Here is a 72,089-nt window from a genome sequence, read left to right on the forward strand (position 1 = left end):
GCCTCCCCCCCCCCAGGGCCGGCCCCGTGGCGCGGAGGGGGTTCGGCCGCCTGCGGAGGCAGGGCCACGTGACCTTCTGTTTACATCCTCTCAGCTGTTGGGGCCCCTCCTCCCGCGCCGTCCCTCTCACCAACACAAACGGCGGCGGCGGAGACTCGCGGACCCCTCCGTTGTGCGGGCCGGGGGAGGGCGACTCCGGGGACACGCCGATCTCTGCTTGCGCCGGCTCCTGCCCCCTCGGCGATCGCCCCCGCTGCGCTCCGCGCGGGCGACCGGAGCGCTCTCCCGCCTACGTTTCTCCCCAGGCGGGTCTCGCTACTGCCGCGCCGCGCAGGGTCCGGGGCCCGCTGCAGAACGGGTGAGTGTCCCGCGGGGGGGAGGAGGGGGGCGGGCAGAACTGCGCTCCCCGGCTGCGCTGTGCGGCGTGGTGGCCGCCGTGGGACAGCCGGGACAGTGAGTTGCGGCGGGGGGAAGCGCGGCCCGCCGGCCCCCTGCCCTCCCTTCGCTTCCCCGGGCGCTCCGGTCCCATTGTCCGTTGGCCCCGCACGCAGGCGCGCGCCCTTCTGAGGCGCCGTGGGGGGGGGAGGGGGAAGGTTGTTTTCGCGCAGCCGGGACAGGGCGAGGGCTTGCTGCCGCTCCCGACTGCGGCGGGGGGAGAGGCGGGACAGGGAGTGTGCGCGTACGCCTTAGCCAGCCCATTCCTCGTCCTCCTTTGCCCGATCCCCCCGTCGACCCCCCGCGTCCCTCCCCCGCCTGCATAATAAACAAATTCTGGCCTAGGAGAGGTTGGGAGGAGAGGTGGTTGGTGTAGCTGCCGTGGGCCCGGGGCAGGTGTGAGGGGACGGGGACATGAGAGAACGTTCCAGCCTTGAGACCCGGGCGAGGGGGGCTAGAGGCAAGGCGAGGGCAGCGCTCGTCCCCCGCAGCGGCTCTGCGGCCTGCCTCCTCCCCGTGACGGCTGGGTTTTTTTGCCTTTGAGGAAATGCAGTGAGAGCGGGAACTTCCACCCCCCCCCCCCCCCCCGAGTCCTTATAACCTCAGCGGCTTGTGGGGCTGCGTCTTCCAGACCGATGCATTTGGGAGGAGGAAAAAGGGAGCGTGAGACAACATTTTGTTTTCTTTCAAGAAAAACCTATGGGCTAAGGAAGTGTATTGCTTCTTTCGGGAGAGGAGGTGGTGTGGCAGCAGCGAGGGGAAAACACCTTGTTTACATAAATAAAGTGTGTAAAATGCACGATAACTTCGCTTTTCGCCCCGTAAGCCACGGTAGGTAGGCGGCGGTAGGAGTCGGTGAGCGTTACTGGCGGCAGCTGCGAGGGAGGGAGAAGGCTGCCTCTGCCCCCCGCTTTGCCATAAACGCACATTTTCTCTCTGTTTACATTGTGGTCTCTCTTTTGGCTGGGAGCAGCGTAAGGGGAGGAGCAGGAACTCGCTCCGGGGCAGCCACCTCCTCCCTTCTCTGTTTTCTTTGTTGTTATCTCTTCGGGGGAGGCGTCCTGGGGTCAGGTCTGCCTGTAGCTGAGCCGCGGTCTGCGGTTAATGTGATTCCTCTTCGGCCCGAAACCTCGGTCCGCCTTCTTTTGTGCGTGTGCAGGTCTTGTCTTTCTTCCGTCGTCGCCCTCCTCCCCCCTGCCTCGGCAGTTGTCAGCGGCTCGCAGTGAAGTTGGAGGAAGGGGAAGGGAGGGCGGAGGGGGAAGGAATCTTGGCATTTATTTGATACGCAGTCAGCAGCCTGGGCCTGCTTTGTACAGCTCTGTCGTCTTTGACAGCAAAAGGGAAAAAAGAAAAACTTCCTATGGTGGAAGGAGGGGGGGGTGTTCGTTTTTCTTGGTGGAAGACGAAGGAAAACATCTTCAGGGTCTGTGAGAGAAGAGATGGAAGTGCTGAACTGCTGTAATGTGTTGAGAATGTGTCCTTGCAGTACTTACCAGTGCCCACGTAGCTACTGTTCTCCTAGTGGGTATTTTTTACTCCTGTCAAGTAAAAGTCAAGCACAGCTGAACTGCAGACTTTAGCAAAAGAGTAAGGTTTTTTCTGATAATGAGCAGTAAACTTTGAGACACACACAAAAAAGAGACGGAGGTAAGGATAGTCAGCACTTCAGTGAATTAATGAAGATCCCCAATCCCTCTTGATCATACGCCCTCTGTATTACAGAGAATGCTCTTAGATGCAAGATGCAAAAAATGTAATGCTTAAAGTTAGCAAATGACGACAGTGTATTGTGAGAAATGCCTTCGTAACCATTATTCTTGCAAATGAATCATAATATATGTGATACATTTTTTTTCTTCCACAGGACCCTTACCTTACTCTGGGCACTGGGCAGACCATCTCTGGAAGGAATCAGGCTTGGATAAATGGAGCTGTCTTCTGCAGAACTCCTGCCTGATTTGTTGGGGAAGTTTGAAAAATATTTCGGATATGTAGATGGACAAGTGTGTGAAAGACCTATTGGTATTTTAACTGACTTTGAGTGAATAAATATAATATAATGATAGGAATGTAAGAAGTACGTGAGTGAGGTCAGAGAGCCACAATGAGGGCTTTGGAGATGGACAGATGTTCTTTACAACAGTCAGTGTCCTTCAGAAATGCAAGGAAAAACAATTGGATGTTGTTGGGAGGTCTGCAGTGAGGAGAATGTCATGAAATCACAGAAACAGAAAAAAGGATGTAATACTGGACAGCCAAATGTTATCACTGGGTCTGTGCAGGATTAGGTTCCTTCCGTGCATAATCTCCCATCTTCACTCCAGAATTCTTGTAAAAATCTTTCTGCCTCTCCTAATTGGCTTTCTCTCTGGCTTTTCTTCATCCAGTCTCAGACTTCATGTCGTGACTTGCTTTAGATGTTTGACCAGCCAGTTTCAATTTTGCAGTGCTCTATTTATAAATTTATGAAGGCTTGCCATTTTTATAGTCCTAATCTTGGCAGTTTGGTGATTTTTATTGCTCAGTCTTCTGTTTGCCTGTCAGTGACTGCCCCAAGCTGCAGCAGCTCCTTTTGAAGAGGCGTCTACCTAATAGCTGACTAAGAATAGAACCTGACTGCCAGACATGTATTGTAGTTTTCCGTGTCTGTGCTGGACCATACCAGAGCAGTCACTTGGCTATGTTTCTGTAAACTTGAAGTGCGCTTGCTTTGAGATTGTAAGTGTGTATTCTGAAGCTAAAGGTAGGCTTAGGCATGATACCAGTGCAGGTGGAAGTGTCTAAAGACCATGTTGCCTGTGACTTTTTTTAGGCAAACTTGAAGGAAGAAACAGTAACACAAAGATCAAATTTTAAGTTCCTGCTCCACGACATGGTTAGTAATGCAGGGGTTTTTTTTTCCCAAAGATGTTCCTGAAACTCAATATAGGCAAGATACTCTTTCCATGCAGTGTTCCAGAAGGGTTTATGCCAGGAGTTTTAAGAGTTCCCCGGAACAAATACATTAAAAGCAATTCTGAAATAGTTAGGCAGTATGGGAAGGCTCATTCCAGTCTTCAGTGCCTGGTGAGAAACACCTGAGAATACAGTCATTGTTTATGGATGAGAAGTGTCTTTACACGTACCTGTTCTTTCCATTTCCTGCTTTGTTCCCATTTTCAGCAAGAATGTCACAGAGATCTGCTATTTTACCCTGCTGAACTGAAAATGATGCTCTGTAGCAAATCATTAATTAGCTCTCTGTGTAAGAAAAGTGCCTTGAAGTCTACAGCACTTGGCACTCTTGAATGCAAACATCATTGAATATTATCTCATTTATTTTACCTACTTAGAATGTAAATTCCTTGAAGCAAAAGTGGGAATAATATATGTGTCATCTTGTTTTGCAAATGAATAATCAGGTATGTGACTGGCCTAAGGCATTCCAGGAATCTCCCAGTAGGGTCAGAAGTTGATCTGTATGCTTCATCTTCTCCAGCCAATGAGTGTGGATTTTTTGGATGGAGAATTCTTTAATGTATCTGCTTTGCGGAAGTATGATCACACTGTTCCACTTCTTTCTTTTATGGAGTTCCAGAGAGTAAAGTGAAATAGTTGATATTAAATATTATGGATATAATTACATTAAAACATCAGGAAATAATTGCTGTGCTCCAGTTCCTTTGGGACTTATTTGTGTGCACTGGATGTTAATGAGAGCCTTCAGGCCTGCTTAATGCAAGCTCTTAAAGCAGTTGCTGCTGCTATGTTGTTTAAGAAAATTGGGCTGGGCTTCTGGGCCTTGAAGAAAGGATAGAATTTGTAGCAGCTTAGGATGCTGAATATAATTTTTTTGCAGGACTGAAAGGTTAGCTGGCTGCCATTCAGAACAGTAGCATTAGTTCTCTGTCCTTTTTGTCCTGGTGCATCATGGCAACTTCATGTTTCAGAGTTATTGTTGCTACTGCAAAGTTGGCAGTGATGTTAACTAAACCCAAGGAGCTTGAAATCCTGATGAATGTATGCGTGTGGATTCTTGTTAAATGTACTTCTGATCAGAAGCTTATTGGAAACCTTGAAAGTAAAAAGTAAACTAAAAGTAAACTGAAAGTAAAGATATATTTGAAATTGGCACTTAGTCCTAGGAAACTTACTTCTGAAAGCAGGAAGTATTGGAAGTTGTATCTAGAGAGCAGCTATGGTGTCCATCACTTGTATGTTGCGACTGCAATCGGTATGTGACTTAATTCTCAACAAATTCTATCAGTCCTTTAAATTGAAGTACAAAAATATAGGTTGTACGTCATTGTGAGGAGAAAACACTGGTTTAGAAGTCATCATAGAGCAGTTTAACAAACAAACAACAAAAAAGACAAAACCCCAAACTCCACAGCCCTAAAATAGTTTAGAGGTGACATCAGGAGTCACCATGGTAACTCTCAGGCTACAGATTCTGGTGTGTTCTCATGTGGGAGAGTTCTAGAGTGGGGAGGTGACCATGGAGCAGGAGTAAACCTCTCCTCTGGTTAGAGGGCTGTCTTGTGGCAGAAAAAAGCTTGGAGCCCACTGCTTAGAAGATGCATTTAATGAAGGCTAATTTTGGAGTTCTGACTTTGTTTTGTATAGTGTTTAGCGAAGAAATGATGTAAAGATCTAGTTTGTTACAAGTGAAGAACATGGAGTTCTATGAGTTGCGTGGAGTTGGAGTTTTAAAATACTGCAACTGTTGTTAAGGTGATGTAAAATATTGAGGCTTAGAATTTCTCTCAAGTATTGCATTTCACTCCATATTTTCTCAAAGTAGTATTTGCTGAGCATACAGTTGCAAAACAAATGCTGAATTTGGACTTGCAGTGTTTATAGGATGTAAAAGAAGACAAATGGAATTAATGTTTTAAAAACTTGTTTGAGGAAACAATCCAGAACTTGCCAACAAAACTTAAAAAATTAGGTTTAAAAACTAATTAAAAAACCTAATGGCTTAGAGCACGTGGTTTGATAGCGATGTGGGGTGTTGGAATCTTGCGTGAAGGACGCTTAGATGAAGGTGCTATAGGGCATCTGAGTTGTCAGCTTGAAGCTGCTAGATAAGAGATACGATTTACTGAAGGCCTATGTTCTTCTAAAGTTAAAAAAAAGAAAGAAAAAAGAAAAAAAAAAAGATTCCAGGCAGGATAAATCTAAGTAGAGGTAGCTGAGCAGTTATGGAAGGGACAGCCTTTGTCTTTGTTGCTAACATGCATGCTTTACTGGAGATTATGCGTGTTTATATACACACACGCACAAAGAATATTTGCACAACCAACCAGTTGTGCAGCAGCATAGTGACTGTGAACAGGATCTCTGTCCTGAGAGTTTTTAGAACGTGGTGATGACAGACTGCAGATTCAGTTCTGATTACAAGTCAGAGTGTCTCCAGGTTCATTCTTTTGGTCTCTTTTCTTATGAGTGTTTTGGCTGATGATGTCTTAACTTTTATCTGGTTGCTTTTCCGGTCCCAACTGTTGCGTTCCTTTCAAAGGACAAATCCCTCAGCTTTATGCGGTTTGTGTTCTGTCTAGGAGTCTTAAATTGCACAACAGCAGCTCTTCTTGCTTGTTTGCAGGGAAGCAAGGACAGGATGTGGGCAGAAGTTTTTTCTGTTGTGTTACTTAACACTAATTGTTGCCACATCATAGGTCAAGTAGCTTATAGTTAGCATAAGCACCTAAAATAGCACTGGAGGTCTGTGTTTAAGCACCTGAATCACATAGCAAGTGTCAAAGGCTTGCTGTTATTATTACAAAAACTTTTATTTGCATGATTTCTAAATAGATAACGCTTATTAAAGCTGTCAGTAATGATTGTCTTCCCTTTTTTTAACAATTGGCTTGTTAAAGTCCTAAATGATAGGTGCATATTTCTAATGGCAAATTAGGCAATCTTGAAAACTATTTTCAGGATGAATAGCAACACCTTTGTGATACTGGATAATGTTCCACCAGGAGGCATCTGGCTGTCATTGGGAAGATTTTTTCTTTTTTTTTTTTTTCCAGCTGATGTCTACAAATGTTTTTATAGATTTAGCGGTACGAGTTAGCATCAAATCAGAGTTATTATACACTAGTAGTTGTAGTGAAAGGCAGTATGCAGTAATATAGTAAACACAAAATACATGCAGTCTTGAATGTAACTGTTCAAAGTACATGTATTGGTACTATCCCTCAAGCAAAACAAAGAGCATTTGCTATCAGTTCCTGTGGTCTTCAGGAGTGAAAGGGAACTAAATTTCAAAGAGAACATCTCAGAGATGACATGTCTTACTTAACTCTTTGTTCACATTAAAAAAAAAAAAAAGCTGCTTCTCCAAAAAGAGATACGTACATCAATGTATGGCTTCCATAAGTGCAGTGATAAAGTCATTGGAATTGTTTATGGTAGTAGTCAGCTGGTGAATCACATCCAGCAGTTGATATGCCTGCGGTGTCCTTGTCCCAAATGAAAGGCTTGATTCCTATAAATGGTTGTTTTAGCATTGAAAGAGGAATTAGGACCATGTGGTTGGGAGAAAATGAGAAGTGGTTACTATTCTGAGAATTTGTGTTATTTCTGTAGCAAATGTTTTCAGTGGATATTCAGGAATTACCATGTGGTTTTCTTGACAAATATTTGATTTGTCAAATATTGCCAAGTAATACGCCTCAACCCAGTCACGACCACTGTGCTATTACGGTCTATATATTGAAGTTAAAAAAAGATAAGAGAGTTGGAGCCACTATCCTGGTAACCGGATTTTCAACATAATTGTTTTTGCTTGATAGGTATGGCTAAAATGTATGCAAGTTAGCATTGCTGAGAGAAAGAATTCTGAAGTTCACTAAAGGAGATGCCTAATTTCAGCAAACAAAGCAAAAGGTTAATATTCCTGCAGTACTAATGATTTCAAGTAATTGGGAATGCTGTGAGTATTTCTACTAGGACATCAGTTTGCCATCAAAGGATTTGATTTCCATCTGAAAATCTTTGCCTGAGACCCATGAAGTCCTTGTTTACTCTTGTTCCTGTGGGATTCTGGCAGGTGGGGTTTTGCTGGCTCTTCTGCTGGGGTGTATGACCCTGCTGTTTATTTGCAAAACTCTCCCCTTTACTCTTTTGAGAATGAACTATGGGTTTGTTTCCATTCAGTGTAGTCACCTGCTGTCCAGTTTCTTAAGCTTTGCTGTGTTCTTCCTTCAAGAAACTCTAAATTTGGCATTATTGCAGTCAGGAGGTCAGTGAAACTGGAAGGACACATAAAAGTTGAGTTGGTGAGTTTCTTTGTAACTTCTGCTGAGCTGACAGATGCAACATTATAAATCCTATAGGCCTCAGTCTCTGCTTATTTACTTCAGTTAATTATGCATTCATTATGACTAGGACTCATTACTGCCTAGTTTCCTGAGATTCTGTGATGTTTTCTGGAGCAACTCAGTTGTCAGAAGAAATCAGTGTAGGATTTGACTTCTCCATTCCGGGATGCTGTGGATAAACTGGAGTTGTTCATGATATAACTAAGGCAGGTTATGTGACTGTAGCAGCCTCTTGTGTTGTATCTGTAAACTACACTTCTCCCAGGTGAAAACCACGTGCTTTGTATGACTGAAAAAACCCTGATGGGGTAGGATTATGGGGATGAAGGTACACTTACTCTGTGCAAGTGCACAGCTGCTACATCAAGCAATGATAAAAGGTTCTCAACTTCCATTTCTTGGTGAAATATTTGTATGAATTATCTTGAAATGGTCACTGAAACTTTCCCAAATGCTCCAAATCCCCTCCAGATCACATCTGCTGTTGTTTGTACTGTTAAGTAGATCATAACTTTGGAGGCGTATTGATAATAGTACTTGATTCACACCTGGAGACAAAGAAAAAACAATAGCGCAGAAACCCTTTCAAGGTAAAAATGTGCTTATGTATTTTGGTTTTGGCTTTTAAAGAAGGCCTGTAAGGGGTTTTGTTCAAGTATTTCTAGTTCTTAGTTCAGGCATGCATGGCCCCAGGCCCAGCCAGTAGTGAGGCTAAGCACGTATTCTCAGTAGCACACAAACACATGTATTCAGCATGTACCTATATAAATACATAGTTGGCCACCACATCAATGCAGAAAACACGGCACTAATGCAAGCGCAAACAGCACCAATGGCCTTTTGCTGTTCTTTCTGGATGGTCAAGCTGAATGACTGCTAGTGGCAAACACATGCACGTATGGATCCTTCCAGTTACTGGGTTTAGGCACCTGTTCTACCCTGAAACTGGCCCTTGGGTCCATTTATCCCCCATTGCCTCTTGCACACACACACACACACACACTCTCATGCTCAGCCACCCCTCCAAACACCACAGGTTCTCCAGCAGCTTACTTGGGCCCCCCGCTTTTCCTCCAGCAGCCAATTCTTTCACTTGCCTCACTTGGACAGTCTGCCCCATCCCTGGTTCCCAGGCCACTCTGTCAGTTTGCTGGTTATTCCAGCTTGGTACTCCTTGTGATCAGACCCTGACCTACAAAAGCTCACCCCGTGCTTTGCTGGTGCCACAGATCCATGAGCCCCTGCGACCTGTGGTCTGACTCTGCTTGTCACAAGGACAGGCAGCAGTGATCTGGGGGAGAGCACAGCTAAATATGCATACTGACCTGCAACCTGTTCATAATGTGACCTGTCCCTCTTTGTCACCATAGCCCTCTGTTTTACCATGCTTGTTCCTCCCCAAGCCACTTTGATCCTTCCCTTTCCCCACCTTTGGTTCCCCCCCCCTAAACTTGCAGTAACAGGACTTGTGCAATCCCCAAGTGCCTTTCCCCTGCATCCCATGATAAATCTGGTAGCCCTGTAAGAAGTCACACCTGTCAATCTGAAAAGTGCCCTGGAGAGGTCCGGTGGTGGTGAGGTCATGGGGAGAGCCGATGGTTCTCCTGTAATAGCCCTGGGAGTAGCTGCGTCAGGGTATTTAGGTAGGTTTCCCCCACCTACAAGTGTGCTCTCTGGTCCTTTATCTGTGTGCAGAATAGTTTTTTTGATCACATAACCTAGCAGCATTAACTTTGATATGTGCTGGCAAATAATATGTTTAATCATTTGCAAGCACAGTTGAAAATTGATGGTAGAAGTTACTGGCTGGCCACAGAGACGCGAATTAAAGTGATACTGTTGCAAAAGCAATACTTTGTTACCTCAAAGTGTAGTGTATTTTAATAGCAACAGGAACATGGAGAGTGCTAGAATGATTGCATGAAACTTTGTGGAACAGGCTTTGATAACAGGCTTTGGTAACAGTACTAATGCTGTAACTTTCTAAATTGTAAAATAAGGAGTGTTTGGTTTTTTTTCTGGATGACTTGCATTTGTGTGGAGACTTCTTTGGTAGATTTTAAAAATATATTTAATTCATAGTTGATTTGTATGTTTTGAAAGTTTTGATAAATCATCACTTTCCTTTGGTAAGAACCTTGAAGGGATAGTTAATCTCTGTTATATATAAAGTAGGCATTGGATATCCTAAGAAATCCAATTTATGAACAAGGTCACGTCATTTTAGAGTATGTTGTTTATGGATTTATGGTATGTCTGGAGAATGAGGCAGATTATGACATGAGCCTTAGTGTGAGGCGCTCGGAGATATGTAGGATTTGGGGATTAAAAAGAAAGTTATGTGCAAGTAGATATCTATCACTTTCTTTGACAAGATAAATTAAAAGTAACTGTTAGTGTGCATGTGTTTTAGTAAACAAGTTACATTTGAAAAAAAATGGTGAATCCAGTGTGATGCTTCTGGAAGATTGCATCGGTGAAAGAAGTTTGTATTGTGGTTCTGAGGAAGAGATTACAGGCCTAAGTAATAAAGTAACTTCTCAAAACATACAGTTGTATTGAACTGGAGTATTTTAAGAATCTAGTAAACAGGATCAGGACTTAACTTTTTTATTTATTTAGCGTTTCATAAGAAGGGGACACATAATAAAGAAAAGTTGAGATTGTCAGGCTGTGAAAGTAAACATTTTAATAATACGGTATTAAAAGTTGTTCATGCTGTGGTTATTGCATGCTATTTTGATGCTGTTAGATATATTTCTGAAGATCAGAAAACCCGAAGGCTTTAGTGTACTTGGAGCTTGATAAAGTTGATTGATATTTTTGTTTTTTATTTGGGCCTGCGTTTTTTTTGTAGAGACTGCAGTAAATGCATAGCTCTAAGATGAGGTTTCAAGTGTCAGGAATGTAACCATCTTCTATTTTTATACTTGACCTCGTTTCTGTTTTCTTTTGCTAAAGGCAACAGGCGTATGTTGTTCTGTTGCTGCTGGAAGTGAGTTATTTAAATAACTTAATGTTTATGTGCAATAAGCTTTTGAACTTTAGCACTGGCTGAAATAGTGACTATTTTGTTAAGCGCCACATTTAGCCTACTCAAAATTATATGAACTGTGACTTGATCTGCTTAAGACTGTAGCTGCAGAAACTACATTTGTGGTAAAAGGTTAGGAAAATATTTTTCAGTTCTTATACTAAACCTGGTTTGTATTTCATTATAACAGAGGATTCTCCCCCCACTGTTACTGGTTTCTTTCTGAAGGTGATACTGAAAGTAAATGAGCATCATATTTTACTGTGGTTTGTTACGTCTCTTGTCACCCCAAACTAAATTATTAAGCATTTCCTTTCATGAAGAGAAGCAGAATTTGTTTTAAAAATGTTGAGTGTTTGGCTTGTCCTTTATGTCAACGTGTCGTAGTTGGCTTATGATCAGGGCAATGTTAAAATTTGCAGAAATGTTTGTGTCACTTGTATGCCTTATTCCTTTTCAGACTAAAAAGGATTAGATATTCCAAAAGTGGGGTTTTTTTACACATTTCTCTACAGCTCTTCTAATTCTTAACATTTGACTGTTATGGCTTATATAAACCTGCTTGAAATGAGTATTCTCTGTTAAATACCCTTGTACAAAGCTGTTTATTGTGACAATGAGTTTTGCAGCATGGTCACTCCGTAGCTTACTCATTCCTGTGGAATATGTGCACAGACAGCAGTTTCTTTTCTGAAAAACAGGTGCATGATACAGACTCAGTGAATATCAGCCATCTGTATGTATTGAGCATCACTGATTCATATCTATCTTATGAAGTCCTGATATTTTAGTCTTGCCAGTGAGCAAGCCGCTATTACCTGGCACCTCCTGTTTTTGTGGGTCTTTTGGGCCTTCTAGAGAAGCTTCTCTTCATTCCCCTTTCTCCCAGCCAGTTTGTGATAAAGCAGTATTCTTTGACTAATTTGTACTGGACAGACTTAAAGTAGTTGTAGTGTGGGAATGGGCAGAGCTGTAGGCACACCTTTCAGGAGCTGAGACCTTTAAAAAGTGTACTGTAAGGGCACTGCTGGGTTCTTACATGGACACTGCTGTCAGAGGAAGGATAGAGGATTTTCTGTGTGTTGGACATTGGGTTAAGCTAACACCCTTTGCTTATGAGATCTTTTAGTGGAAATTTGACAGGTCACTAAGCCATCTTAGGCTCCTCAGAGATGAGACCATTTTATGCAGTCTTACAAACAAGCATGACCAAACTTTTTGGACCGGTGTGGGTAGAGAAGCAATATTAACTGTTTTAAAATCTACAGTTGATGGGATACTATAGGGTAGACAGAATTGGGACAGAGCTAGTGTTCATTCACTCATAAATGCATACATAAACCTCTTGAGATGTAATCACCAGTTTGCATATAGCTGACCTCTAATGGTAAGCAACAGAATGACAACTATTGTTTTGTTGACATCTTATCGCCGCATACTGTGGAAAAAAAAGCATGCCATGCTCCTCTGATCAAGTACTATTACCAGGAACTGTCTAGCTCCACCACTCAAGCAGCGTCATATGCTGCTGCCATAGACACCAGTTCTTGTCATTGGCAATCAGGTATTCACATTTTTGTTACCAGCTAATGCTGCTTTCTGAAATTACTGAATTTAGATTTTTTTTTTTTTAAAAATCTTGCTGACAGTATCACTGGACTGACACATAACAAATTTTAGTTCTTTGTTTTTTCTGATAATACTAGCTAACAGCATCTTGCTGCTTTGGAAAATGATTTTCAGAACACTTAAGAGGCTATTTTCTTATCAACACTTCTGTTCATCTGCTTCAGAATATAAGGAGGACCTGGTTCTGGGGACTGAGCAGCAACTGATTATTAATACTGTCCATCAATAATGGACAAACTCTTCATGCCTGACAGACTAATGTCTTCTGTACAGGTAATAATGTCAGGTGCTTAAAATCTCATGAGACTTTTGCAAAGATGGGCTAATCGGAGTGTTCCAGAACTGTTTATCATCTCATCAGCCTCTCATCCATGGAAGCTTTTTCATTTTACAAATAAGAGCATCTCTTAACAAAAGTTTTATGGTAGATACTGGCTAAATGAAAACTTACTGTGAAATTAGATACTAGCAAATTCTTTTAAGAGAAGGGAGTGTTTCTGTGCTTGTTCCCAATTTAAAGCTTTTTGTAACATGAATGACTAGATTCAAAATGGTTGTAGGTACGCAAATCCCAAAGATCCCATGTGTGGGAGGTGGGAAGTGGGGGGGGGGGGGGATTTTGTGCAGATGTCCAACAGATAGTCTTTACTAGCGATTGAGTTGCTAAACTAGGGCAGTGAGACAGGTTTCCTGCTCTCATCAGGGAGTTTTTGTAGGATATAATTAAGAAAGGTCAGTTAGTGGCCCAGAGGGCATTCTAGGATGTGAACATTGCGGCTGGGTCTGTGGTGACCATAGTGACGACTATTGGAGAATTATAAGCATAGCCCTAAATAGATAACGAGCACAGCTGAGGGCTTGCTCTCTGAGGATATAGGGCTACTTTAGTACTTACTGGGTATAGATCTACACCTTCAAATTTCAGAAACTATCCTGTACTCTAGGTTTCACCCCAGCATGGCAAACTACACTGCTAGCTATCTTGCGTGGAAATGGTGAACTCTTATTTCTTTGTTTTGAAATAGTCGTTCAGAACACGTTTGTGATGTCACAAGTGGGAGACTTTGTTTGAAGAAGAAACTGCTTCTGAAGCCTGGGAGGCTCAGCTTTGCAAACCTTTTTTGGTTGCCCAGATTTTAAGCAGTAAGGAGAACTGAGTGAGGATGTGGTGTTAAGCTACGCGTTAAAAGTTCCATCCAGGAAATATGTAGGATTCTTAGTTTGCTTTTTAATAAAGACTTTGAAATTCATTACCTTTTATCAGCATACCTGAGAACAGGTCTGGCATATAGAACTGGTATACAGAAAATGTTCCTTTCAGCATTCAATGCTTGCCATCGTGTGAAGAGGGTAGATAGAATTTCAGATGAGAAAAACAAATCCAGTACAGAAGAAAACATAGCCTTAGAAAGGAATGTATCCCAGTCCAAAGAAGGAGAAAAGAATGTGTTTTTCTTTTTTCCTGGGTGGACAATCAACAAAACTCTATGTTGTTTTATTATTATTTTTAGTGTAAGTTCCTGTGAACTGTCTCTGTTTAAAAAAAAAAGTAAGAAAAAAGTCAAAAGGTTCAGTAGACATTCTGCAAGGTTGGTCCAAAAATTATGCCCTTGTGTAACTACCAGGGTTAAGGTCATTTGATCATGAAATCTGCACTGATGTGCTTGTGTTGTCGTTTAACCCCAGCAGGCAATGAAGCACCACACAGCTGCTTGCTCACCCTCCCCCTCGGTGGGATGGGGGAGAGAATCTGAAGGGCAAAAGTAAGAAAATTCATGGGTTGAGATAAAGACAGTTTAATGATTGAAATAAAATAATAATAATGATAATAAAAAATTGTAATGAAAAGAACAAAGAGAGAGAAACAAAACCCAGGAAAAACAAGTGATGCAACCGCTCACCACCTGCTGACTGATGCCCAACCTGTCCCTGAGCAGTGGTCGCTGCCCCCTGACCAACTCCCCCACCAGTTTCTATACTGAGCATGATGGCATATGGTATGGAATAGCCCTTTGGCCAGTTTGGATCAACTGTCCTGGCTGTGCCCCCTCCCAGCTTCTTGTGCACCTGGCAGAGCATGGGAAGCTGAAAAGTCCTTGACTAGTGTAAACACCACTTAGCAACAACTAAAACATCAGTGTGTTATTAACATTATTCTCATGCTAAATCCAAAACATACCAGCTACTAGGGGGAAAATTAACTCTATCCCAGCCAAAACCAGGACAGCTTGTCACTGCTCATACATTTGTGGAGTGCTGTAAGGTTCAGTGCATCTTCTGAGAGCTATGCAGTACCACGTGTGCTGTTTGGTGTGTTCAGGTGATTGACTAGACATGGAGGAAGAACAAACACACACCTGGAATCTTGTATAAACAGCTGTTGAAGGCCTAAACAGGAGGATCAGGGCTTAAGCTTACATCTGACTTGACAAATGTTTTCTGCCCAAGTAGGTCAATGCAATTCAGGTTAAGTCAGTAGTTGTAGTTGTTTACATTCATTTGGCTTAACTTTAATCCTGTGGTCTGTTCCTTGTTCCATTGCTATATTACAAAGAACCTTGAAGCATGCTTTGTGGAGTGCGTTACATTGGAGGGCTGACTGTACTTGTTTTTGTACTTTTTTTCTGTTTAACTTGAGAAGCTTCTTGAAATGATCTGCTGAACAGTAGGTTAGGAGTGAGTGTTTTTGAGTGAGATGAGTCTAGAGTATAGACTTCAAAAATATGCAGTGTTTCCAATAGAGTTTTCCTTAATGCACCAAGTAGTATGTTACTACATCCTGAAAACAACAGTTTTCCTTCTTTCTAAACTATTTGGAGTGACAAAACAAACAGATGTGGCAGTTCAAGTAACGCTTACTTTTCCAAAGCATTTAGACTTTTTATTGCCTTTAGTAGCAGTTTGGCAGCAAGGCATATGTATAAAAGATTTAAAAAAAAAGTTAGTAAAGACTTCATTCTGAAATACCTCTGTGTCCCACAATTTATTCAGATTTTTGTAGAGACCTACTACAATTACCTCCAGCACACAGTTCATATTTTGGTTTTCTCCAGCCTTTGCCTGGTGAAGCTAATGTTACAATTTCTCTTTTCCTTTCAGATAGTAATCAGTCATTCTGCTTATTCAAAAGGTCCTGCTGAAATCTTAGACTCAGCTCTGCACTTTGGAGTTGAGTTTCCTCTTGTGTGGCACTGTTACAATACTTGGGAGGAAAGGGGAAGCTAAACTAAAAATGGAGTCCCTTTGTTGTAGGAGTCGCTGGACGGGACAAGGACAGGCAAAACATGATCTTGAGTTCATTACAGCTGCAGGAGTGGCATGAACTGAGTCTGAACAGAAATAGGTCTAACACTTGGTTGGTGGCCTGGGAAACTTTAAACCTCTGCTGATGAGAAGAGTGTTGCTGAATTCTGCCATGAGTAAACTAAAACTGTTAAATGAACTGAAGTGTTTTGAGCCCTTGTGTGCATTTGTGGTTAATTCCCTCCTATTGCCAGTCACAGAATATTCCTTTTTGAGGAAACTTAACAGCTGACTCCTATGTCTAGATTAATGAGTAGCCCAGTGGTTTATTGTTGTCTCTTCCCCCTCCTCCCCTCTGGTGTAAGGGGGAAGGCTCACCAGGCAATTTTGTATGCTGTCTATGAGTGTAATGTATCACAGTCTTGATTCAGTGTTTTGTGCAGTGCTCCAAGCTGATATCTTAGTGAAAATAGTTCTGAGGAGGAGACTTGAAATATGGCTGTTCCCATTTATTATATTTTCTCTTCTATTTTTCCCCCTTTGAAACAAAATAAGAGTCAAGTTCGTAGGCTCAAATAACCTGTATTTTTAAGGAGTCACCTATGTAGAGTCAGGATGTGTCAGTATTACAAAATACTAAATTTGTAAGGTATTTGACATTGTATGGATTTAGCAAAGGCAAAGCTTTGTCTGTAAATTAACTGGATAACTTGCTAGCATGGTATTTCATCTGTATTTAAGAGAGTGTGCAGTCCTTCGTGACCTAAGGAATTAACTTGAAGTACAAATGTATTTGTAAAAATTCTGAAATGTGCAAAACTTGTGTCTGAGAGCTGGCAAAAAAAAATTCACAAACCTTACATCTGGTTACTAACTTCTCAGATAAGAGTTTTGCATAGCTTATAAAATGGTGAAGAATTAAAATGCACTCCAATTGTCCGCACTTCTTAGATTCACATAGCCAAAGAACACCTGTTCAACTAATGTGACAATATTTAAAAAAAAATAATCACAAATTATTTATCATAAGGAATTCCAGTAAAATTGGTTACGAGTTAGGTCAGAGGTGTTGTGATATGGTTACGTGGATTTTTACAGAAATTGGAAAGTGTGCTGACATTTCATTTTTATTGTGAATATATGAAACTTCAAGATAAAGTGTTCCAACTTGTAAAAATAAATTAATGAATGGTGTGGAATGGGAAACAGAGGTTTTTTTAATTGTAGTTGGTTTTAATCAGTCAATGAACTTTCTTATTCAAGATGATATTGAAGTTCTAACTCCTAAACTACAATTTATCTTGGCTTAGTATTCCAAAGACTCCTAAGGCTAAAGGTAGTTGCTGCATTTTGTTCATGTTATGCACCCTTCCCCTTTCTTTTGAAATTTCTATATCTCTTGCTGTAATAGGCATCAGAATGCTACTTGTGCTCTTTGTGAACTGTGTGTGTTTCAATTTAGGTATCGGTGAGCTTCACAGGATGCTTTCTGTGAGCTCACAGTTATGTAGAAAGTTTTATCGTAGAATGCTCTGCTGTCTTTATCTTGGTCCTGGGTCAGCTGTCACAATGAAGCTTTGATTAACTTACCCTTTTTCTGCAGCTGTGCTAAAATAGCTTGTGGGATGCTTTCTTGTGTGTGTTTAAAACAGTAGAAAATGTATCTGACTTCACACATCTATTGCCTCTGTTAAAAACAAGTAATTTTACTTTCATAAGGTAAAAGCTTACAAACATAAAAAAAGCATTAGAGGGAAGTAAAACATCACAAAATATTTCTCTGCAGCACAAGAGGTCACTTTTCATGAAAAGATCTATTTCTTTAACTTCCTAGGGTGTTCTTCTGTTTTTTAACAAAAATACTTTCCACTTGGGTAGCATTTTTGCTTACCTGTAGCTGTAGAGGCCAGAGTAGAGCACCATAGTTGATTAACGAAAGCAAACCAAAAGCAAGATATCTAAAAAGCAAACAATATCACTGTCTCTACCTAATGTCACCTTTTCTAGCTGGGGCAGCATATCCAGAATAAGACGCAACCTTCAACCACGCTTCCAACTAACCACTCTGTTCTGCTGTGTGAGTGTCCCATTCTCACAAGGAGGCTCTCTGTTTTCTCCCCAACTTTCCGCAATGTCATGCTGCGTACCAGACCTTTTCTGTTCTTGCCTTTGAGATTCTGCGTGATAACCATAACAAGGTGAAACGTTTGGTGGGTGTCATCAGTAGAAAATCTTGTGATACTACAGTAACTTTAGCTGTCAGATAATACCAAGAATATAAAATTACAAAACACCTGAAGAAATTAATTCTGTTTTAGTGTAATGACTATATTGAAATTAGCAAATGTTATTTACGGGAAAGAAACTTTATGTGAAACTAGTAAGGACTCTGATAGAAACGATAAAGCTTTAGGTTGGAAGAATAGCCTTTTTCCAAGTGATTTGTTTATTTGCTTGCTCACCAGTTGAGTGTAGATAGTTGGTGAAGTTCTCCATCTGCTGGTGCAAGGTGGTGAATGCACTCTGGAGGTAGGGCTGGAAGGGGTATTTCTGTTTCTCAAATGTAGCAGCTGCATTAGTCTTCAAGAAACTCAGTTCTTACTTTTTAGTTAAAATTATTTCCAAACATATCTCAAGATAATCACGAACTTTTTAGGATGAAGGGATGGCAAAAACTGTTGTTTTAGTCACTGTAGATTATTTAACTTGTTAACTATCATTTGATTCAGTAGTTCATTGAACTTTTAGGTGTGATGCAAGTGCAGACAAGTGAGCAGGGCTGGAATATTTTTACAAATTATTTTTTTCTTAAAAAAAAAAATCCTCAAGTTCCACATTTCCTGTCTAAACTGTCCCTTAGTTTTTTCACAAATAGAAAGGGATGTTCCTGTGCGATTAAACACACACAGGCCTACTTACTCAGCTCTGGAAGTGCAGTTTTTTGACTTTCACCAAAGGTTTTCTGGCTAGCTGATAATTGCATGTGGTGACTTTTTACCTCTTTCCACTCCAGGATGTCAGTGAGAATTGGTTCTGCTTCAGACAGAAGCACACAGCTTCTGTGTGCAGCACACAGCTCAGTGGTGAACAATCATTTCACTCATGATTTTACCAGGGCTCTAGCAGCCCTGAGCATTTTGTGCCCGCCCCCCCGCCTTTTTTTAAGTATGTTTGTAGTTAAGGAGAAGCATTGTGACTGTATGATCTGGTAATTTGAGCTTGTGTGCTTGAAATTTTAAACCTAGCTGTATATCCTAGCATTGGTACTGTATGATTATTCATCTTTATTAGTGACTTGGTGTTTTATGTAAATTAATGCAAGATAAGGATAAGGAAACACTTCTGTCAGTCAGAATTGCAAATAGAAATGTTCTTTTGTTGGAAGACTGTTTTGTGATGGCCATCTAGAGAGGGGAGGGATAAGAATTGTGCAACTTTGGTGTGGGACTCTGTAGAAACTTTTTTTTTAAAGCAAGAAGAAACTAGCAGGCCAAAACAAATTTCAAAGTTTAATTGTAGTTTGCCCTTATTTAGGAGTATGTGGATCTTTATATATGCCCTTTCTGCTCAGAACTGATCTTTAGTAGTTCTAATACTCTCTTGATTCTGAGCTTGGTGTTCAGAAAAGTGAATCTACTCATTTGACTACAGTTCAACATATGAGCACATTTTTTGCATTCACAAGGATGTTTCAGTGCTTTACTTCAGAATCATTGCTGTTTGCAGTTTAATCCTTCAGGAAAATGGTTCAAACTCCAAAGGTCTTTTGTTTAATGTTGCAATGGGGGGAAAAACCCACCAAATTTGAAGTTGCTTGTAGTTTCTGGAAGTTCCCATTTGTTTTTACGGAAAGGTTTATTAGTACTGTTTTGATAGAGACCTGTTAAACATGTGGAAAAGGATTCACTAGTGTTCTATGAAGGTTCTTAATTTAAAGTGTTTAACCATAAAAATTGTGTTACATTGTGGGGATCACCATAAACTTAGGAACCAGCTTCATTCTGGTAACTTAAATGACCTTGGGCATCTGGATTGTGTTTGTGAATTTCTGACTCACAAATTTGCACAAATAGGCATGTACAAAACAGGAATTTGCTGAATTGCATTGGAGTATTCTCAGATAAAAGATTACATTCATAATTTTAAAAAGAACGCTTGGTGAAATATGCTTGTTTGAAGAGGCAGGTGGAATTTTTTAAAAGGTGATACTCAGCAATGCAATTATTCAAGGGTGAGTGTGTCTTTTTTTTTTTTTTCTTTGTTAACTAGGTTACCTAGAATGTGCACCAAGATTCATGATGGTCTTTTTCTTCTTTTGGCTATCTAAGCTGACTTTGTAGTTAATGTTAATAACCAGCTCACTATGGGTATTCTATTAATCTAAAAGTGGTGGTTTAAATTTTTCTGTTTTCCTTTCTTCCAGTCTTCTGTTGCTATTTTACTGGTAATTCATGCAACATTAAAAGTGTTAACATATGGATTTTATGAGTTTAGTCATGAATAATGTAGTAACTGCAGATAAAATACAGATCTGAAGGAATTATTTTGAAGTGAATATGCTGTGTAGAATTCATGAAACTTGCTAGTCACTTAAGAGCTGGCAAGCTGTTGAAAACTTCTAGGTACTTAAGGAATTCATGTGCCTTTAGTGAATATGGCAGGCATTAGGTGGAGCTCAGATACTCAGAGAGGTTTCCTGTGCTAAATCAGAACACAGCAATATGTGGTTGTGTCTGCACTAGTGTTCTGGTTCAACTCAAAAGCGAACATCTGAGAAGCATCTCCTGGACATCACCACTCACCTGGCTTTGTCTGCCACTGTGGGGTGATTTCTGAGCGTGTAAACCCAGTTCCTTTCAAATGTAACTAAGTTGGTACAGGCTGCAACTGCTGTTGGACATTTAGTTCTCAGGATGGGACTAGAGCTAGTCCAAAGGCAGTTGTTGTGCCCCCCCAAATATATATAATATGGGTGATAGGTTCTTAGCGCTGTTTTCATTGTCTGCGTAAACTCTTACGCTGCATTGCTTGCTAATGTAGACAGCCCATGTTGACATATTAAAGCTAAGATGAAAAACACTGGATTGAGTTAAAATCTGAAGGGCAGAATTTTGATTAACTACTAGCTGTCCTGACTCTTAATAGTTCTGCTTCGTAAAGTGATCCAATACTAACAGTATTTTATCACCCTCTAATAGTTGTTGATTTGTTTCTCTTTTGAAACTCAAGTTATGTAAAAATACCTGTTTTCCAGGATTCGTTTGTGATGTGCTTCTGAAAGAAGAACTGAGAATCCATTACATACTTACACTTTTGGGAAAACTCTCCTCCTAATGTATTTTGCAAACTAATTGAATTATCATAGAAATTCAGCATGGGAGGAGCTGTGAGTGCTGGAGAAGACAACGATGACTTAATTGATAACTTGAAAGAAGCTCAGTACATTCGCACTGAGAGTGTGGAGCAAGCCTTCAGAGCAATTGATCGTGGTGATTATTATCTGGAAGGATACAGGGACAATGCTTACAAAGACTTGGCCTGGAAGCATGGAAATATACACTTGTCAGCACCTTGCATTTATTCTGAAGTCATGGAAGCACTGAAGCTTCAGCCTGGATTATCTTTTCTAAATCTGGGTAGTGGAACCGGATACTTGAGTACAATGGTGGGATTAATATTAGGTAACTTGAACATTTTTATTTTAATACAGTGTTTCTGCATATTTTTAGAAGATTATACAAGCCTTATGAAACTTTACTTTTACTTATTTAAGAATGACAGTACTATACTTAAGACCGGGGTTTGAGATGGGTTGTTAAAATATTGTGTGTTATCTACAAGATGTTCACTGACACTGCTGTTCAGTGATATTTCATGGAGTGTTTTGGAAGAGGTAGTTGTTCCTACTTGCCTTTCTGTAGTCAAAAATTCTCATTTGAAAGGCAACAGTCCTTTTTTTGCTTAAAAGGAAAAGGCATAGAGGAACAATTTTTGAGGAGTAAAATTGTAGTCTGCATTTGCACCATGTTTATGCCCTTACTCTAGGTTACTGTTTTGATCGTCAGTTTATGGAAAGAAAAATCTAAATTCTAAAGGCTAATGACTCTTGAAGAAACTTAATTGAAAAATAAATCTCTATCAGCATGCAAACAATTATTTTAAAATACATTTTATTAGAAAGTTTTGGGATGTAGACTGACAAGACTGTTTAAGTACTGCAGGTCTGTAGGTTTTTAAAACTATTTTAACATATTAACACTGTGTTTTTTCTTCTGTTTTCAAATACATTTCCTGTATGGAAAAAAGATGGAATGAAATATTGCTATCTACATTTAAATTTTAAAACCTACCTTAAGAGAAAAATACTTTAATTCTCACCCCTCCCCCAATATTTAGAATACAGAGCATGTGTATTCTAAACAAATTATAAACTATAATTTGATTTTATAAACAAATTATAAACAAATAATTTTTTTTACAAATTAATTTCATTACATGAAATAACTTCATTTATTTTAGTATGTAGTTTTCATAGATATGATCTTATTGACTGTCTTACATGGAGTTTCCATATTTCCTTGGTTGCAGAAGCCTTGCTGACAGGTAATATACAGATTTTGCATGTATTTATTTATATACACAACTGAGGTGTGAAGAGTTGGTTTGTTAATTTTCAATTAGATTCATTACTTTCTGTCATCTGTTCTTAGTTATTAAAGAGTAGAAATTATCCCTAATAGTACATAACAAACATCATTTGTTGGCATCTCTGGCAGTGTCTTTTGTTCCAGTTAATCCCAATGAATTCAACAGATTCTACTGTTCTCTTGTGGAAACAGGAATTATGTTCGTTCACCGGTTAAAAAAAAAAAAAGATACCTGCTCTATTAGAGTGTTGCTTTGCCCTTTTTCAAGACTGTTTCTGTTTAAGAGAGTAGATATTTTTAATTAGATTGTAATCTTTTACGTTCAGCATTCTATTTCAGTATTAAACCTAAAATTAGTAAATATTGCTGCATTTTTTTGCTAAAATCTTTGCTCAGGGTAGTGAGTAATGGTATTAATTTATTTCTCTGCCTTGTGCAAAGCTTTATTTCATTATTCTTTCTTAATTATGATGTTTAAAATAAATTGTGGCTTATGTATATTGCACATGTATCTGTGTATTTATCTAACCTATTTTGAGTGGCTTTTGGTTGGCTGTTGAATGCTCCTGGGTTTGACCTCTCCTTATCAAGCAGAATTCCTATCCCTCAGAATGTTATATGTGGAGTTGAAGAAATTGAACAGGAGAATACTTGTCTTCTAGAGAGGGGTGAGATTGGCTGACAGCCCCCAAGGAGCATGGTTACACTGCAGATGTTCCCACAGAGCCAGCTCAGGTGCTGATACTTCTCTAGCAGTGCTGAGGAGCCTGGAGCAGCGACTGCTCAGCTCCTTACAGAAGCAGGCTTTCCATGTTTCTGTAGTGCTGTACCCAGTCTCCAAAGTCTGCTTAGTGTTGTAACGTGGTTTGAGTGCTAGGCTGAGGCATGGCAGGTATAAATACAATTTGTGTGCCTTTATTTTTTTACTCTGCTCCCTTTGATAAAATTACTAGTTACATATAATCATTCTTCTTGATTTTAGTGTTTGTTTTAAACCAGGGAACAGCTGCTTTAACAAAGAAAAATAAACAGAAGTAACTTTCTGACAAATAAACCATATATATTTTTAATGACTGAAATTAATTTTTAAACTGATTTCAGTGTGCCCTGCAATTAGTAACAAGAGAACAATGTGTTTTTTGACAGTAGTTGAGTATCTTTCAATTTGACAATGTAGTGAGTAGTATTTCTGCCATGTTGGCAGTGTCAAAATGACTAGATTAAATTAGCAATAATTTGAAACTAATAAACACTTGTAAGTGTAGCAACATACTAAAAAAAAAAAAACCCAACCAAACCCACCACTCCATAGAGATTAAATTAACTGTTGTTGATACTGTTAAAATGTAAACATAGTTCAGACTAGATGGTGGACTTGCTAGCTCATTATGCTGAAAGAGGCCAGTTGACTTTGGACAGTAACAGAGAAGTTGGTTTCACGTTTTTAGAATGGCTGACTCTGCTTAAATATACAGCTGTGACTGTTCTGATGAAAGAAGAGAACATGTTTCTCATATTTCTGTTCAAATTATGAATACTATGGTGTATCATGATGTGGTGGTGTCTGGCATTTATAGATTTAATTTCAAGCTGTTGGAGCAACTGACATTTACAGGTATTTTTAGTTCTTTGTTTTTCAAAATTCAGTATTGAAAGGAATGTATATGTGAATTTTGGGAGCATTTTTAATGCATTTTTAATTTACTTTAAATTATGAGATTAAAGGAATGGCAATTAATTTTTAGTTAAAGAAAACATACCTTAGATGCTGCTCCATGCTGTAGAACTGTAACTACATTGGTTAGAAACATCATAGTCTATTACTGCGCAAGGGACCATTAAATAATTAAACAGCTAGAAAGGGATTGCCTATGCTAATGCTTTTCTTAATGTGATAGATAATAAACTAAATTTACAGTATGTATGAGCATCAACAGGAGGTACGTGTTTTCACAAGGTTTAAGAACATCCCTTGGATGATCTACCTCTTGCCTGCCATCAGAGAGGTCTTCCAAGCACTGCCTATGGTAAACTATTGGATTGGTTTTATTTCACCTAGTAGAAAATGTTCTAAACTATGTTAAGAATTGCAATTATTAATCAGCTTAGTGGCATATACTGGTTTTTTTCTTGCAGTAAAATGAATCCTTTCTCAGTAACCCTAGATCTGTTTTGTTAATTGGTGTCCCAGAAAAGACAAATTGAATTCTGTTTCATTAGAGTAACATCTTTGAGGTAAATATTTAGGAAAGATTTAGAATGCAGTAGAGGATATAAATATAAGGGGTTTTTGTCTAATCTTATTGATGTTTACTTTCCCTTCTTCCCCTTCCCTCTCCCTTTTCCAATTCTGCGCTTCAATGACTAAAGTCCCTGGGCTATGAGTGCATGTTAAATATAGAATCCCCACAGCAAATGTGACTGTCTGATTCAGATTCCTTCCTGACGTGGATAATCCTTGTAATACTGTCTCACGATTTCTTCTTCTTCCTGAAAAATAGCATTAACGTTTGGCACACAAACTGACTTGGAAATATAATTGGATTTGATTGCAGGAAAGCAGTGTTGCAACTGTGATGGGATTGTGATGAGCGAACATAATGTGGTCAATTTCAATGTTCTAGATGGAAATTAATTATTATATAAGTAAGTCAGGAACAGACTTCTGATTTTGGAACCTGCAAAATAGAAGAGCAGATGTGGCTGAGGGATATAATACCTGATCTCTGAATTGTCAAAAGCTGAAAATTTTGCTATAAGAAAACTTTTCAAAATTTAAATACCAAAATACAGACTAAATCATAATATGAAATTGTTATATTCCAACTAAATAGTGTTGAAAAAGAAGTTGCTCAGACTGAGTTAAGTGTAGTCAGATTAATTTTTTTTTCTGCATGCTTATGAAGAAAATTAATTCTATAAAACTGTTTTGCCACAGTTCTGTCCCTGTTCTTTCATTGATCCTTTGGCCTTTTACCTTCTTCTTAAGCATTGGTAACGTAGATGCAAAAAATAACTTTGTCTAGCAGTGTTGGGAGACTTCTGTGTTTTATGTGGTGTTAGTGCTTTCACAGGTGAAAGTTATAATGCTGTTCCATGCAGTTGTGCTGTGCTTAAAGAAAAAAACCAACAACAACCTGCTGTTCTTATTTACAGGACCTTTTGGGATAAATCATGGAATAGAGCTTCATTCAGATGTGGTAGAATATGCCAAGGAAAAATTGGAGAGCTTCATAAAATATAGTGATAGCTTTGATAAGTAAGTATCTCATTTGTCTAGTTGACTTTGCAGCAACATTTTTGTTTTTAAACTGAGTGCGTTATTGCTTAAGAGTTTAGGGAAGGGAGAAGAATGGCATCATACAACCAAAACATAAAACCTCCAGTTTGTGACAGTAGTTAATGAGGTAAGTTGAGGCTTAAGAAAGCTGGGAGTATTCATGCTGTGTAATACTTAACCCAAGTTGATTTCCCTGCATCTTGGCAGTGTGTATACATACACACGCACTTGTATGTATGTGCATATATACATATTACTTAGAGAATGACATGATATGCAGGTGTCTTTGTCTGCATGTATGGAGTAATTTGTATCCATTAAATAAGTTTTTATTATATAACTGGACATAATCTTTCTGTACAGTATTAACTTTTTTCTAATCTACCACTGTTGATCTAGACATGAGTAAATTTATCTGATTTTCTTAATGTTTATTCCCTGAAGAGATGGACTTAGTATTCATCTGTGCTCATACACCACTCATTTTTACTGGTTTACTTCTGGGCTTACAGGGCTTTGAACCTTATTGGTTCTACCTACACAACAATTTTTTATTATTAGTTTTAAGTTGGCCCATAAGAATCTGGATGTTGGACCTCTCTGCCTCTGTGAAAGGGAAAACAAGGTTCTAGCTAGGGCTATTCTGTGTAAATACCTTTTTCCTTATAGGCAGTAACTTCTCCAACAGTGATTATAAGGTAGCTTCTGCAAATGTAGAAAAAATTTTGAATTGTAAGAGTAGCCTAAGAATTGCACGTCCTATGCCTCTCCTCTTCCCCTGCGGGCAGCAGAGAAAATTCTTTCTATCCCTTTACCTTTGTTGTAATGTGCCTTATGAACTGCCATGCTTTTGGATGTGTTGGCTGGAGCTCAATCCACTTTTTTCCATACCCCAGACTTCTGGAGCTCTGGTCTGACCACCGACCTTCCTCCTTCTGCTTCTAAGTAACAGAAGGCTCTTAATTAGAATATAAAGTTAAGTTTGAAGTATCATCCTAGTGTTACCTATATCTGAATTCAATTTGGTACTTATGATATTGACTAGATGATTTTAGTACTATGTTCCCCCATTAGAATAAATAAAATGATGTAAGAAGCAATACATATGTTTCATTACTACTGTCTTAATTTTAATACAAGAACTTGTTAGCTGAGGTTAATGCATACAGAAGCCAGAACAAATAAAAATAGATTCAGTCTAGAACTTAATGGTGCATTTTATATAATCTGTCTTAAAGTGTGTGAAATGTGATCACTTGTGATCATTACTAATACTGCATTAGTGGCTCTGTTAAGTTAGAGGTATCTGCCAGCTAATCAATTCCTGTGCATACCTGTATGCCTGCATTCCTGTAGGTGTGTGTAGTCATACAAAAAGCTGGTTTTGATTGAAATGTCTTTCCAATCTGGTGATACATTTATGTACAGAAACTAAGAGAAATTGAGTCAAGGGGTAGCAAGGAAATGTTATTATCGTTTAAACAAAATCTGATGAGGATATTTATGTAAATGAATATCAGAACACTGCGTTTTACACTTTAAAATGTGCAAGAACTGGAAGAAAACCCCAAAGTTGCTAAACTTGGCGTAAGTGAATATCAGTGTTGTATGTATATTGAGTTTGAAGGAAATAAGTGATCATAGGTAGTAAATAAACTAAATATTTTTGAAGGAGAAGAGGTGTATTTTCCCTTAATTCAGCGAAGATCAACCCTGGGGACAGCGTTATAAATGCTGTGTGCTATTTACAATGACAGTTAAATTGATCTTTAGTTATATGGTGTTATTCCAACAAGGGCAAAAAGTCAGCAAGTTGGTGAATATGATCTAAACTTTATCACTAATTTTTATATTATATCTTGTCATATGCTGTCTAACAATCCACCTTTTCCTGACAACAGTAAAATACTAAGTAATGGCTACAGAAACACTCTCCTCACCAACCTAACAAAAATTATAGTTCTGTGAAAGTGCTTTTTGACACAAAACTACTTGGTAATAGCTGCACTGCAGCTGATGGGATACTGATTGGCTGGTTAGATTTTGTTTTATGAGGGTATTTAACTTGTCTGCATAGCTGATTCTGGTTAACTGCTTTCTTTGTAAATACTCTGTATTTTAATGTAGTTAATGAAGATGGTGTGTGGGTTTTTCTGTGATGGGTCCTTCTATATTTTTTTTTTTAATATAGGCAAATGTATACAGCATGTCTTGAATTTTAATCTGCCTCTCAAAGTAATGTGCTCTGGGTCAGTAAGTCTGGTTTTGATTCTTGTTTCAGTAACTTTTTCCTGCATCTTCATTTATAAGTGAAAGATATTTACCCAAAACTGTGCGGACTGTGGCATCTGAACTTAACTACTGATTTGGTCAGCTTAAGTATTTGGACAAAAGATCACTCGAGAAAAAGATGTGCGGTGTTTGTCTACTGTTGAACACTGGTGTATACCTAGGAGGCGTCATTACTGTTTGAAAACTTATTTTATGTGGCAGACTGGTATGAATGAAACTAATTGTCTGGGTGGATGTATGCATGTTATGGGGAAAAATACGTCACACTTGCCAGCAGCTTCTAACAAGGCACATGAGGGACAGAAGGAGCACAGAGACCACGATCTGTTTTCCTGGCAGTAACTGAGTTATGTGGATGGGGAATTGTGTAAAACTTTGCATTGCCACTTCCCTGCGTTCTTTCTTTAGTGTACAATGTTCTTTAGTCTGGTCTGAATATCTTAAGCAATCTCCTTTTGAAACAAAAAGCAGGGGTTTAACCTTATGGGTAGGTACTGGGAGAGCTTCAACCTAGATCCTACATAAACACTTTAACTTCGTGGTGTTCCTTTGCTTGGAGCAATAGGCCATTATCTTTGCATCTAACTTCTGTGTGGAGCTGGGTCATGATGATTTAAGTGGGGTTTTGCCTGATAAAGCAAGATGGAATATTGCGTTGATGCCATTTTTATGGGGAAATGATCCAGTGTTGTGTGGTATAGTATAACTTTTTTTCTTAATTCCTGATAAGAATGTTGTTGAAATGTAATTAAAAACTTACTTTTCTATGGTTGGGGTAGGTGCTTGACCAAAGACTGGAAGCAATGTAAAAATAGCATGTCCAGAAGGATTTGAGACACTTTCTCTGCCTAAAGGGAGGGTTGTCTACCTCTGGTAGCTGGACTTCTCTCAGTTTTGGCTTCTTGAACTGTTCATCGGAGGAAAAGCTTTTCAGGTACCTGTTTCAGAAAGACAAATAATTCCAGTAATCACTTGTATCTGTATCCATATCCCACCAATCTATAAAAATAGTTTTCCTCTAAATGGAGGTGGAGTTGTTCATTCTGAGAGGTAAAATGCTGCCTTGGTTTTACTTGACAACATATATTTGCCAGTAGAAGCAAAGGAGAAGTGCCATCTGAAAGTGTCATCGTGGTTGAGGTGCAAAGATTTTAGGTATAGACTAAAGAAAGTTCTCTTTCTGAGTCTGAAATATGTGTAAGGCTCTCTATTGTTCTTAAAACCTTCAGGTTATGCATGCCAATTAAGGGGAAAAAATAATTCCTTAAGAAGGCTCTATCTAAAACACATATGTGCAAGTACCAGGCCCCGCTTCACCTGTTTATTGAAGGGGAATGTGTTGTCTTTTCTGCTCCCAGTCAACTTCTAGACCTAGAATATCCAGCTTGGAGAGAGAGCCACAGGGCAAGGCTAGGTTGCCCATCTTCTAGCACCCTATCAAAAACCAAACCTGGGTAAGCTGGTGAAGTCCCTGCTGTGAAAGAAAATCACCAACCCTTCTCAGGATCAAAAGAAACCACTTCAATGGTAAGTGACAAGAACCCTAGTACTACTTCTGGGATAACTGTTATGGGTGAAACTTCTTCCTGAAGTCCTGTAGTAGATTGTGTTGGCGTTGAAAAATAGTAAGCTTAATCTTCCAACAGAATATTTGTTTGTCTTCATTGAAATTCATGGCTCCTGCTAGGACTCTGAAGGCTTACTTTCTTTTCATTAAAACAGATTTGAAATGGAAAGTTTCTTGTATACATACAAAGAAAAAACTCCTGCCTGCTTGTGCAGCTGGTTAATGATTGCAGTAAAAATTTAAGCAGGAAAAGCAAACTGTCTCATTGGTGGCTTTCTCAGTTTAAATCTTACTCATAACTTAGTCTTAGATTCAAATAGTGTAAATGGTGTTTTTTTAGTGGTGAAAGAATTCTTGTGGAGGTTCAGTCTAACCAGAACAACATAGGGACTACAAGAATTCCAGTGGGATTCTTTGATGCCAGAGATTATGTTAAACAAAAAGGAAAGGAAAGTAGGCTTTTGGAATATCCCTTTTTCATTTAGAGATATTAAAGAGAAGTACTATTTCTAATCCTACACCTCATAAACCAGAAGGCTCCAAAAATGAAAATTGAATCTGCTCTTACCTAGGAAGGAACTAAACCTGCATTTTTCAAGTATTTGATAGTTGCAGAAATACATATTCTTGCCCTCTCAGAACCACACATAAAATATCTTTTAGAAATAAATAAATCACATGGTAGACACTGCCTTTCTTTGGAAATATCTCATTGCTACAAGTTTTGATAGTATTTAGAACGTTTGTTATATTAAAGCAAGTGATGACAATGCTCAGTGCATGGTTCCTGCAAAATCTGTTGCTTTACAAAAACCTGCAGTATAAAATATGACAATTTCAACCTATAAAACCATTTTGCTGCTTCAGTAAAAAAAGCAAGCAAATATTCTTCTGTTACTGTAAACAAGTTGTTTTCCAGACGTCTATCCATGGATGTATTAGGGCCCTGACGATAAACTGAGGTGACAGAAATTTTTTCTCGCCTCCCTATCCCTGTCCACTTTTCTTAAAATTCACTGTGGAATTGATAGTAAGTATTCCTTCAGTATAATTCCTCATTTTACCACCAAAGTTTAGAAATAGTATTTAATGAAGTTTAAATTTTGTAAACCGGTGTTGAAGGGATATTGAGGTTAGTTGTAAGTATTTTTAAGAACTGGTGTTTGAATTTTTCTTCAGAAATAATTTGAGTAATGTGTTTTGGTCCACTTCAATGAAATTGATGAATATCAGAAATTATAAAAAAGACAGCTAAGGTCATATAATAGAAGAACCAATACATTTGTATTCAAAAATGGAGATGACAAATACAAGTGAAGTAGAAATACAGGTTTCTCTCTCACTGTCCTACAGCATTGTCTGGAAGCTGAAAAAATGTTCAAGACAAAACTACTGAATAGAAATTCTACTAGCATCACTTCGGCTGTTAGTCTAATGCTGATTAAAATTACTATTCTTGTAATTGGATACAAGGGACTTAAAAATTGTTATTGTAGATTACGTTTTCAAAGATTTAGTATATTTATTTGTTTCTTTTTATTCTAACATTTGTAGTGTACATGTAGAAGGTCTCACAAATAACAATAATACTAATAGTAGGTAAAATGTGTGTAACTTTTCAACAAAACATGCTAGGAATCCATGAATATGCATTTATACATGAACCAAAGACTACTTCAGAGAGCTTGAAAAAATGAGATGGAATGAACTATGGAGGAAAAAATACAAAAAAAGGTGGAAAGGACTTGCCACCTTGCTGCCCTGCTATTGTCCTACTTAATAGGAAAAAAATTAACACTCTTTAAAAATTGTTTTCCCATATTAACTAACGCAGGTTTTAAGTTTCTTAGCTAGTGATTTAATCTTAAATGGACATCACTGACAGGATATAACATGGGAAGTATTTATTGAGAAACAAATGGGAAAACCTTTTCCTGCAATACATAAGTAGTACCTTTAAGTCTGATAATAGTTCTAAGGCACTTTTGCAGTCGAGTAAAATGAGAAAGGCTCATGAGGCATAGAAATTGGAAAGTATTTCATTATTCTGTTGCACGTTCTTGTGGCATGTTATATCACACAAAGCCATGTGAGTATTGACCTTCATCTGTGGTTTTCAAAGAAGATAAGTTTTATGTCAGTTTAAAACCTGAAAAATTGACTAAATGACCTGAAAGCTGCTTCAAGGTTTCTTTCAGTGAATGCATTAGTGTTTAAACAGGTTCTAGGAGTACTTGGAGTAAGATTACTGGTTTATGAAGTTCTTATGTTTGACATAGGAGAAGCTCTGAGAGTATTGTCTTTTTAATACAAATGGACAAAGGAACGAGAACTTCCTAGATTAAATTATTTGTAGCTTTTCAGTCTGTGTCTTAAAATAAACAGAGGAAACACTTATTTCTTATCTGCTGTACCTGTATTTTTAAAAGGTAGGCCAGTTTTTTGTTGGTGAAAAGAGTGAGAAACCTCTAAACCAGCCTGCCAGAACTGATTTTTTTTTTTTAAACTGATTTCTGCCCCCTCCGTTCTTCACCCATCCTGAGGGGTCCTTTTGCTGAAAATATGGTCAGCAGTATATTAGAATTAGAACAGCAGTATATTAGTATAGGACAAAAGTGAGTGTTATTTCCTTGTCACAGTAGTAAAAATAGTTTAGTGTTTTATCATATGTTTTCAGAGTCTATACATTCTGCAGATTCATTTCAGTGTCTGGTTATTAATGTATTTGGTTTAAGGGAAGTTTGATATAAAGCTAATTTCATGAGTTCTTATGGTGGATTTACTATTCTGTTTTGGAATATGTATTAAAACCTGGTTTTTTTTCCATGAAGTTATGCATGAAATTTGCCTTGCAATACTTTTGAATTCTTTGTTCCAATGTAGCGTCACTGTAGTTCAAATGGCAAGTGTTAACAACTTGCCAACCTTTTCTTATACATCATTAAAGTTGAAGAGTGGTCCTTTGTGCCCTAAATTTAAATAAATTTAAATAAATTTCCTATTAGAGGGGAATTGCTTGGAGCAGCTTGATGGTACTGAATGAGATTTCACTTTTTGGAGGGTTTGAGTTGACTGACTAAAGGAAATGAGTGTGGATGGGGAAAACAGTATACTAAATTCATACTGAAATAGGATTTCTTTCTGTAAGGGCTGTGAGCAGCCAGCTGAGATACAAGTGTGGTTGGTAAATATAGGGATAGGCAGAAGTGTACTGTTAGATGATATCCTGGTATGAATGTAGTAGTTAAGAGGTGTAAAATGGAGCTGGAATGATGCTGATTTTAAGAACTAATTAATTTTTTCTTGGCAAAAGACAGGTATAAGTCGTTTACGTGGTTCCTCAGTATTGCTTTTTTTTTTTAAAGCATCTTGTAACATGTTTTACTGTTTCCTTCAAATGCATGCCTGTGGATGTTGAAAGTTGTCTTTCCTTCAAGTTACTTGATTTTCCTCCCCAATTTTATTGAACTTGTTCCTTTTTAAAGAATAAAAAAAAAAGACAATTCATGCCTCCTTGTACCTAGTTTCATCCTCAAAAGACATCAGGATAACATCCTGCATTCATGAAGGTTGTACAGATAGACGAGCTTAGCCTAAGAAGCATCCTGTACATCTTCAGAGCTGGAAGTAATTGAAGGGTAGGTTCTGTGAGTGGGTGTTATGGTAGGATCAACAGATGAATCCTGTTGTAAAAAAAAAAAAAAAACCAACACCCCCCCCCCCCCCCCAAAAAAAAAAAAAAAAAAACAAAACCAAAAAACCCAAACAAAACCAAAACCCACAATACTTTGCTATTAGAGTAGGTTATTGTACTATGCTCTCTTATTTTTTTTTAATTAATATCTTGTTATCACACAAATACTAGATTGGTGGATATGGATACAAGAGCAACAAACTTTAATCTTAGTTCTTTGCTATAAATGTTTTTTTAAAAGGATGTTCATTTTATTACAATAGTAATAATTGTGTTGATATCTATGGGGAATCTTACTTAAAAGAACATGGGCAATAAAAATCTATTATTTGATAATTTTCTTAAGTTGCTGCAGCAAAGGCAGAAATGCACTTTAAATTCTACAGAATTTTCTTTACGGTCAGCTGGAAGAAAAGTACTGTGGCTGTGTTGAGGATGAACTTGAAACACCCATCCTTGAGGGACAATTACAAAAATGCAAAAGATGGAAGGGCAGAATTAGGTCAACAGATGTTTTATGTGCTTGAAACTGCATGATTATCTTGGGCCATTGCTAAAAATGATCTGTGTGTGCTTAAATTTATCCTATGGCAAGTGCTTGTTTAAACAGAAATTTTCTGTTGCTATGTTATCTACAATGGGAACTTTTAATTTCTGTTCTTTTGGCTCTTGGTTCTCTTGTAATCAAGATACGAGATTCAGCTGAAGAACCTAATGTGATTAAAACTTGTCCAGGTTGTTACAGCACTTTATTTTTTTTCCCTTTTTTTGGCATCTGATGTATGAAATAAGAGGGATTTTTTCATATGGCCTATATAATGCTCTGTAAAGCCACCCTGGCCATTTGGTAGAGGTGAACAAATGGTAAAAAACACTTGGCATTTCTGAGTTCCATTTCAACTCAGTAACTAAAAAAAAAAAATATTTAAGTGAAATATTACCTCATCTTGATAGGTAGCTTATGTGATTGTCAATACTGCATGTTAAAGCAATAAACCATTTATTTTCAGCAGTGTCATTAATCTAATAAAAGATAGCTTAGTGTTACACAGAAGGAAATTGAATAGCTGATATGTTTTGATATCCCAAAGGCAATAGGAATAAAATCAGCTTGTTGGATATAGTGACAATTAGGACTAAAAGAATTTGGGTTTGATTAGGTCAAGTTTCATTGTAAAACAATGTGGTTGATACTACTGTCATACTGTAGGACTAACAAGCTTGTGGTGCTGTTGGTAGGTATTCTCAAAATCACTTACTCCCTTGTATTTGCAGAACCTTTGTATTTAAGTTTTAGATCATTTCCTGATCAAATGATGGAGTCTTTTATACTTGAGTTAAACTGAACTTTGCTTATTTTGAAAATTATTTGGGCAAGTTAGTAGAACAAATTCTCAAAATCATACTTTAGTCTCTGTTGGAAGGTCATCACAAATGACTGGATTAGACAAATACAAGAAAATGGTACATGCATTTATCAGCTCTTTCTGATTCAGAGGCGCGTGTATCTTTCTGTTAAAATGGAATCAGATGAAGATTCAGGGAGTGGGGAAAAAGTCTTGTTGCATCACTAGTGAGGTTTACTTTACATGGGAGTGTGGAAGAGTAAGGTTCACTGTTGTACAATTTAACTAGGTTTGAAAAGTCCGTAATGCTCTACTGTATGAACTCTGTATGCCTTTATTTCTGGTATTTTGTCACTGCTCATACCATAACACATGAAGCAGTTGGTTCTGTGGGAAGCATGAATGAAGAGGGTTGGTTTTTGAACTCGCATGTTGCCATGACCAAAGACAGTTTATAACCTTTTCCTCCAATTTCTACCTACTTTTATTTAGCTTTCTGGGTAACAGGAAGCTACATACAGCAATTCTTGAACCGCCTATGTTAGAGTGGGCAGCTAGCATATCAGTGCAAGCCATTGCATGGCCAGGTGAGCTGAGTAGACACCCTTGGTTTTCATCTGACATGAACTAAAGAGATGTCTTCAGGAATTACATGTACCCTAGTCCATACAGTGTGTAGGTTTGCTGTAGGGAAAGTAGTCTTTCAGGAAACTCCTGCTGTTGACAGATTGGGTTGAAACTAGCTGAAGCTATGTGGGAGAAGGTATTTTTTGAAGTAAATGGATTAACAAATAACTAGCTGTTTGGTCATAAATCTCGTGTCTCCACAAAACTGTGCTAATAATGTGGAGCACAGTCCAGCCAATTTAAAGTGCCTGTAGATGGAGTTGGTCTCTAGCGCTTAACCCACCTCATTCTTATGGGTGTAATAGGAAGTTGCTTCTGTGTCTTCACTTGCATTTTGTGCCCTTCTGGTTGCAAGCTGTGGAGCTAAATGAGAAATTCTCTTCAGCTTTTACTATATTTGTAAGACCACTGTGGATTTTCATCCACAGCTCATGTACAGAGTATTTTGTGTCTGGGGAATGTTTTGTGGGTTTTTGTTTCTTGTTTTTTTGCTTCCTTGGAGAGTTTGGTGTTCCTGCTTGTTTTAAGAGGGTGTGACCAGTGGCTTCATGAGCTTTAGGGTGGTTTCTAGTAGAGGAAGCACTTTAGGAGTATCTGGTAATAAGCTTGCCAGCTTTTAGAGGAGCATTCTGAGAAGATCAGAAGAAGTGGTGAAAGTTGCCAGATTAGGCAGGCAGGCTGTCTTCATTTTTCTAAAACTAACCAGGGACTGTCTCAAGATTTAAAACTGCATTTTAGAAAAGTACCATATTCTCTCTCTCCCTGCCCTCTACCTTGTACTTCTGAAGCCCACAAAGGTATTTTGTTCAAACTTTCAAATTAAATTGGTGTGGTGATGCTTGACTTAAACTGTAGGCAACCTGAAATTAAAACTATGAACTGCCTGATTGACCTCCACTGAATGTAGAAAAACACATGATAGTCCAAGTGCTTATGAGATGAGATAGCTTCTTCAGCAAAGTGATCAGTGCCTTGGATTTCATTTTCTTCCCAGCGTTTAATGTATTATTGTATTTCTAGATCTTTGTGTTAATCTGAAGTTATTTCAACCACAGTTCAGGCTAGGCTAGCTGCCCAGTTGTGTGCGACAAGGCAGTTGTTCCCACTCCCACTCCCCCTCCCTCTCCCTTTTTTCTTTTTAATCTGCCAGTGTTGTTTGTAGCTTTCAGTTTTTCCTCTGGATTTGGATGAGGAAACAACATTACAGGCTGTTGGCCACATATATATATATAGCACGAGAGCTATGCAGTAGTTGGTAAAGGATTCTAGGGTCTGTCTGTGACTAGTCAAAGAAAGAAACATTGCATTATTTTTCAAGATCAAGCATCCCATCTTGGGGGGGGGGGGGGGGGGGGGAATATACTTCAAGCAAAAACTTCAGTTTAATAGAATTCTGATTTGTTAATGGCAGTGCTGTAGATAGGAAAGTCAGCCAAGCCTTTTAGACAGCATCTCTAAGCAGTGAAAGCTGCCAAGCTTCGCTGTAACTGAAGAAGTACTGCTTTGAATGTTGTCAGGTGTTATACTGGGATTTGCTACTGCTAGCCAAGTAAAAAAAAAAAAAATCTTTTCCAATGACAGTCAGCTGTAAAGTTCATAAAATGGCTGCATGTATTTGAAAAAGTTTTTAGAAAAATTCATTCCTTCTGGATGAAGTTTGAGATGCGTTGGATCTTAATACTGCCAGATGAAGTTTATGAACTATTTCATGCAACACAAGGTGTTAGGTTTTACTTAACATTTTTTTCAAAGAAAACCATAAATCCTTTCTATGAGCAACTGTGTAACCTCTTCTTAATTTTAAAGTGCTTGGGGAAAACAAAGTTATTCGCTGAAGGAATTTTTTTACAAAAAGGTAAATTACATTTATGACGTTAACAGCTGGAGCACTAAGGTGCTGCAGAGATTTAAAAAATATCAGAAAATATCAGTGTAATGGAGAATATATGCAGCTTTGGCAATAAAGCTCTATCCTGTACATCTTTCCTTTGGTATTTTATGCAGTGACAAAGAGTACTTACAGTCCTTGCAACTTCTGTTACAAACTTAGGTCCGCTTAAAAGCAGTTGTATAACTTTCATTTGCTGATGAAAATTAGAACAGATGCTTCTGAGATAGTTAATCTTTTTTTCTTTTTTTCTTGCTTTGTGTGGTCAAAAAATGACAGGCTTTGCCATTAAATTCCTTTTTTGGGGAAAAGTGGATTGAGCTCAAGGTGGAAAATTGGGAGGTAGAGGAAAATGAGTCTTTTAAAAGCCTAATTTTTAAAAAAATGGAGCGGGGCTATTAGGAAATGAACTGTTTCAATATTTATTCAACAGCCTGGATATCGCACATTGTTGATAAATGTACTATTTTAAAGGCACTTCTACTGTATGGCTTGTAAGGTTTTTGGACAAATCTGTTTGCTTGCAGTTAGGAAGTCTGGTGATGCTTTGAGGCCTTTTCAGTTTTGCATAAAACATAATCATAACTGCTTAAGAATTTTTGTTTGGTGGTCCCTGATGTGACAGAAGAAACCAGAATATTTTTGCATTGCCATAATACAGACTTAGTATTGCCATAGTTAGTATTGCCATAATACAGACTTTTAAAGTATGTATGCTAATCTTTATTCATTACCTAAGCAAAGATATGAAAAATATTTTTCTGTCTTTATTGGGACTGGCTTTTCTTAAAAATCCTAATTTGAAATGTGTCCCCTCTTTTTTTTTTTTTTTTTTTTTTCCTTCCCCTTAGATTTGAGTTCTGTGAACCTGCCTTTGTGGTTGGTAATTGCTTGGAAATAGCCTCCGACAGTCATCAATATGACCGGATTTACTGTGGAGCTGGAGTGCAGAAAGACCATGAAAACTACATGAAAATTTTATTGAAAGTTGGAGGCATTTTAGTAATGCCTATAGAAGATCAGGTGACTTAGTGACAATTTTCTCCTTTTTATCTTTTAGTATGAGAAATACATAATTTAAGGAATGCTTTTAAATGTATATTTGACTAAGTTAATGTTCAACTAATGATACCTTGATTCAGTGTTTTGCTGCAGTTAAGCAGATATTAGTCTTTTGAATGAAGTCTTCAACTTTTTTCCCTTAAACTTGTAGGAGAGCATCAGTATCCTGCTTCCAACAAAGTCTGTGGCAAAATTGTTTCTTCAGTGAAACTAGAACTCCGTTCATAGTATTTTCAGTGTATCATACCAGTCCCAGAACTGCTTTGAAATCTTGCTGCCACACAGACATTTTCAGTCAGTACTTCAAAGAAACGACCCTCTAAACCAAGAGAACTTATTTCGGAGAAATATGAAATAGCTGTGATCAGTGGGACATTGTAAGGGTCATTGTCATTGTTTGACATTGTCAAAAAACTGAAGGAAAAAAAATGACTTATTTCCAGCAGTTTTCAGTTTTTTGCTTTTCCATGTTAGATTAAACATTTTTCAGACAGGTGTATTATTTTAATAATACTTGGCACTTTTATCACTTTTCATCCTTTGATCTCAAAAAGCTTTACGAAGGTAAGTATTGTTCTCCCTATTTTACTAATAGGGAAATTGAGAAAGGCAGATTATGTGATTTAAGTTGATGTTCTCCTAAATACAGATAATTACTAAAATGCTTATTGATAAACATGCTAGTTACTTTATCTTCCAAAAAGAATTATCACATTATGTATCTGCTTTCTCAGAATACCAAAGTGATTTAAATACAGCCTGCATGATTCAGTTCCCTAAATATTTTTTTTCAGTATTTATTGGACTAAGATACTGTCAGTTGAAAATGATGGAATCCAACTTGAAAGTAGTCACGATTTGAAAGCAAAATTAACACTGTGGATATTTCTACTTTATATACAACTGGTTAGGGGGCTAGACCATATAAAGTATAAGGAGCATCTGAAAGATGTGGCTTAATCTAGCCTGCAAAGAAACAGCTAAGGGAACATTTAATTCCTGACTTGGCTTCCTAAAGAGGTGGAGAATTTACCTAGTAGACAGGAGTCCAATTCTCCTTGCAGGTGCACAGCAAACTGAATGTTACAAATAGCAGCAAGGGGGCATTCTGCCTGCATATAGGGAAAACAATTTCTCATAATGAGAGTGGTTGAACACTACAGCAGGTTGCCTAGTCAGGTTGGGAAATCTCAGTCCTACGAGACCTTTTTTAACTTAATCGGAAAAGCTTCTGAGTTGCCTGATTTAACTTTGAAGTTGGTTGTCTTCAAGCAGGAGGTAGGACTCCAGAGGTTGCTTCCAATCTAAAGTGTTCTGTGATCTTTTGGAAAAATCAGAAAAGGCAAAACTGACCTTGGGCCTTAAGTTTCCAGCTGCATCTCTTCCCATTGCCAAAGAGCCTTATTTAGTACTCTAGTGACCAAGTAATATTTCAAAGAATATGAAAGTCCTTTCTATTCATAAAACAGCCTTTATAAATAATTTTGAAGCAAATCAAAATAGCAGTATGTTTGAACACCAATTTGAATAGTATTGAGTATGACAAAACTGTAACCACCTTTTTATTTTGGTTTTGTTTTTATGCAGCTAACACAAATCTTGAGAACGGGACAGAACACGTGGGAAAGTAAAAATATCCTTGCTGTTTCATTTGCTCCTCTAGTGCAACCAAACAGAAATGACAATGGCAAACATGATACTGTGGGACTGCGTAAGTGTCATTTGTGCTTGCTCCCTTTGGCTTGATGGGTTGTTATAGTGCCTGCTGGTGGTGGTCTGGAAGTGGGGAGGCTATGCTGTACAGACACAATATGATAGAACAGGAACATACAGTTTAGCAAAGCAGTAGCTCACTGATGTGTTTTTGTGCTCCTGGCATGTGTTCTGTGTTGCTAAAGAATTAATACCCTGAATTAAAATGATACAGTGTTTCCAGCTTACTTTTCCAGACTTGTTTTCCTTTTAGGTTCAGCTTCTCTCGTTTTAGGGAGGTATAGATAAAATATCAAGCTAATATTAGATCTGTTAGGAGTGCTAACTTTCTGATGATCTTCTAGAGAAAAATATTTATTCTCTTCTCCCTGAAATGGAAGGAACAGGTCTAAACTACAGCTGTGGTACTGTAGGATATTAATGGCTGAGTGTGCTTGTGTCTGCCTGCAACTGATACAGTCATGCCTAGCTGTTTTTTAGTAGTCATTGGGATTGGCTTTCTAGCTGCAATGCCTTGAATTAAGTTAGTAAAAGTATTTAGAAAGTCTCTGACAGTACATCTGTTGCCAAGATGGTAAGATGGTATGATAAGGGGAAGGGGAAAAAAGTGGCAGAGAAAGGTGTAGAGTTGAAATTTTCTGTCAGGGTAGTCAGGGCTAGGAGTAGAGTAATACACAGAGCTTCAGTAACATGTGGGAACTTAAATAAACCCAACAAAGAGCCTTAGAAGATAACAGCTTTTCTTTCCTGTTTCGTTCTGTTAACATACAACCAAAGGGCACTAATTCCCCTGTCCCTTTCACATGTTTCTTGCCTCCATGCACATTTTTTTTTAACTGTGAAACAGGTATAAACCCTTCAGGAGTCCAGGGTGTCCTATCAGATTGCATTGCCTATAACTACTGATCTGGCTATTAATTTTGAGAGTGTGTGTGAGCTTGCCTAGGATAGTTCCTTACTACAGTTACGTTTACTTTTTTTGTTCAAAGTATAGATGATCCTCTCCTTTATGTAATCAGTTCTTTTGTAGAAATAATTCATTTTGGTTGCTTTAACACTTGCTTTTTGAGACCTCAGAAGTTATTTCCTGAAATTAACTTGGAATCATAGAATCATAGAATAGTTTGGGTTGAAAGGGAGCTTTAAAGGTCATCTAGTCCAACTCCCCTGCAATGAGCAGGGACATCTTCAACTAGATCAGGTTGCTCAGAGCCCCATCCAACCTGACCTTGAATGTTTCCAGGGATGAGGCATCTACCACCTGTCTGGGCAACCTGTTTCCAGTGTTTCACCACGCTCATCGTAAAAAATTTCTTCCTTATCTAGTCTGAATCTACCCTCCTTTAATTTAAAACCATGACCACTTGTCCTATCACTACAGGCCGTACTAAAAAATCTGTCCCCATCTTTCTTATAAGCCCTCTTTAAGTACTGAAAGGCCACTATAAGGTCTCCCCAGAGCCTTCTCCTCTCCAGGCTAAATAACCCCAACTCTCAGCCTTTCCTCACAGGAGGGGTGTTCCATCCCTTTGATCATTTTTGTGGCCGCCCTCTGGACCCGCTCCAACAGGTCCATGTCTTTCCTGTGCTGAGGGCTCCAGAGCTGGACGCAGTACTCCAGGTGGGGTCTCACCAGAGCAGAGGAGCAGAATCACCTCCCTTGACCTGCTGGCCATGCTTCTTTTGATGCAGCCCAGGATATGGTTGGCTTTCTGGGCTGTGAGTGCACATTGTTGGCTCATGTCCAGCTTTTCATCCACCAGTATCACAAGTCCTCCTTCTCAGGGCTGCTCTCAATCTCTTCATCCCCCAGCCTGTATTGATACCAGGGGTTGCCCTCACCCAGGTGTAGGACCTTGCACTTGGCCTTGTTGAACCTCATGAGGTTCACATGGGCCCACTTCTCAAGCTTGTCCAGGTCCCTCTGAATGGCATCCCATCCCTCAGGTGTGTCAACTGCACCACTCAGCTTGGTGTCATCTGCAAACTTGCTGAGGGTGCGCTCGATCCCACTGTCTGTCATTGAAGGTACTAAACAGTACTGGTCCCAGTACACACCTCTGAGGGACACCACTCATCACTGATCTCCATCTGGACATTGAGCCATTGACTGCTACTCTGTGGATGTGACCATCCAGCCAATTCCTTATCCACTGAATAGTCTGTCAATCAAATCAATATTTCTCCAATTTAGAGAAAAGCATGTTGTGGGGAGGCCATGTCAGAGGCTTTACAGAAGGCCAGATAGATGACATCCATAGCTCTCCTCTTGTCCACTGATGTGGCCACTCCATCATAGAAGGCTACTAGGTTTTGGTCAGGCAAGACTTGCCCTTCGTGAAGCCATGCTGGCTGTCTCGAATCACCTTCCTGTGCCTTAGCATAGCTTCTAGGACTTGTTAATACAAGATTATTTTTTTCCTATGTTATTTGCTTTAGACATAGTCCATTATAGCTAGGCTGTATCATGACTAACAGTGAAATACAGAGGTGGCTTGTCAAATTTCTGGTCTTGGTATGATTTTATACAGTCTAATTCCCTAGAAGATAGAGGAGGATTTTCAAGTGTTCTCTGTCACCACTCCTGAATTTTCAGAATGAAAATAGTGCAGACCAGTAGTGTTCAGAACTGAACTGTAGTACAATAAAGATATTTCCTGTAAGTAGCTTAATATAATAATTTCAAAATTACTCTTTAGTGAGAAGAGGAAAATAACATGCAAATGTGCTACTAAGTTGGCACTATTTAAAAGAAAACGCATTAGGGGCTTGAAGTTGCACTGTAAAATGAAATCAGCAAGATATGCTTCTTTCCACTGCTCAGACTGGTCTAGTTTTATCATGAAGCTTAAAAAAGCGGGGGGTGGGGGGGGTGGTGTGTAAAAAGTAGTGGTCTGAAGCTCAAGAAATAAAAATTCTAGCTAATTCCTCCTTTATAGTAACATTGTTTGTTTTAAATCCACACACCTGTAAATTATCTTAAAAGTTCAGAGTAGTCTAGTAAACATTATCCTTCCGTAAACTTTAGCCAGAAGTTGCAGATGTCACTACTAAGTAAACATGGAGTCTGTGCCATACTTTGGACAACCCTTGAGTACCTTCTGACAGATATGTAATGTTATATATAGACTACAGTTATAACTCTCATATTTACATAGGGCTTAGTTAAAATATCTCTCAGCCAGTCATTCTCAAAGTAGAATCTTTATCTCATGGAAAACTATGGAGGTGTTGCTAAAAGGATCGTTTTACCAATTTAGTTACTGGTTAGGATACTGGAAAGAAGTTGACATTAAATATCAAAAAATTGCATCATGTTCATCTCACTTAAAAAAAAATAATCCTTAATGTGAGTAGTTTGATTAATTATTTTAGGAGAGAAGCTAAGACAGATTGGCAGTAAACCGAATTCAGGTTCTCATGTAATGTGTAAATGATTTCAGATGGCTCATTCAACACCAAAGTAGTGAGGCATGTTGCCAGCAAGGATGAACTCTGTCTTTGGGTAGACTGTAAGCTGTGTAATAAAGGTCAAGCACCATTAGCATTGGTAAAGTAAATATTTTGCATCCCAACAAAGTTTTACATTTGAGCAGGATGTTAACATTGTTGCATAGCTTCACGCTTAACTTAGTATGGGAAGTAAACTTGTGTTGACCCACAGTATACTGTATATACTAGAAACTGTCTGATCATGAGCTCAGAACATCACTGTTAAGTCACAATGATAGATTTTATTGAAGTCTAATTTTCTTTTTTATTTAATCGCAATGAAGAAGAAAAGATGAAATTTCTTAGATTCAGTTAAATTTTACTACATTTTTAAAGTTTGGTTACTCTCAAATGTAATTTTTAAACATCAAGCAAGTTTCAAAACAGAAGTGAGTTGTATTTCTTGGTCAATTTGGCTTAAATCCATGAATATCAGTGGAACTTAAGGCTACTTCTGTTATTTGAAGTCTTCCTTAGGTGTCCAACTCAGTAGTTCCATATTCAAACAGATTTTATATTACCTGAATAGGAAAGCTTTCTGACTGTCTCACTATAGGACTTCGTAACTATCCTTCCTACCTATCAAGCATTTATTTAAAAAAAAAAAAATACAGCACATCTGAAGCTTTCTAAAAGTTCACTTTCTTTATGCTACGTGCATGTCTGGGATTTCTGAACAGAAATGCCAGGAGCTTTAGGCCTTGAATTCCTTTATGTAGTATGAATTGTTGCTAGTTACCAATTGTACCTTATGATCTGGGATGTGACTGTGAGGAGTTTACTTTGTCTTTAAACCTTTTAGATGCTGTTGTCTTCAAAATCAAATAGAATATAATCAGTCATAACTAGCACTAAAAAAATAATATAGTTGGTTTATATTATCTTACAGGATAAGAAAGCTGAGAGATTACTGCTTTTATACCTTTTTCAGGATGCAGTGTTTCATAACTTTGTTCCATCCTCTTTTGAAAGAAATTTTTTTTTTCTTCTGATTTTATGAAGTCTCTCTTACATAGTTCTGTATATGGGACAAATGCCTGCTAGTCCATTACTTCAACTTTATGCTTGCATTTACTATGATTGGCATACAATCTGCAGTCATAGCTTGTTTAGCCTGATCTTATAAACGTATTTTGGATGGTTAGATAGGGTTTTTTTCTTGAATTTTGAGTTGGTTTTAGATTAAACAAATAGGGCTTGGTGTTTTTTTTTTTATTTTTTGTTGGCATTAGCTGAAATTAGTATTGCCAGTCATAAACGTACTTTCTATCTCAAATATGAGTGACTAGCATGCAACTGAAGTCAGTGTATGAACCAATAGATTTTGTTGGAAATACATTGAGTGCTTTTTAAGCTGCATGCAATATTGGAAGTGTAATTATCAAAATTACTTCTTCACTAACTTCTTCCTTCCTGTAGTCCCCATTAGTTTTATGCTACTTTGTATAGGAAGAAAAATGACAAGCAAGAAAGTTGAACAGGCTGCAGTTTTGGTTGGTGTGCTTTTTTGTTTTTGTTTTCCTTGGAATTAGCCAGCTGTATCTCATCTAGGGCGGGCATCCACCAGCCCAGCAATACTCAGTCATCACCTACCTGTCTGTCATTGGAAAATATGTGGCTTTGGCCTCTTGTTACTTGTTCGTGGTTTTTTTTTTTTTTTTTCTTCAGGACTTCAGTAATTTTGATTCCTTTCCTCCTGCAAAGGTATGGGTGACTCTACGTGGTTGGTCACCTGTGAAGTTGACGTGGCCCTCCCTCATCAGTTGGGTTCAGTAGGAAGTAGGGCAAAGCATAGTGAGTAAAGAGGGAGGCAGAAGAAAGGCATTTACCTAAACAAATGTGACAAAGGGGTAGAAATTGTTTCCCAGCAGCAGGATCTTAAAACAGTGCCAGCAGTAGATCCCAAGACTTGCCAGGTACTAAAAGGTGACAGTATTTGTTCTATGCTTTCTTGAATTTATTTTAATAATCTGTTCATGCTTTCTACTTCTCTTGCACATCTGTCAAAAGACCTTAATTTCTTGGGCTGTGCTACGGAGTTTGTCAAGGTGGCTCTATCTACCCTTGTTTTGTTTGCATATTGTATCATGTGCTAAAATTTCAATTGTTCTTGAACATTAGTCTTACTGACTTGCAGCTAATTGTTTTGCTAGAGGGAAATTTTACTTAGTATAACTTACTTTTCTTTCATTTTAGCTCCATGTGCTGTTAGGAATCTCCAGGATCTAGCTCGAATATATATCAGACGCACCCTTAGAAACTTCATAAATGAGGAGATGAAAGCCAAGGGTATTGCTCAGAAGGCTCCTCCGAAACGAAAACGCAGGAGGTGTCGTAGACGCAGGATTAACACCTATGTGTTTGTTGGTAATCAGCTCATTCCTCAGCCTCTAGATAGTGAAGAAGATGAAAGAATGGAAGATGATAACAAAGAGGAGGAGGATAAAGATCACAGTGAGGCCTTGAAGCCAGAAGAGCCTCCTCGAAATCTGCTGAGAGAGAAAATTATGAGTCTACCATTACCTGAATCTTTAAAAGCATACTTGACCTATTACAGAGAGAAATAACTTGTTTTAAGTAGAAATAATGCCTACTGATTGTTCCTTTATTCTTGAAAATGTAGCATTTATTAAGGAGTAGGTGGACATATTATTATTAGTCTTTCATCAAGACTGAAGTACAGCGATAAATCGTAACTTGTTTCTATCTTGTCTTTGCTACAAGGAAGACTTGCATTCAACAGTAGAATCCCTTTTAAAAAATCTATTTTTCTTTAAATTTTGAAAATGCTGTTTTAACTCTGATAGAAATATATATTCCATTATGCAGCACTAATCAATATTTTGCATGGTAAGTCTCTTTTGATCCCTAACAGATTTGTATTGATAAAAGGATGAGTGAAATTTTATATATGCTAAATAATTGTTAAACATGTGCATCTGACTTGATGAGCAATTTGTCTGTATTTATTATTATTAGGGGAACATTTCAAACATGCAAACGCTTATCCTCTAATGTCAGAATCAGACCCTTTTAAAGTTTATTTTACGATGGCTTTGTTGCAATCATTATTACTATGTTGGTATAGATGTATTCCAACAACACAAGTGCAATAAATGTATACAGACACTGAATGAGCTGGCTTTAATGAAATACGAAAATACAAGTTCTGAAATGTCAGATGACCCTGCTACTTTTGCATTTATATCTTTTGCCAAAAGATCTTGAGAAAAGTAACAGCTTCTCTCAGAGCCTTAAAGAAACAACATTGAATAAGAAGCAAAGCAATGCTTACTTCAGCTCTGCTTATACTTAACTCCATTCTACACTTTCAGTATTTTTAACTAGAGGCACTTCCTCATTTGTGGGAAGTTTAGGACAGTACATTTTGTTTATTTCTACAGCTCACAGCATTAAGTCAAAATGTTTGGTAATACAAGATTGTAATTTAAATATCAGTCATCTATAATTACTGCTTTTAAGTAGAGGTAGAATTTCAACAAAGTTTAGTTTGTATTGCTTATTGGGATAGCTGTAATAGTAGAAGTTAGAATTTGTTCAGCAAATGCACTTTAGTAAGTGAATTTTATACTTAACATGCATCTCCAAGAAGGTAGACTTGTGCTAGCCTATATTTTGTTTCTGAGCATGGCTCTTAGCACAAAAATATTTATAAAATCATATGCATCTTTTGGAAACCTAAGAGTAGCAGTGCAACTGTAGGGACCCACAATAGTGCTGACTTAAATCCTTCTATGATTTTTCCTCTTCTAGTTGTGAAGTTACTTGCAGTTCTCACATTTAACTTTGTTTGCTTTTACCATCTTAATTTCTTCATTCTCTGTTGTAACATAACCATGAGGGAAAACACTGTTTATTAAGAACTTGGCATGATATGCATTAAAAGCCACAATCATTGGAAACATCTGCCTGTTGGACCCAGTGAAAAACATTCCTATTGAAGTATTCTGCACAATACATTTTATAATATTGGTAACATTTTTTTGTGTAATAACAATAAAACAAAATAATCACATCTTTCTAAAACAGTAAATGTTCCTAGTCCAAGTATTTATAACCAGCCAATATTCATGTGGTCTAACAGTCCAATATTGACTTCAAAATATATAAGCATTTTGTTGCATCTGAGAAGGAAGATAACACATAATCCCGTGACACTGACTCTTTATGGTGCATTTAATGCTTTAGTCCCTGGGGTTTTTTTAAGGTACATCATAGCAGTGTTTAAGTGGAACTTCATGAAGGCCTGTTGTACCAGCATGTGGAGTTACTTTCCGCAATATATTTACAGTATAAGTAAACAAAACTATTTGAAATAAGTATTCTGACTTTATTTTAAAAGCAGGAAAAAGTAATAAGAAATAGTTTTCCAAAATAATGATACTAATAAAGTAATTGTAATGCTTCAGCTATAAGAATTGATCATAATCTTGTTTTAAATGGATTATTTTAGATGGAATTTAAATAATCTGAAGTTTGAGATGTTTTTTCTCTCTCCTTTTCTTGGAATCTACATCCATAAGCTCAAGAGTATGAGATTACTAAATATTACTTAAATACTCTGAGGACTTTATACAGGATGCTTTTGGAGAAAAATTTCTGTTCTTTCATGCCTGTATACTTGGAAAAATGGACAGCGGATGGCTTGTCATGATTCTTCAGTATGTAAGGATTTTTGGAGTCACTGAAAGAGAATGTTTCTTCTGTGTTTTATATGTGGATTTATTTTACACTCTTGAATTTATATTTACATAAATAAAAAGGTAGAAACGCAAAATTAATTAAAACTTAATTTTTGCCATCTCAGTTGATGATGGGGACATTGTTGCAATAAAATGTTTTTTTGGTGGTTTCTGCTTGCTTGAATTCCTGTGTTTCTGTGCAAGTATTTTCAGTTAATTTGGAAATTCAGATACCAGTTTGCTCATAGTTAGGTCAGTAACTTCTTAATAAATGCTATTCTTGAATTTCAGAAATAGAGTAATACACCTTCTTGCTAAATTTTGAATTTTTGCGAAGGTTGGAAGATGAGATGTTATTCATGACATGGGAAGGCTATCTTGGGGCCAGCACTACTTTTGAAGTACTTACATAGAGCGTCACTTTCTTCTGGAGAGCCCAGCAGCTATACTTGAGCTATATACTCAAGAACTGTTTAATGGTTTTTGTTTCTAAATATTGAGATTGTTTTCACCTTCAACAGAGCAACTATCTAGGTCAAAAGAAATAAAGGAAACTTTTGAGGTAAGAATCGCAAGGGTGGTGTGCAACTAGTGAGTCACACTTCCTATTGAAACTCCCTCTTGATGCAGCATTATTTTGTTATCAGTTAGAGGAAAAATACAAGGTGGGTAGGCTAAGCTGACTAGCAATACTGTAATTGTGGTCACTGTAAGGAAGGATGTGATAAAACCCCCTGGAAGTTCCAATTAATCTTTTGTCTGGAGGAGGCTTCAAGACCAGTGCAGTCTTCTCAGAAGACCTGGATTTTTTTAATCCCATGTTCAGGAAAAACTGAACAGCTGCCTCCCAAAAACTTGGGAAACTGTTCATTGAAATGAACCTGAACAGCTCTGTTCAGCTGAGCATTGTCTCTTGCTTGTTTAGGTACTGGCAACTTTAGTCTATTTTCTTTCTTTTTATTAAATCCTGTCATTTTTTTTCTCTAAACTTTTTAAAATGCATCTTTACTTGTCAGTTTGAAAACAAATAGGGAATGTAATCAAATGTGCTATGTCCTGATTAAAGCTGCTTTAACTCATTAAATATTAATCCATATCTCCCCAAGAGTGTCTCCTTCCATCATTCATGTAATTGAGTAAAACTGAAAGCTTCTACCTTTGTGTGATTTACTAAGCAATTATAAAAGATAAAGGGGTTGTGTGCTCTGTTCTTAGAGGTGTAGACAGAACTCCACCTTAATGAGCTGCTAATTAATTTGACAACACTTGAATCATGTATGAGGTCCTTTCTGTAAACTTGTTTTGAGAAGGTCATTGGAGTGTTAGTGGAACAGTAAAGCTTTAAAGTTGTGTGTTTCTTGATACCTTTTCAGTAAAATCTAGATGGCTGGCTTGGTAAGTGCCTGTCTCTGGCTTCTGTAGCTTCACTGTGTACATGTCAGCTTCTTGAATACTCTGTTCAAGTAAAGCTGGCGTGTTTAGCCACAGGCTTGCACCATATTTATGGTCAGTATGGAACCAAGAATCTAACGCTGATTTATCAATGCTTTTTAACATGATGGTAACACTTTCTTTCTAGAGTCTTCTGATTGTCATCCTTTGTATTCTGTGATGCTTTTCAGAGATTTGTCAGGGGAGCTAAGGGAACTTGCATCTCCCTGTTAAAGCTCCATCCTCTGCCGCTGTGAACGAGGAATGTGTTAACACTTTGCCAGGATGTTTTGCAAAATACTTCAGTGCTGGAGAGAAGCAAAAGCACTGCAGAAAGCACCGAATGTTTTTCTCTCCTTCTTCCTTCATGCATTCACAAGCAGCCATTGTGATTGTAGGGTGGAAGGAGAGGGAACAGAGGGCAAAAGTGTATCAATACATGTTGAATGTTTTTTTTTCTTTTTATGAGCATTTCCTTGCCGTTACGCTAGCATCTTCCTCCTGAATGAAAAATAATTCATTAGGGTTTCCTGATTTAGGACAGTACTGAACCATCCTACTGCTCTACTGTTTACTTGACTGCCATACTTCAAATATCTTTAGTACACATGGATGATCTCCACAAACTGAGAAATGTTCCTTGCAGGCAAATGGACCTACAGGGTTTTTTGTTGATATACCCTTTGTCTGTTAGGGTTTGTTTTTTGTTGTTGTTTTTGTTTTCCTCTCAGGCATCTTTTTGAGTTCTTGCACCAGTATATTCAGTTTGATCAAGTTTCTGTATACTTTGATTTTGAAGCCTAGTGGCTTCTATTCATGTAACGTTTCTGAAAATCAAGGTATTTAAGTAAGGAAACGAACTAGTTCAGGAGCCTTAACTTTAGACTCTCACTTTTGAAATTGTGTTGGTGAATTGCAGATCTTTATTACAAATCTATATGACAACCTATGTGTCCAAGATAGAGACTCTTTCCATCTTTTGATATAAACTGTCATGACTGAAGTGGTCATTTTTACGGAAGTTTTCACTGGATTCGTGGTCAAGATCTGGAGGCTCACTAATCCCTACTTCCTAGAAAGGCGTGGGCAGTTTTTGGAAGGTGTTACACTCATAATCATTGTTTTAGGCAGAGGGAGATATATATATCTCTCTCTACATATACACACACACAGAGATCTTAACAGTCGATCTAGATATTTTAGGATAGTGCAGTTAGAGTACCTCTATATAGAGGAAAGAACATCACAGTAATAATTACAGTAATACAATCAAAATTGTAGCACTTGCTTGAACGTTTCTGTTCGTTCTCTTGGAGTTATGCTAAACCTCCTTTTGTTTCCCCTGAGTGTTGAATCCACAGCTTTGCGACTGCTGGATAGGGTAACACAGAGTTCTGCACCTCTGCAGTCCTTCATGGGAGGAATATTTTGTTGATGTTGCTGGTTCCTTCTTAGTTTCCTGGGTTCAACTTGGGAGTCATTTGTATATTGGATAATGTGCTTTTGCATCTTCTTTGTTATTCTGTAGCTGCAGCTTGTATCCAAGTTTACTATATATGATGGTCTGCATATGTTAGTTACTATATTTTGTTGCCCCTAAGACCAGTTTTGTCAAGCTTTGGGTCTGTGTTTTTGGGGTAGGTTTTTTTTTGGTTTGTTTGTTTTTTGGGGGTTTTTTTAAGGTGACAATTACAGAGAGCTGTGCAAAGCTGTGGGATCTCCAGTACCAAGTGTGGGCCCCATCTCCTGCTGTCCCATGTTAATACTCACCTATGCTGCCTCTGCTTCTCAGGGCCTCTGCTCTCGTACCAGGGCTGCATTTCCCTGCACTATGACATTGTGTGAGAATGATAAATATCTCCTTCTGCCAACAATAACTGCTTGTTACTGTTATCTGTATAAAACTAGGGTTGTACCACACAAAGATAAGCGTGAATGAAACAGGTTACCTATAGACACCAGGTGAACTAAAGAGACTGCTGTCACAGCTAAACTAGATAAACACTATGAGCAGGTCAAGGAAAGCTCAGATGTAGCGAGTCCAGAGGCCTTGCAAACTCAGTATAAAGTGTATGGCCTGCTATCCGCAATGTCAGTACCATATTACAGGGTTACACCAGCGTGAAAACAAGCTTTTATATCTCTCTACTTGACTAAGTGATCAAAAAACATTTTTTTTAGGGTTGGGACAGGAGGTTTAGGAGCAGGGATAAAGGAGGAGTGAGAGGCGGGGAGTTTGTGTAGGGGGAAGTGACAGGTAATAAACAGTAGCAACAGATCAGTTTATATCATAAAAGTTTTAGCAAGAAGTTTTGATTCCTGTTTCAAAATCCTTAATTTTTCCCAGGTCTGTCCAAACAACGATCTTTGTATGTTAGCCTGAAAGGTGATTTTGGTCAGTGTTTTAACCACTTTAAATACCTGGTGTTAATCTTTCTAACTTGAATTAGTTTTTGTCCTGGCCTTCAGTTTGTCTCTCTACTAAATGATATAGTGCATATTTGTGCTGTAATCAGTAAGAGCGAACATACAATGCACTATTTTTGTGCTGTTTGCTCCACATCTAACAAGTTCTGTAATGTTGGCTTCAGTAATCTGTTAACAGTAGTGGCCTTTTTAGATCAACATCCTACAAAACTAAGTCTGTTATTTGTAGTACTTCGTTTGTTTTAGTTTGTTGTGTTTTTTCAAAACTCAACGGGTTGGTTTTCTACAAAACTAAAAAAATAGTGCATCCCTAAAAAATACTTTCTAACCTTGCTGAGGACTTGCATGAAAAGCATTGTGCGTAATACATTACACCAAAAGAGGGCAGTGTTGCCGTACGGGAAACTTAAAGGTTGTGTGCTGACACAACTAGTAGAAAAGACAATAAAGTAATAATAATAAAATCGTATCTACATTGATGATTTATAATGAAATATTTCTTTGAGTAACTTGCTTAGATATATACCTGAAAGATGTAGAATCCTACTATGAGTCCTTTTATAATTTTTCTGAATACTTTCCTGAAATGTCTTTTTTAGGAGTATAGTATAATAGGCTTTGTCTAGGGCATGCTTTAATGCAATCTGAGACCTTTCCAGAGTTGCTGATGTGGATAAAGCCTTCCATTCATAGAAATATAAGGTGCAGCACTGTAGAAGGGTCTGTAAGGGCTTGACCAGCTGTGTAATTGGGCATTAGATTTCTTCAGCTGCCAGAGATGTTTTGGATTCCGTACTAATGCTTACTTGAGACTCGATGTGAGGACTGGACATTAGACATGTGAGGAAATCATGGTTCTGTAGGAAACTGCCATGCATGATATCATCCATACCTGTGCATGACTCTTATAGACCTATATAATGCAGTAGCCAGCTGCTGCTGTGCCTGCTGTACCTAGCTGCTGCACCATGCTGCTGCTCGCCTCCCGAGTTGGAGAGCAGCGTGTGTTGCAGAGGCATTGGCTGGAAGGGAGGCAGTAGTTGCGAAGCAAATACGCATTACATGTTATGAAGCACGTGGTGCTAAAGCCTGGCCCCAGCGGGAGAAAGAGGTGTAACCTGAGGGGTAGCCCCTTGGAGCACCATTTGCTGCTCTGCTGCCAAGGGCCCCAACACGAGTTTTGTCCATCCCAGATCCTCTAGCTATGCCACAAACAGATCCCAGTCCTACCTTCAGTGTTTGCCGCAACAACCAAGCTAGCCATCTAAGCCTCTGGATTACACAAACTGGCAGTTTTGCACTCCTGAGAGTTTACAGTCTCTGGCAGTTGCTGATTTACTTCTGAAAATTGGGAAAAATATGAAATGGTGGCCAAAAAACCCAGTGTCGTATTTAAAGCATGAGACAAACAGATCTGTCATACTGTTTCCACAGCGTGATCTCAGCTTTGCTAACGATGCCAGTGTTGAGATGAGCATTGGCAACAATCTTGCTTGAATGCAGTTTTAACTTCTCTTGAAAAACAAAATACATTTCTAAGCTATTGTGATAGCAGAGGGAGGACATGAATGCTGAATGTTCAAAGGCCAGAGTGAGGTTTTGCATGGATGAAAAGGTTGGCAGGCTTGTTAGCTCAAATAGCACAAGACACACAAAGTGCTACTAAGCAGCTTTCAGACTAGGGTTTGTACATGCTGAGATGTGGAAAAGAGGTAACAACAGCCATCTCCTTATGAAAACCTCTAGTGCTTCGTTCCACAGCACCTCAGCACCACGGCAAGAGATACTGATGCAAGCACTCTCTCAAAACCAGGAATACAAAGGTCTTCAATGAAAGTTCCCCTGTGACAGGTGTTGCATTAAAAGTTACTGTCGCATACAAATAGGAATTTGAGGAGTGGCTGGGGGGGAACCCTCCCGTTGAGTCACAAGGTTCAGACAGGACCCCCTTGCTTTCTAAACTCCTTCTCGGAGAGGAGTCTAGGTGCGGCTAGGTCCAGTTTTAGTCTCAGACTTGGTCAACGGTTTATTTTCTAAGGACTGTGTGTATAGCCACTAATCAGCTCAGGGCTTTCGCTAAGGCGACAGCATTAATTTTTACACCCCCAGTCTGGTCGTGTTGAAGGAACTATCACGGCCAGAGCAGTGAAGAGTGCAGTTTATTAGAGCAACAGACACACAGATTCTTTGGATTACCGGTGATAAATTCACTGTCTGCAAAGCACATGCAAATACCAAGAATATGAGTATGAATAACATGGCTGGACACAACGCATATGTCAAGAATATGAGTGACACGGCTGGACACAAACGCGTTAAAGATAATAAAGCGACTCTATATAGAGAGATTTCTAAGTTTCCCGTGGAGGCACTTGTTATAACCAAGTGTTCGACTCTTACCCAAAGGTGTCCCGATGGGGGGAAGAGAGGCTCAGCCCGTCGACTGATCCCAAACGTCAGAGTGGTACGCGATGGTGTCTTCCCTAACATTCTCTTTCTCTTAAACCATTTTATACTATCTTTCACCTTTCGGGTGGAGCTTGAGTGACTCGAGTCATACTTACCTTTGTTTAGGATTGGTGTAAAGTTTTCTCACTTCGCTTTTAAAGGTATAAGCTCGAAAAATTCAAAGCGCAAGCTCAGTGAGGGGTGGTTGCTCCTTGGAGGCAGGTAGCTTTTGGGATGGAGGTGTGTTTTGGTATTATAATGATGTTATAATGAGCAAAGTTCACCAAAAGGACAGCATTTTGTCAAAAACATGGCAGGCTGTTGGCCCAGGGTAGTAAATACGCAGCTTATCAGTTCCATGACACCTTGAAGTTCCCCTATTATTGCAGAGCCTGGCCACGGCATCTCCACACTGCTCCACCCTCCGGGCAGCGCCTCTTAGAGTCAGCACCCCAAGTTCCCCTGGTGTTACCAACATCTAAGGTTGCAGGCCTAGGGAACTTCCATGGAATGGATTCCTTACATGTCAACCACATTCCACCTGGGGAGCTTCTTCAATGCTGTGCCTTACCTAAAAGTGTGAATATAAGTTCTAATTTTTAAGTCACCTCAGCCATTATCCCACAACAGGTAAGAGATCTAACTTCCATGTTGGGAGATTTTATGGATGTGAATAACAGCCAGCTTTTTCTCTCTTAGGCTTCAATATTTGTGGCTCATTGAATTAGTTCCCATGTCATCACGCTGATGGCTGTGAATCCCATGCTGCTCCCCACAAGTTATCTGAGATGTGTGGCTTCTGCAAAATAGCAAGATACTAGGTCTCACTTATCTATTTAACCCTTTTTGGGGAAAAAATGCCCCACTATGGTCTTAGCACCATTGAGCAATATGTGTGTTTGTTTGCACGTGCTTTATGTTAGGTTTAAATATTTTTTCTTTTTTTTTTTTCCTACCCCTCAGGGATGATAGCTTTTGTAAGTCAGTTGCCTTTAATGATGCAGCCTTGCTTTGTTGCTAAATTGCTTGGAGATTTCAGAATCAATATAAAAATAGGGGAATTGACAAAGCTATTGAAAGTGTTTGGTCACAAACAAGAATGGCAAAAATGCCAGCTATGCTTCTTTGACAATTTTTAAAGCTCTGTGTCAAAGCAATTTCCTAATTAGTACTTGGGGATATGGCTAAGAACAGACAATAAAATCATTAATGAAAACAGCTGAACAACAAGCTTCTCACTGTATTGTTCTCTGACATACAAGAAATAAATATTCTAGAAACAAATATTCTAGAAACTTTACCTCTTTAAACAGAATATAAATTTCTGACTTGGATTTTACCTATAACTTCAATGTGCTAGCAGTTGCAAATATAACTAATGGATTTTGATAAAGAGCAGCAGTCTACTCAGGAGTAACTGTGAAAAAGATGAAATCCTGATTCCATTCAAGTCAATAGGAGTTCTACTATCGCCTCCAATAAATACTGGATTTCACTGTTCCAAAAGAATTTCCTGTCTCTGAAGAGTTTATAGTATAAGGCAAGAAATGAAGTGTGTAGGAAAAGAATATGGTATGCAAGTAGTGTGTAACCAGTTTCATGTCACATTAGTTTTTACATTTTATTTTTTCTTAAAAGAATTTGTTCAAATTTAAAGTGAAGCTTTTTCTGGATTGGTTTGAAGTATGTGAAATGGAGCCTTCATAGGAGCATGAAGGTTTCGCTAGGATGTGAGAAGGCAACTGTGAATAACAGGCATAAAGGATGTACCTGGTTTGCTCTGGGATTCTACTAGTAGGAGAGGGTGAGAGGGAGTGGGACTAATGAACAGCAATGAAAGAGAAGATGCAAAATGACCTTGATAGTGTTGTAGCTTGGAAGAGCAAGCTGCTGATTTTTGTACCCCTCATGGGAAGCTCCTGAGGTTTTGTAAGCCTCCAAAGCCCCAGCGGGACCTGTTGGCTCTGGTAGGTGGTGGTTGGGCTGCTATGGCACAGCCTTGCTTGACTTCTGACCTAGTCTGACTAAAAGGAATACTGATTCCTTCTCTCAGATCTGTCCAAATGACTCAGAGAATGGCAAGAAAATTTATTCAGATGCTTATAACATTTCACTGACACAAGTCCTTATGTCTCGAGTGGGTTGGTCTCGTTCACATTGAAAGCCCTTGGTTCTGCAAATTTCTTTTCTCCAACTCTCTTGCTTTTGGGGTCCAATCTAATATGTTTGTAAGCCCTCAAAGAAAAAACAGTAAACAATAGCCCACTGAATGTATGTGATATGCCATTGCACTTCTGTGCTAGATCAACGTGTTTGAAAATCCTCTTTGTCTTTTGAATGTGCTAACTTTCAAGCTGTAGATTGTTCTGTGTGGAAGATGAAAGGAAATGTGATTTTTCTGAGTCTCTTCAGTTGAAATTATTTTCATTTTAATAGAATAATTCAGTAAACATTAGGTCAGAGACAACTGAAGAAAAAATGGGTTTGGTGGATAGGGTCCTCACTGTGGAGAGAAGGGACTTGAATTTCAACCTGCAATCCAACGTGTGTTTAAATATTTTATTTTAAGCAAGGAACAAACTAAATGCAGAAAAAGCCAGGTGGGTTTTCTATCCAAAAAGCAAGAATGAGTGATGGAGAGACAAGGGTTTGGCTGAGACATCTCTAATCGCAGTTTCCGGGGGGGAGAAAGGGACGGAGATGGACGGGAGAGGAGGGGAATGTGGTGGGAACTGGGCAGGGGCAGAGCCACAAAAATGGAGACAGTTCTGACTGTAAACAGGTAAAAGATAGCAGATATGCAGAGACTGGGGGGGGAAGAGGGAAGGGCTGTGGCTGCCCCTGAAAATGGAGTGGGACAAACTCACTGGCAGCCACAGGGTGCTGATTCGGGCACCAGCTCCTGCTCCCTTCCCCAGCCAGGGCTTGCCATGACCACCCTGTCTCCCACCAGCACAGCGTGTTTCCTTCAAGGGAGCAGAGAAAATATTAGAAAACTGTTTCTGTAATAATTCAACTTCCAAGGAAAAAAAAAGCTGACATTGGCACTTTTTTCATGAGAAGGGAGCAGCACAGGCATCTATCAGGTGAATGCTCAGCCCTTTCAGTCTCAGTGAAGATAAATGGTAGGACTCGATGAAATACCCTGTTCCTAAACCTGTAAAATTTCAGACTCACCTTCCAGTCCCACCTTTTCTTCAGCATTTCCTTTAGCTGAATACTCTGGCCTTTGCGGTTCCCCTGTCACCTGGCCCCAGCCTTGATTTTGGGGTCTCACAGACACAGAGGGGGGAGAGTGCTTAATGCAGGGTACCACGCGTACCTTTACATCTGCAGTTAAGCAAGGGGCTGACTTGCAGGTGGGGAAAGGGCTGCTGTGGAATCTCTCTTTGGTATGGGGCCCAACAGGAGACTGTGAATAAATATAGATGCTCTACACTGTGGTCCCAGGGAATGTTATTAATATCCTCTGAAGATGCCAGTCTATTTCCATCAAAATGCAAAGCTGAAAACAAAGAGCCTGTCTCCAAAATTCTCTTCTTAAAACTTTAAGAAGTTGCCCAGCAATAGGAGCACTTATAATCTGTAGGCAACGTGTCCAAAAGTTAGGGACTACTATGCAATGCTAATGCTAAAACTGTAAGATCTAAGCTGTTTAGTAGATCTAGCCATAAACTTCAAATTCTGCCAGCAGATCTGAGGAAACAGCCTTTCTTAGTAATAGGGATGCAAAAAATCTGGGGAGAATTGGAGGCTTGTTCAGTGGTCTGTTGGTGATCGTACATGTCAGTAGTCCATGCCTCAGTTTACCCTTCGGGAAAACATGCTTTGTGTCACTGAACCCCTTTGGCAAATGCTTTTACAAGAAGGACTACTTCACTACAAGAAGCACTTTATTATTTGAATGAGACCTTGTGCAGCTGGGCCTAGATCCTGGTGCAGGACAAACCAAGTCAGGGAGCTGCTTTCCTCCTTGTTTCTTGTTGGGAAGGGATGGGGAAAGACAGCATTGAAAAGCAGAAGAAGGAGCAAGAGCAAAACAGAGTGAGTTTGCCTGCCCAGGCCACAGAGAATGTCATGTAGCTTTTATGCTCTGCATCTAAATAGCTTCTTGCTGGTCCCATCCTGAGATTGATATTATCTCTGAGGAATTTTGAAAGCGGACTGTGTTTGGCAGCTTTCCTCTTGCAAGACAGTTTGGCATCAGCAATGTTTGCCCCGTTTCCCTGTAGACACATGCACAGCTGAGTTGTCCAGCCTGGTTTTCATTACTTTTCAGGTGAGGAGAAGCTCTTCCTCTGCCTCCCTGTTTCCTTTGAAAAGTCTCTGTGCTCACTGGTGTGCAGACACTTTCCTCAGATGTTACCCCAGGCCACAGGGTGACGGCCTTGCTCTGCCCAGTTTCAGGAGAGCTTCGGGGAAGGGTCAAACCACAGGGTTTTGCCTGGGTTGGAAGAGTTTGAGTGCCAAGGAGAGATGGGGTTGGGGGCAGTGGGAAGGGGGAAACTGTCCCAGTGCATGAGCAGAACTGCAAAATGTTTGAATTTCTGGAAATATTGAAGGTGAAAGTGCAGCAGCTCCAAGAGCCTTGTGCTGGCAGGACCTCTGAGCAGAATAAAAGGCAGCAGCAGCAGGACAGAAAATTGTCTGCTTAAATGAGAAGTACTCATTTCCCGCACCATGTGGCTACTTCACATGGTGCTCAGGTGTCCTGGCTGAATAAAAAAGCTGCTGGATACCATGGTAATATAAATAGTAGGAAATGTCTTCATACACACGGAAGCTGAAGCATATTGGATGGCAGCTCCATCCAATGAGGCCACACAGTGCGATCGCTGGTGGAGGAGGCTGATGGGCATTCGAAGGTTTGGGCTTTGCTGGTTCTCCTTGCTGCTAAGCCAGGATACCTTTTTCTGTGTTCATGAGATAAGCCTCCCACACTGTGGATTTTAAAACAAACTTCACTGCACAGCCAGTAATGGCAGATGTTTTTCAGCTTGATTACTTCTACTGTCATTTAGCTAAGGTTCCCACATGTAATTTTTGTTCTCCTTATGTTTGTACATCAGAAGGGGATGCTTGGAAATGCTTGTTTTGTGGGAGTGTAATATAAAGAAGGAACAGTGGCTAATGATTACAGCAGCATGACATTATCAAGTGACTATTATTTCAGAGTATGCGCTTGTAAGTGATTAAATTTTTGAGCCTGCCACATCTTTGTGAACTGTTTAAAATCAAAATTAGTTTGATTGTAACTGATTAAAACTGCTGTGGACAAACATGCTCTGTTTGCCTGTCCAATTCTCTGTGTGTGGATGGGATGATGAGTCAGGAGTCGTGCTAGTTTGCCTACAGGAAAGAGTTACAACAATGCTGAGAACTTTGTAATCATTGTTTTTGTCTTTATAGCCTCAATAGCGATCTGCCTGACACTTTTTGGGAGCCTGGGAAGCAAGTGGCAGTTTATTAAATGGGTGAACAATGGATGGCTGGAAATTACAGGGGAATGAAAGAACTTTGGGTTGGATTTGATCACAATTGAATTAATCTTCTCAAATACAGTGTATTACCTGAAGCTGCTAAGCAGTAAGTGCTACAGCCTCAACACTGTGTGGTGTTCCTTCAGATTCTCTTTTCTGAAGCTCAACTCAATGAAAATTTCACCCTAGCTCACCCACTTATTTCTCGTAAAGAAAAAAAGAGCAATTTACAGTCACAACACCTACCTACAGCTGAATGCTGGAGGCCTTAGTTATGAAGTTAAGTCATCTGTGGATTATATTGGAATTGATGAATTACAACAAGATTATAAAAAATATTGCTATTGTTGTTTGTACTGTTCAAGTCACTAATCATTCATTAAGGTCCCCCATATCAAGCTCGTTGCACAGTCCACACACCAGTTTAGAGTCTAAGGTTGGATCCTGCCTATCACTGCTCCATGTGGGAGACAGTGAGGTCCTATGTAAATGCTGCTGGTTTCTTGAGCAGCACAGCTTGCCCAGTCAGAGCCAGGAACCTGGTGAGATGCTGCCCACAGCTGAAAGAAATGTGGAAACGTGTAGTAGAAGGGGTGGAATAGCACTGGGAAGACATTATATAGACAGTATAGAAGAGAGAGGGTGAAAAGTCTGTAGAGAAAAATCACTGAAACCTCCCTTTTCCTCAATGGATGTTTATATGGTTTATATGGAGAAGATGTTACTTGCCAAAGTGTTGTTTAGGACTACCAGTGTCCAAGTGCAATGTCTTTTGTGTCATGGGTAATGCAAAAAAACCTATGAGGTTTTTTTGTCAGAAGTTCTGTCATTTGGGAGGGCACCAGTCCCCTCCAGGCTGCTGCACGTGGGGAATCTACCATCTACCATAATAATCATCACTGTTGCATACCTTCCACAAGATGGAGCGTGGTTTTACCTTTGTAGTTTTCTTTATCATTGGTGCTGTATAATTAGTGTTTTGCACAGCACTAATATGGGATCTTAAAAGAGAATTAAGACCGCGTGCTCCATAGAAGCTGGAATATACATAGAAAATTAAAACCTCTGGGAGCGGAGAGATTTATTTTAAAATATTTAAATTAATTTAATGTTAACAAAGGTTTGCAATGTATTTATAAGCAATGCCTTGAACTCCCACAGTGTACAATTTTTCAGGCATGTGACCTGAAAAAAAGATACAAGTGATAAAAACCTCTGCTCTGGAACAGATCTGCTTACTTACCATAAGAAAAAAAATTACCCAGCACTGCAAATGTAACCACAAGCACGCTAGGGAAAGCTTTGGATGCATTTAATTGACCCTGTTTACTTTATTTATTAATTTAAGCTATAACCTTATTCTGTCAAAGTGTACAAAACTAGGGCTGTTTAAGCACAAGCCAAATAAACTTAAGCTAAATGCAGAACTATATCTGCCTGAAATCTTATCCTGTATCTTCAATATTAACCTGGTTATGTACGCATGTGACATACCATTAAAGTCCCTCAAAGAGCATGAATTCCCTGATCAACCTAAAGGGTGGAAAACACAAAATTTCCTGCTTTTTGAAATGGATCAGAACATTGGGAGATTTAAAAAATCCTGATAATGAATGTAATTTTTTTAGAGGCAAACTGACTGCTTGCTAACAAAGAGTCTAACATTGTCTCAACTTTTCCAGCTGAGTGCTGTGCATCAATGCAATATGTTGTGCAATTCTCTGGTGAATTGTATGGGTATGTATATAAAGTATAAAGTATTGTATGGGTATGTATATAAACAACAACTAAAGAAAAAGTTGAATAAATAGGTGCAAGACGTGGTTGTCATTTGAATATAGGCAATATTTTCTCAGACATAAATTTTAAATACCTGTTTAAAAGATTTTTTTTTCTATTTTAGCATTCCTTTCATAGATTGTAGGATGCATTTCTCTCACTTGGATTGTGTCAAATCTATATTTGATCTATTTATGGCATTTTTTGCTTGGTGTAGAAATGAAGAGTTTACCTATTCCTGTGAAGAAATGAAACAAACTGTAAAAAGAATAAGGTTAGTCAAAAAGATACTTTTCCATCTTGAAGAAATCATTTCTACTTTGACAAGGACAAAGTTGGATTTTGCTTGAGATTTGGCAGTTCTCATTCCAGCTGTTAACCTGTGCATTTTATTGGATCAAGAGAAGTTCATTTTTCATTAGCGAGAATGGTGATCAAATACAGCTTTGTTTTTAATGTCTTGGATGATATGCCTAAAGCTGTAATCAAGTGTGAGGGGGGTGTTTCTTTCATTTTGTTTGGTTGCCCTTTGAGGTGGAAACCCTTTCAGTATGGCCAAAAACCAGGTTTTTTTGCAAGATGCTCATAAAAGCACTCAGTTGTAGAAATGTTGTGAGCTTGGACCCGATTTGGTACCTGGTTTCCTGAACAGTCTGAATTCTTCATCCAGCCCTCTCCACCTGATGTCTTGTCAAATCTGCCACTCACTGATAGCCATTCAAGAATTATTTTTTTTGTTTAGTGTAGTAATTACGTCTAATTATGAGTCTCCCAGTAACAGAGCAATCTCTTGTCACAAGCTTGTCTGAACTGACTTTAGAGACAAAGGAAGCATGGGTGGTGTCTATCCAGCCTATAGTCTTTTGCTTTGCAGTTTGAAGTTTGTTACAAATATTTCTGCTGTCTTACCTCTCCAAAATTGAAAGGAAGAAGTAAAGAAGACATAAGAATTTTATAGTAGGGGTGGCAGATGGTCAGGTTTGAGGTCCTTCAGAAAGATCAAGTGATGTTTGGATTCCAATCATTTCTTCGATGGAGCATGCTAACAAAAGTGGCATGTTCCTGTTCATTAAATGTGTATTTTGATGTATGGTATCATGTGGCTGCACAAATTTGCTTTAATATTGTCAGTGTCCTGGACTGTGGGAGAGGTTGTCAGATATATCTCAGGACAAGCAGGATGCTTTGGCAAATGCATACAGAAACCAGTCAAATTTATGCTTAAAGCTTCTGTATGTACCTGTTTACATCTCATTCTGTAGTCTTTAGCAGTATGATTTGGCAGACGGGAAGTTTGCTTTCCCCTCCAACACCCGACCCCAATTTCAAGAGTTTCTGAAAGTATTCATGAGTTCATGTTTAAACTTGACAAATTGGTTTTAGAGAACTAATAGAACATTTTGTAAAACATTCTCGTAAACATTTCTCGTAAAACATTCTTGTAAAACATTCTTATAAACAAACCTTTTAAAAATGTTTTGTCCAGTTTTTTTGGTAAGGAATATCCTATACTTCAGTGTAAGGATAACTAATCTTCAGAATGGTTCTATGTAAACAAGACCTAAGAGACTCTTGCTCTAGTCTTTCCCCATCTATGCTTGCAAAATATGCAAGACTTTAATTAATCTACTGGTTGCATTTCCATTCATGAAAATCTAGTCATACAGCAAACCATTAGAGGAAATTGAGCTACTGGTAATGCAATGAACCCACTGCATACATTAATAACCAGGTTTATGGGAAAGCTGACTGAATTAGTAATTACAAGTCAAATTTGAAGTGTATATATATGAAGACATTTAAGGAAACTTCAAGTATACTACCTGCAAGCAAACTGTCTCTGTGTACCCTTTCCAGATGCTGGATGCTCCTGAGCCTGTGTTAGATTTTTCTAAAAACCTCCACAAATTATCAGCAAAGCATCAAGGAAAAATAGAGGATATTTCCAGAACAATTTCCAGCAAACAATTTCCCACTCTTCATTTTGCCCTGTTTAGAAAGTTTCTTGTAAAGGTCTCCATGTCTCTTAGAAATCTATGTTTCATTCTTCTTTTCCTTGGCTGACAACTTGTTTTATAAAAAAAAAAACAACACGAAGTTAGTGGTTGTAGGAATCGTCTTTTCCTCAGTCAGTGAAAGCTGGCTGCTTATTGCTGCCTTTGAAGAGCCCTGTAAAACAGTCATCCGATTTGCTGCAGTTGTAGCACTAATGAACTGCGCACAGCTGATGCCTGGGATGCGCAGCCTGTCATTCATGAAGAGCGCAGAAAATACTTCCAACACGCTCAGCAATATCGCTTTGAAAAGAATTTAATGACACATTTCCGTTTGCAATATGCAGCCAGAAATGTCTCATGTAAAATATGCAAGGAGGGATGGATAGCAGAGGAATCTCAGGACCTTGCAAGAGAATGCTTTCAGTGGAGAAAGGAAAATATTTTACCCAAACTTTCCGATTTAACTATGCTTGTAGGACAATATACTGCATTTTACACTCCCTTTCTTTTATGTATACTTGTGTTCCACAAAATTAACCTGGGAACAGATTTTATTGTATAGAATAAGGATAAGTGCAGTTTATTTTCATTTTTATTTAGTTCACTGGAAATTACTTAAAGAATGTTATTTCAGAGCATCATTCAAAAATTGTCAGTTACCGTGCTAGCTGGTAATGATCTATAAAACTATAAACTTCTCAGTTGCTGGGTATCAATGTTATGTTGTTATGAATTCACTATTTAATAAATTCCTTTATCAGTACTTTTCTTGATACTGGCTTTGTTACTGGGTGGAGGTGAAGACAGGTTAATGGAATATATAATGACATAAATGCTCTTGGAATAATTTGTATAGTCTTTTTAAGGTGGGCAGGCTGCTTTTTGGTATAAGAAGGGGGAGAAAACTTTGTGTATCAGGCTGTTATCCAATTTCTAAATATTGATAGATGGGTTATCCCATGTCTATTATTAGATTTCTTTTTTTTTTTTTTTTTTGTAATACTGGTCCGGTTGTAGACAAATCCTATACTGATTGCACTGTCTGTCTGATCCTACAGGACTTCCCATTTCATGTTTCTCAGCTGCCTTCTAGCCTTAGCTGATGACTGGGTAGTCATCACCCACTATAGCCAGTGGTGAATGACTGTATATGCACACTTCTTCCTCTGCAAAACTGAGATAAAGTGGTTTAGTTTAGAGGTTTTTATTGAAATTCATTGAACAGAAGGCACCATGGAGAGTGCTGGTGCTGTCCTGGTGGCTACAAACATGTTGGAGGGTTGGGATCAGTGGTGCTGCAGATGGGCTTCTGGGTGGCAGACCGCACAGGTTCTGGTGGGGACATTCACCAGGGGGGTTACCGGCAGGTTCATAGAATCATAGAATTGTTTAGGTTGGAAAAGTCCTTTAAGATCATCAAGATCATTAGCCTAGCACTGCCAAGCCCACCACTAAACCATGTCCCTAAGCACAACATCTACACATCTTTTAAATACCTCCAGGGATAGCCCACTTCCCTGGGCAGCCTGTTCCAATGCTTGACCACTATTTTGGTGGAGAAATTCTTCCTAATATCCAATGTAAACCTCCCCTGGAGCAACTTGAGGCCATTTGCTCTTGTCCTATGGCTTGTTACTTGGGAGAAGAGACCGACCCCCACCTGGTTACAACCTCCTTTCAGGTAGTTGTAGAGAGCGATAAGGTCTCCCCTCAGCCTCCTTTTCTCCAGGCTAAACAACCCCAGTTCCCTCAGCTGCTCCTTATAAGACTTGGGGCAAACCTTCCTCCAAGGGTCAGCAAAAGACTAGAGGAGAAGTTAATTTGAGAATTATCTCATCATAAAGGGATGGATGTGGATAGTAGTTGCGAATGGATCATATTCTTGGGATTATTTTAAATGTAATATAAACTTTTAATTTTTTTTGTATTTAAAGGTAAGATTTCTGAGCATATAAAGCAAGTATCAGTAGAGGTTTTTTAATGGTTTACAAGGAACAGTGTTGATAAGTTCACTGTCAATAATGGAAAAAGAAAGGACTATAAAACTATTTGAAGGCTATGCTTTCAAATTTCTAATGGGTTCACTAGCTTATAAAATATTTCCAGTATTTTTTTTTCTTTTTAAAAATAATAATGGAAAAAAATCACATACAAATTTTCCTAGGTTCATATCTTTCACTTAATAGGAGGAGATCAAAACAGATTTAGTGTAAGTACGGGTCTCATTAGTTTTTGCTACTGTAATGGTGTTAATGCCTGATAATTCTTTCCAGCTCCAAGTAACAGTGCAGCTTACAGCCTGAGGTAATAACTAGCATATTCACAGATCACAGGCAAGTTTGGGTAGGGCTTGTGACAATTGCCTCCAAATTCAATTTTTTTTCTAGAAAATGTGACAATTTTTTAGGCAGTTTCTCCTGATAGGCTAGAGTTTCTAATGATTGCCGTGCTTACTGTTTTGTATTTGTTCATGTCTTAACCTTTATGGGTAAGTAAGTCTGGAAGAAAATTCCCAGTTAAAATAAAGTCTGTATGGTGAAAAGTGGGACAGAAATGTACAGAAAAAGCAAAGGAAGGACACGCAGAGGACACTGCTGGTTCTGTTCCTCTGATTTCTGTAAAGGGGTAAGCCCCAAGGCCCACCGTATCAGTGCTGGTCTGTGCAAAATTGCCTTGTATTTCAGAGTTTTCTTTCAAAAAATACTGCCTTATTACATTTGAAGTGGGGAATCTTTTCTTACTGACTCCACTATGCTCCTGTTGCTTTTCAGCAAAGCCAAATGCAACATGCCTTTGCTGTTGTTCTTTCTTTTTACTTATTCCTTGTGACCTTTTTGATGATCTTTTTAGAGCCTGATGCAGACTTTGGCAGAGTAAACATGATATCAGACTCTTAAAATCTGCATACCAAAGTGCAAATGCCTGCTTTGTATACACACGCAACGCCGAGGGCCACATCTCTCCATCTGCAACTAAAGTTACTCTATCAGTCTTTGCAGGTTTATGTTCTTAAAAAAGACTCAGCCATCAGTTTTGTAGGGGAGGAGGGTGGAAGCAAAATAAGATAGACACTTAAGTTTACTGTAGAGAATTTTACTTGAAGATCTCTTGGACTGACGTCTGTAATTTCAGTAGCTGTGAGTGTAGATTGTAATTTGTGTGTTTAGATTAACAGTGGGAAATATGTAATGATAGAAGCCTATAAAAACTGGAGGTTCAATTTTCTTGAATGTCCCTTCATGGGAAAATTGTGTCTTAATAAGCAAGGATAAAAGAATTTATTTCATTATGACTAGAAACACTAAGTTTCAGAGAGAAATGGTTGGATCTTTAAAAAAAAAAGAGAAAGAAAAATTTATTAGTCATTTGGACTGAAGAGAAAAAAGTCAAAGGCTGTGGATCTGCGTGCAAGTAGCACTGCCGCAATGCTTATCTTAATTGTTAATAGCAGTCCATCAGGGAGAAGGTGAATTACTGGACTGAATGGATGAATGTGGACAAGGAATTTAAAAGTAAATTTGCAAGGCTTCAGCGTGGACTGTTTTCTCTGATTATTTAGGAAGACCTTGTACATAACACACCCTCAGCAACAAATATCTCTCTTGTACTTTTGACAAGAGATATGTTGCAGAGCGGTGACAAAACATTTGGCTTCTATGACAGAAGAAATTGTCCCATTTGATGTCAATTTTTTAAAGAAAGTTTTGATTTAGTGGAGAGAAAAGAATTGCTTTTCCTTTCAACTTGAATTTTTAAAAGATTGATAGGACTCTGACTTAGCAGCTAGTTTAGTAAATCATTTTTCTTGCATAACCCTATGCAAGAGATACAGTCTCCTAACGATGTTTAAAAATTACTGCCTATTCTCCAAAAAAGAAAAAAAAAGATAGAAAAAAAAAAGCCACCTATAGGATGCAGGCCTATTCTGTTGAGTCAGATAGAAACTTTGTCAAAGACTAGCAGAAGTCATACTGGATCCCAAATAAAAATATATGATAACTTTTACTTGTTCTATGTAAAATATAGTCCCATTAGTAAAAATGATGTTTAAAAACAAAATATTAATAATCTCTGAGGAACTCTTACATCTTCCTGTTTATATTTAATCTGTTGACAGCAGCCATGATTAACACGTCACAGTCTACTAAAATGTAAGGTCCAGAAAAGTGCTGTGTGTGCCACCACATCAGACAGTGTCTCCAGAGATTTGGCCAGCAAAGGTCCAGGTCCCTCACAGATAAAGCCTGATTGATTGAGCAATGGCAGCTTGAACTCACCAAAGTGGACATCTCTATACTACAGGTTCACCTGCTGATGGCCCAACAAAACCCCTTTTTGACTGTTTGCCCTAAATGTCAGTCTAGGAATTGGGGTAGCTGAGGTGTAGCTGGTCATCTCTGGCACAAGCCAGATGTCTGCCAGGTATCTGGAGAAGATAAAATCTTAAATCACCAGAGTAAGAGTTAATCAGAGGAACTGCCGGAGCCCGAGTACCTCTAAGCAAAAGCTTTATGTCAACAAGGAACTCCATCCAGGAATGAAGTGTTCCACTTGCTGGTTCCTACATGGTATTTGAAAGTTGGCTGCTGGTACCAGCATAATTCCTATGGAACTACATCTGCCCAACTTCTCTGATAATTAGTTGGAGGCAGCATGCTATCAAATTAAATAGTAGAAAGAATAATTGGATTACTTCAGCAAAATTTGCTTTGCATCTAGCCAGTGATATGGAAACAAGCTCCATTATTGTTTTTTATTGTAAATTATCTGACTGATTTGGAACTGCATTGCAATTTAAACTGCAAAAGAGCAAGGTACGCTGCATTTATTCAATTTAAATACAATTTTTGCTTCTCTCCAGACATACTTTAATATACTTTGTGCCCTGCACTTTGTGCAATTTCAGTTGCTTTTCCTTTCTTAAGAGTATTTCCACTTACAAAGGCTGCTAATGATAATTCTTGTTCCTTTTTATTCATGAAATTCAACATCACACAGAAGAGCACAGCTTATCCCCTGGCTTACTTAAATTGTCTCATTACGTTTGTGGTCTCAAGTAGGATTAGCAACATTAGTCCATATGGTAGTTCTTTGCAATGTTGTAGAGATCTAAAAATGCGTATTATGCAGATTACCTGACTGATAAGAATTTGATTTTTCAAATTCTTTTTCTTTTTGCTCATTAGGGTGCTAAAGGGGAAACTTAGCTCAGTTTCCATAGAACTGAGCTAAGAACTATAGAACTATAGTTCTATAGTTCTATAGAACTATAGAACTATATTCAGCCCATAGAACCCGTTTTCATAGAGCAATTTAACATTTGCTAAGCTTATTCTTTTTCTGTCTCTGCTTAGCTGTTTCTGTCAGTGGGAGAAATCTGGTGGTTTTTTACACCACTCAAAAGGCTTACACTTATATAACCTGCCAATTCTCTTAATCAATCAAAAGGTGAAGAAAGAAAATAGAAGCAGTCTAGAAACAACACCTAAAGAAAATAAATACAACTTCTATCAGGGTATTGTTATGTGAGAATATGAAAACATAGCTTTTATTTATATATTTTTCAAATTCTTAATGAAGTGACTAGTCTTGGTTTATGCTCTTAAAAGCAGCTTCCAAGCAAAGGCTGTGCTGGTTTTGGCTGGGGTAGAGTTAATTTTCTTCATAGTTACTAGTAGGGGGCTATGTTTTGGATTTGTGCTGGAAACAGTGTTGATAACACAGGGATGTTTTAGTCACTGCTGAGCAGTGCTTACACAGAGTCAAGGCCTTTTCTGCTTCTCACCCCACCCCACCAGCGAGTAGGCTGGGGGTGCACAAGAAGCTGGGAGGGGACACGGCTGGGACAGCTGACCTCAACTGACCAAAGGGCTATTCCATACCATACGACGTCATGCTCAGCATATAAAGCTGGGGGAAGAAGAAGGAAGGGGGGATGTTCAGAGTGATGGCGTTTGTCTTCCCAAGTAACCGCTTGTTACACATGATGAAGCCCTGCTTTCCTGGAGGTGCTTGAACACCTGCCTGCCCATGGGAAGGAACGAATGAATTCCTCGTTTTGCTTTGCTTGCGTGTGCGGCTTTTGCTTTACCTATTAAACTGTCTTTATCTCAACCCATGAGTTTTCTTACTTTTACCCTTCTGATTCTCTCCCCCATCCCAGCGGCGGGGAGTGAGCAAGTGGCTGTGTGGGGCTTAGTTGCTGGCTGAGGTTAAACCATGACAAGGCTAAAAAAATGTCATTAACTACATTTTAAAATTCTGTGTTGCTGATCACATTGCACACATTTTTATGTTTAATGGCAAAGGAAGAAGAATTTGGAGCCTTTTTTCCATTATTGCACATTCTCATTGGATAGATCTGAAACTGTGGGTGAACCAGCATGCATCGTGCTGCTGGGTGCCAGAAAGAAACAAAACTACAGAACTACCTGAATGAAAGAATGAGGTGTTAACGACAACAATGAAAAGGTTTCCAGAGTTATTTGATTGCTTTCTTTTTATTTAACCGGGCAAGAGAGATTTGAGTAAGAGAAACTAAATAAGATTTAAAAAGCAACAAGAACAAAAAACTAAACACACCCCCCCAAACCCCAAAGCACATGAAAGTGAGATTTATAAAGAGCTTCAGAAGGAGATAGAAAACATAGAAGATTTTGAGAGTGAGCTGAAGTTGTTGAAGAGATAATCTTATGGTATTGGAAGACAACAACATAGACATGCAGCAGATCTACAGTGGTAGATACCTGTCATATCTGGAGTTAAGGCTTGATAAAGCAAGAGATTAAATTTTGATAAGAAAACCAGGTTAGGCTAAACTGAAGTGTTTGGATACTGGAGACATGATAGTGAATTTGAAGAACTAGGGCCTAGAAGCAGAAAAGCCTGAGGAGATTATAATCAGAGGCCACAAAAATAGTGTTTGTGGTTGCACGTGGCAAATTTATTTCAGAAATGACTGGAGCAAAAGAGGAAAAATGCAGCCTGAACAGTTTATCAGTTGATTGAATATATTGTGTGTGTCTGCATTTGACTTGTTCTACGCTCATATACTTGTACTTGCTGTGACTGATGCTGCTGGTGTCTCAGCACTAGAACTGTGTCCCAAGTTACTTGCACTTTGCTGTGTCGTTTTAAACACAGGAAGGGAAAACAGCTTTTTTAGAGATGCAGAAAAGATATTTGTATGTATTCAGTGATGGTATAGAATCGCTGAATATGAAACAAATAGATACACATCTTTGAGAAAAAAGTTTATGTCCCTGCTGTGCTTTTTATGCTTTCAAAGTCTTAAGCAATGCAGAGGAAGCACCATGTTGTTATTGTTCCAAAAGAGAGCATCTTAAATATTATAGTTATTACCAACTATTTGTTTGGGTATGACTGAATCCACAAACCTTTTCATTCTACTTCATTTGTAATTCTGTCTCTTACTTTCTTTCTTTCTTATTACAAGTTTCAAATCATGTTCTTTGTTTGAAAGCAACAAGACTGTTGCCATGGTTTAATTCCATGTAGCATCATTGTAATTAGTGGAAAGAGGCACTATTAGAAATGCTTTAGCCCCTTTGCCTAAGTCATACTGGTGTGAGTAATTCAAACTGCTCTTGCTTGCACTTTCATAAATTTCAGATTTGATTTTATCAGTTATTTGTCCTGTTATTTCTGATATTTCAAGTGCAGTCTCCAACTTTAAAACTGTCTGCTATGATTTAAAACAAATAATGTATTTTGTTCTATTTACATATGTTTCTGGTTAATATTTTCTTGCTTGTTGATGGAAAAACACCATTGCTTAACTCCTGCCTGTGGTGTTTGCCCCCATCCCTGCTCTCTGCTGAGGTGCCATGAAGCAAATGCATCCTTAATATGTCATGGTAAGAGTGGCAAAGAGTCTTTTCTCCAGATGAAGGGAGTTTTCTGTTTGCAGAAGAAAGTCTGTCAGTCTGTGTGTGTTTGTTCTTTAGTGTCCTTTTCATGTCAAATTGGGGAATAGAGTTGGTGGAAACATGAATGCAGTAGACTGAATATCTCTGCTGTGTCCCTGAGCGGTTTACAAGATTAAGACAGGGCTTATTTGCATCCCTTTACCAAATGTACCAGTACAAGGTGTGTTATGGGTTACTTCAGAGGCAAAGTATCATTTCTGCTCAGAGTGGAGAGGACTTGCATTTTTCTGTGAGTTCAGGTTTATTTGGGAGACCAGAGATGCAGAAAAGGGGGGAAGGTGAGGGAACTCTAGCCCCTCTGGACCTCCTCCCACAGGCAGCAGCTCCCAGCCCTGGTGGTCGTGTAGCCTGGCAGGAGAGGAGCCTCCTCGCCAGGAGCTGTTGGGGGGAAGAAACAGAGACCTTGGTCATACTGGGTAGAGACACAGAACTGCGTGTTGAGCTGACCTAGGGAACTTGAGAACAGCTTTCCTGGTCCTGCTTCTGGCAGCAGTACATTTGGCATGGTTGGTAGAGCATATACTTTAAACACTGTTTCTTTCCAGAGTGAAGGAGATAGAAAGATAGAAATCAGATTTGTTAACTGACAGGCTTGACAGTGAAGTTTCACAAATTGCTT

General features: G+C 38.7%; 1 protein-coding gene across 10 annotated transcripts; it reads left to right on the forward strand.

Annotated features, from left to right (window-relative positions):
* Window positions 1-217: 217 nt before the first annotated feature.
* Window positions 218-48,143, forward strand: PCMTD1 (protein-L-isoaspartate (D-aspartate) O-methyltransferase domain containing 1). 10 transcript variants are annotated; one of them, XM_072852497.1, is made up of 8 exons: window positions 219-358; window positions 2,300-2,457; window positions 20,903-21,329; window positions 22,168-22,251; window positions 25,452-25,554; window positions 37,841-38,012; window positions 39,639-39,762; window positions 45,453-48,143. In XM_072852497.1, the coding sequence occupies exons 3-8, from the start codon at window positions 21,023-21,025 to the stop codon at window positions 45,821-45,823; spliced, it is 1,161 nt and encodes a 386-aa protein (XP_072708598.1). In that variant the 5' UTR covers window positions 219-358; window positions 2,300-2,457; window positions 20,903-21,022; the 3' UTR covers window positions 45,824-48,143. The 10 variants fall into 10 exon arrangements, with proteins under 10 accessions (XP_072708595.1, XP_072708602.1, XP_072708603.1 ...); XM_072852495.1 differs by having other exon boundaries at window positions 2,300-2,438; XM_072852498.1 differs by lacking the exon at window positions 219-358 and adding an exon at window positions 1,897-2,082 and having other exon boundaries at window positions 2,300-2,438.
* The last annotated feature ends 23,946 nt before the right edge of the window (window positions 48,144-72,089 follow it).

The sequence above is a fragment of the Ciconia boyciana genome, chromosome 2, assembly GCF_034638445.1.
Source record: "Ciconia boyciana chromosome 2, ASM3463844v1, whole genome shotgun sequence".
NCBI classification, from domain to species: Eukaryota; Metazoa; Chordata; class Aves; order Ciconiiformes; family Ciconiidae; genus Ciconia; species Ciconia boyciana.

Excerpts from the sequence above, each read along its gene's own strand:
- PCMTD1 (XM_072852494.1), top strand. The coding sequence starts at position 21,023 with ATGGGAGGAGCTGTGAGTGCTGGAGAAGACAACGATGACTTAATTGAT. Across the intron at positions 21,330-22,167 it reads AATGGTGGGATTAATATTAG|TATGTAGTTTTCATAGATAT; the intron begins GTAACTTGAACA and ends CATTTATTTTAG. Across the intron at positions 25,555-37,840 it reads TATAGTGATAGCTTTGATAA|ATTTGAGTTCTGTGAACCTG; the intron begins GTAAGTATCTCA and ends CCTTCCCCTTAG.